This window comes from Silurus meridionalis, chromosome 18 (assembly GCF_014805685.1).
Source record: "Silurus meridionalis isolate SWU-2019-XX chromosome 18, ASM1480568v1, whole genome shotgun sequence".
Lineage (NCBI taxonomy): Eukaryota > Metazoa > Chordata > Actinopteri > Siluriformes > Siluridae > Silurus > Silurus meridionalis.
This window is the reverse complement of record NC_060901.1, coordinates 8,355,820-8,427,908: the sequence shown is the minus strand read 5'-3', so window position 1 is coordinate 8,427,908 and position 72,089 is coordinate 8,355,820. Positions and strand designations below refer to the sequence as shown.

The following is a 72,089-nucleotide window of genomic DNA, read 5'->3' as shown; positions in this document are numbered from 1 at the left end:
TAGAACTGACAGAGATGGCAGGCATAGCAGCCTGGTTCCTTTAAAATGGTGAATGTATTAGGTTTATTGCACCTTTAAATGAATCAAAGTGTGATTATGAATTCTAAGATTTTGTGCTCTATATATCTATTGCTTGTTGCTCCTGCTAGCTACTCTTAAGTAAAACTTGGAGAACAAACATGTCTTGGCTGATAATTTGAGATAAGTGGACAATTTGTCATTTTTTCCCACCCTTAGAATCCCAATTACATGTCAAGTCCAATTCTCCAATTTTATTAAAAAAGTATGGACAAAGCCAATGGGCTGCTTCTTGTTGTAGCTCATTTGGACAAGAATAATTAAAGAAAACACTATTTCATCAGAACCTCTGACCAGATAACTCCTCCCAAATGTAATAACCCTCAGTGTTACTCAACTTCTTTTAAATCGAAGACTTAAAATTAGCTGATGGACATAATTTGGCATTTAGATAACATTGACTGAATATAGTGAGGTGGGAAACGGGACAAAACACGGCACTAATGACATTCCTTTTATAAAAGGTCCATCAAAATATGCATTGCTTTATCTGCGAGATTCCACGGACAGTGCCATTATGCTGAGTTATATTTGGGGGCTCTGATCAATTAATGAATGAAGAAATGTCCACATGGGAGAACAAGCTGATGCATTCTTCATTTTCCTCCAATGCTCTTCGGAAGAGTGTGCAAATTTCATGTTTTAATATTTTAGCGCTCTGACTTAGCTTTAGACTTCTCTCCAGGTAACACACTTGATCATCCTGACATTCCAAAGTACTAAAACCTTTGGAATAAAGTGTTTTTTATTCGCTTCTATTAACATAATTTATGCTTGTCAGGGAGCCCACCTAGGTAGAAGTCGAATGGGGGGTGGGGGTGGGGGGTTGGCAGGGTGTACCACCATATTTCATCCCTTCCTCTCAGTGTATGTGTGTGTGTGTGTGTGTGTGTGTGTGTGTGTGAGAGAGAGAGAGAGAGGTAGAGACAGAGAGAGAGAGGTAGAGACAGAGACAGACAGAACACACGAGAGAGCGTGCAAGAGAGAGAAACAGACAAGATAACAGCTGTCATGAGATGTGAAGTAGACATTCGACTTCATTACTCAACCCTGAAACATTGATGAGGGAGAGAATGGACTCAAATGAGAGCTGGCTATCACTATTTGGGTGCCTGGTAACAGTGAACAGCACTTGCTCTTCTGCTAGATACACATTCCCATCATTCTTCAGCACTGCTGAGATTCTATCATGTCCTTAATCAGAGGCTTTGTAATTGGTGGTTTTTCAGTAAAAGCTTGTGTTTGCTCGTGAAGACATTACTAACGCAAAGCTATTGAGAGTTCCACTACTGAAATAGCTGGCCATTTATAGGACAATGGACATAGAATATAGGACATGTCTAATTTAAGGTTATTTGATCCCATCCATAAACTGACTAATATATTGGATATAATAATATGCAGTGTATATTATATTAATATGTCTGAATAATATATATATATATATAAAACCCTTGCAGTCACTCCAGGATCACTGAGGCCAATTTACGACAGATGCTGGAAAAACTTCCTTCTTATTCATTCATGCAGAAAGCAGCTGGGTGTGACATGGGAATACACCAGTCCATTGCAGAGCACTACACATACCCACATACACACACAGGAAAATTTAGAGTACATAGTATTTAAGGGAAGTCTAAGAAAGCTGGAAGAAATTATTACATACACTGGGTAAATATGAGATTATAAAAACTACTAAACTCTTTAGTGAAAGCTAAAAGACTGACTTGCGAGACCTACGCATTGCTGACATATCATTCCAGGCTTATTACTGTTAGCAAGTATCATTCATTTAAAGATATACATTAACATTTCAAATTCCAATTCTGTATTGTGTATTCTATATCAGTACAGAAGTCTATAATTGCACTTGAACTTACCGCACCCAACCCGTAGCATGATTAGCACTTGCAGAACGTCCAGCGAGTGGAACATGTGGCACATGTATGATTTAGGTGGCAATATTGCCACATCGATTCGAGCAAATTAGTTTTTACACCATTTTATTTGTGTCAACACATCGTGCCGAAGAAGCCTATATGCCGCTGCTCCTGCAACACCAACATCAACATGCTTCATGAGCCCACTGGGCCTGTCTACATCACACACGAGTCCTTGTTGTGTAGTAAAGGTCTAAAGATCCATGTGATTTAGCCTTGTTCCCAATACAAACTGATTGTGTGTACGTGTGTGCGAACATTTGGAACACTAGGTGTATTAAAGTGAATCACTGTACACTCTTTTCGCTCAGATTTCAACGTTCCAGCAATTAAGTTACATTATTTTGACGTACTGTTTTTCTGAAGGTCAAGAGAAAAAAAAAAAATCACATGCATTTAAATCAATATAGATACAAAGTAAGATATACTCATCACATTTAAAAATAATTCATGAAACAATGGACCGGTTGAGCGGGCGAGAGTTTTCTCCACACACACTGTAAACTGAAGCTATTCAAAGAGGCTGTTTGGAGCTCCAGCGTGTCCTGAAGGAAAATCAATAACCAGGAGGCAAGCTAATTAACTGCAAATCATTTAACCCTGTCTCAGCAGTACATGAAATGTGGCCATTATGAGTAGCAGAGTTAATAATAGATAAATCTGCCTCCTTTTATGAATGAAATAAAAATCCACCTCTGATAATATAGAGAGAAAAGTAGACTGGGATTTCAATCATGTTGGAAATATGGGCTCTCGCCATCCTTGACGTTCCTGTTAGGACAGTAAGCAGGTGGTTTAGCAGATAGAAAGCATGCCATATTCATGAGGATAGTGTTGCTGCTCAGGGCAGTTCCACGAGTGGTACCATTACATTCACATGCACAAATGTGTGTTTTATAAGAAACGACTTTTACACATAGGTAAAGTGTTCATCATAAAATAGGGTGCATGTTTTAAATAAATTATTTATAACTTATAATATATACAAAATCTACGGTTGTCCCAGAACCACTATTATTATTTCTTTACCATGAAATCTATCTATCTATCTATCTATCTATCTATCTATCTATCTATCTATCTATCTATCTATCTATCTATCTATCTATCTATCTATCTATCTATCTATCTATCTATCTATCTAATAATACAATCAACACATTTTTAGTAGGAAATCAGATTCTGACATTCATGAGAAGAATTAATGTATAGTCTATCATTTGTATTTATTGCCTCTATAAATCATTTTTTTAAATTTAATTTACAATGATAATGAAATGTTGTCTGAATGTACTCTTTGCAAAAATATAAAATATTTATTTTAATAGAAAAATGTGTAAAACCTTGTCTACATTGTTCCTAAATGTGATCATCTGTTTTGTACAAAACTTAATTCTGTAAATCATTGAGAAACGAAATGTAGCCATTTTTACCAAATAATATTTGTATATAATTGTACATTTTATTTGTATTTCTATTATTTTTATTTCAAAGATTTGCATCATGGAACCACATCAATAGATTCTAAATGCATTTGATTAAGTACAATACAATTCTGGCACTCACTCAGTATTGGTACTGCTCCAAAGCAAACTCTCCTCCCACTGTCCATGTTATGGTGCATTCTTGACATGGCTGAAAAGACCAACCTGTAAAAACTCCAAACTTCAGTTTGAGATTGGGGAGCCAGGGAAAAGGGGAGATGGAGACACAGTGCAGAACGTCCAAACAGAGATTTATTTGGTGTGCGTACACTGGGCTCTCCCTCACCCTGTGGCACTTGACAATCAATAATTGAACAGACCGAGGATAATAGCACACACACACACACACACACACACACACACACACACACACACACACACACACACACACACTGACTGTGTTTTTTTCACAAACATCCAGAAACATAGAAGAAACTCATTTGCTTGTATACCAAGCAGAACATCTCAGTGGCCTGCACATTAACTTGTGTCCAAACTGATTTGCATAGTCATGGCTTTAAACAAGTCATTTATGCTCTTGAATTCATTGCTTTTATATATCTAGCACATCGTAGCCATCTGCACATCATGTTTTCAAAAATGGCCTCGGCAGCTTCTCCTTTAAACCCTTGCCACCACCTTGGCTAATGGTCGCTTTAATGGGGACTTGGGTTTAGTCGAGTGCAATAGTACGCTCAGGCTCCAGCTGTGCAAATCGTGACACAAACAATGGCAGAATTTCTTCCCGGAGATCAATTGGGAGGTACTCAGAGAGGAGAGAGGCAGGTGATGATGGCACGCCGTTAAGTGCACAGCTTGCGAAAGCCTCCCGGAGCTGCGAAAAATACTCCATTATTTTAGGGTAAAGAGGGGTGAAACGCAGAGAGGCACTTTTCCACTGTGAGTTGGACTTAATGCAGTGCAAATGGGCTTGAGTGCGTTGTCACCTTTGGGCTTGATGCACAGACACGCACACACTTTCCTCCCACCATGCACCCCTGTTTTCTTAGTGCTTATAATCAAAAATGGCTGCAAGATTGTGTAACTACATGTTCATTGTTTGTAGAATCACCAAGTGTTGTGTAATTTTTAAGGAAGAAACCGAATGTCCAGAAATGTAGGTGTGCCAAACTGAAATCTTATGGAGTTCTGCCAATCAGAGAGACTTGTGTACCATTTGTGAGACCATTGTGTACCATTTGTGCCCCACATATATTCATTTACAAATATTTTTTAAAGAGTAAAAGACATTATAAAAATAGATCAAAAAATTAAAAAAAATGCACTTATATGCAGATAAATATTTTTAAACTTACAAGCTCAGTAGCAATACAAAACATAGAGAAACATTTTTACCCATACCTATCCACTATAACTTTATTACTATTCAAAAATGTTTTCCCAAAAAATCTCACAATTTTTCCAATTTATTTCGTTCGGAAAAACACAAATCATCAATTTACCACAACATTCATTTATCCCCCTTACACAATAAAGCATTAAATATTTGTAAGTGAGATGTAAATTTGATTTTTTTTTTTTTACTTTATTTGCTGTCATATTGAGTGATAATGGTACAGCCCTGTTCGCCAAAAAATGCATGTTTTGACTGTCTTTGATGTCCTCATGTCAATCACCTGAATACTGGTAAGCACATTTTTGCTAATTTAATGCCTTGACCCAGTTCTTCATTTACGAGGTAAACTTCAGACGCTCTTAACCACAAACATTTTTTCCAAAAAAACAGGAAAAAAGTAAAAAGAGATTGTTGACTAGGATGTTTTTTTTTTTAACTGTTTTTCAGATTTAATGATTAAACATTACAAGTATTAAAAGTTAGGGGTTAAATGGTACTGCAGTTGTGGAATTACCCACATAATGCATCTTCAAGGCTGTGTGTTGAGCAAAACCATGTAAAAATGTTTGAAATGATTGCTGTGAACTAGAATAGGAATTTAAAATGAAGGAGAAGAGACGAGAGTGAGAGAGCATAGTTATATTCCGTGTGCTTATTTCTTTACTTCTCACCAACCTTGGCAGCAAGTCCAGGGTACAGGGCAGGAGATTAATTTTTGACGATGCGATCGATCGAGGGAGAAATCTTTTTTTTACCTCCCTCCCATCTTCCTGACACAGACACATCTAATTTGCTGCTTATCTTATACTTATTGAGTTTTGAGCATTGTTAAATCATACCTTTCAGCTGTTTAATTTCACCTAGCGCCTCTGCCTGCAGCCCCCCAAGTGTACACAAACACTTTATATCTCCCCCGCCCTCAAAAACAGGCGAAGAGGGAGCGAGAAAACGAGGCACCCAAGGGGTGATGAGAACCGTTCTCCTTCTAATACAACCTCCACCTCCCTTTCTAGCTCACTTTCATGGCTGAGAAGCCTCTTATGAAATGCTGATGTGGATTCCCCCTCCTCTCCTCTCCCTTCGTTCCTTCTCTCTTTCTCTCCCTCAGGTCTTTCTTCTCCATCTCTTCCCCGTGGCAATAGATCAGATTTTCTCTGGGGAAATCATTACTTGGCATCATTACCATCTCCAACACTTTTATCTACTGGGCCTTGTTTCCACCTCATCACTTGATTAAGTTTGGGGAGGAGAGTCGTGGAGAAAAGAAGGAAAGAGAGATAAACTTAAATGCCAACTGTAATAAATAGACCTTGAAGGACCCTTTTGATTGGCTGCTGTTTGGGTGCCAGGCTACTTGTTATTTATCGTCCGGAATAACCTTTAGCCCTGAACACACACACACACACACACACACACACACACACACACACACACACACGTACAACATATTATAGGTGAGGATTAGGCCGAGCAGATGTTCATCCTCTCTTTTAATTAGCAGTGATAATAAATGTCGTGGCCTGCTGATTTGGTACATACCATTTGTTCCAAACACTCCTAATTAGCTCTTACTGAACTCAAATTTTCTTTCAAATTTTTTCAGTAAGCAGGAATTCATATTAAAGGACTAATTACAAACCACAATGTTTCACAAAATGTGATGATTATACTTGTTTAGGCATTGCTATATTTAAAACTAACTAATTATATGTCATGAGAAATTCAGTTCGATACAAATACTGGTGATCTGGGTGATTGAATTATGTTTTAATTAATAAATTAAAGCTGTAAGAATTGGTTCAAATGCTGATTTGTAAACTTATATCTTAAGATATATATTCTTACATATATTGATCAGAAGATCAATCGATATCAGAGATATTGATCACAAATAAAAAGGAAATATAAAAGATAACGGTGCTGACTCACTTACTGATGTTCCATTAGGTTGAACAGTAAACAGTAAAAAATGTAATTAAATTAATTTATTAAATATAAAACAGTAAATCATACCTCCCCAAAATTATTTATTTTGGTCCATTGTGTGTTATATCTTATGCACAGTTATACATTGATTACATAATTTATTATTATAAGCATTCTACTGCTCTATTCTAACCTTAACATTGTTAAGATGTATTGTCTTGTTTCTCTCATTATATCTTCTTTGCCTTGTATCTCTTCAATAACATGAAATTATACCCCAGTATGACTTGATGTGTTATGTATGCCAATATGAGCAATAATACAGGTGTATAACAGGCATTAGATGGTATTATGTGCTTTATGTAACACCCTTTTAAATGAGTATATAATGCATTATGAATGGGTTCATAGAACGTTTGCATGATCAATAAGTCAAAATGCTGATTTATTCACACTGTCAGAGAACGTCTACATAATTTATTCATGCAACAAATCTTTTATTGTTTAATATTAGACTCCTCTTATACAAGCACCTAAGAAACGCTCGCTTGCTTTTTTTTTCCAGCACTTGCTTGGAGGTTAAGCAAAACATACACAAAGACAAAGAATTACACACACATATACACACACACAAACATGCACATACACACATAATCCATCCCACATATCTGACCTGCAGCTGTTTGAATCCACAATGCACAGCATGCGTGTGGGCGAGCTTTCCCAAGGAGTCGCAGGTCACAAGTCGAGGCGGAAAATGAATATCTTTCCCTCACCTTTACTAATGTAAACATAGCTAACTGACAAAGAAACAAGAAAACAAACAGGAACTGAGAACGGACAGCAACTTCCTTCATAGTTGTTGAGTAGGATTACTGGCTTTGAGAAGTTTTTGCCAGGATACGACGAGGCCTGCTCAGATTCGTGTGAAGTGTGATGGCAGGTGGTAATTGCACAGATCTTTATTTCAGCAAAGGATACAGCTGACTGGCAAGATCTATTGGCTGTGGGTCTCCTGAGTGGCCATTAGAAGCTCTTTTGATTATGTTCAGCACTCAGTTTGAAAGAATTTCAGCTACCACACCAACGGCAGGCACATCCAAGCCCACAAGCTAAAGGTGAGGGTCAAGGCTTTTTGATGTTTGCATCATGTTTGCAAAGTCGACTCAACTTGCAATGAAGAAACTGTTGGTTTGTTACTACAGATGCTCAGGCACACATATAACCTTCAGCTGTTGTTGTATACATAACCCCCCACACACACACACACACACACACCTTCCCACCTTCCCACCCCATCTCAGCAAATAAGACCATAAAAGCCAGGAGTCCAATTATCCACCTGACATAAAGCTCTTATCCACTGGAGGATACAGCCTGACATACTGCTCCGGCTTCAAGCTCACTCTCAAGGCCATAAGTAGACAATAGGCTGTGCTATGTGCTAATACCTAGCAGATACACACTCTGCCCATCTCGTTCATCTCCACTTTTCAGTGTTTGTGACTGAGATAACGAGCCCATCATCTTCCAATAGCCCTCCGAGGACAGCGCATGTTTCTGCGCCGAGCGAGAGCGAGAAGTAAGTTTGCGTTCATCCTCACCAACCGAAAAACTGGAAATTGCCTTGTATCTCGGTCTTTGAAGGATTCTGTGAAGGTTACAGTTGGCAGTAATGCCGTTTCCGCAACCCTGCTGAATACAATCATCTCTCCAATTCAAGATTAGGCTAAATGGAAATGGTGTGCAATAAACAAACAAGACTGCTATAAGGACTGATGGGTTTCTAGCTGTGAAAGTGGCAATAAGTGTGTTCACCAAGGCACCTAAAAACAGACACGTACTACTGGGGAGATGACTTGCAAGAGTAGACTAATTAAAACAGCTGTGCGGTTCCACAAAGTGAATCCTGAAAATATATAAGATGAAGATGTAACAAGATGTCGAGTGCTATTTTGCAGGTGTATTTCTACGTGTGTGTGTGTGTGTGTGTGTGTGTGTGTGTGTGTGTGTGTGTGTGTGTGTGTTCTACTGTATTTATGTATGAGAGAATATATTGGGTATGTAGCCGCTTTGGTACTTCTTAGTGGCCTAAGCCTGGTGCATCTGGTATAGGTTAGTTTGCCACATCAAAGGGAAAACTTCAGAGAGGCGTATGGTTTTTGAATCTCCCACATCCCATCTCCCTGAGTCATTTGCCCCGTGCTATGCTATCCAGAACACATTCCTGATAATGGCTGGCAGCCTTTGTAGATCGTTCAGAGCAGATAACACATTGTACATTCTTTAAATGACACATCAGTAGACGTAGACTCATGGAAGAAATTGCTAGTGGCATTTGAGTGTGTTCTGGGTGAAATAACTATCCTTCTTCCTATCAGTTTATTGTGTGATCCCCTCATGTCAATCCACAGAGTTAATACTGATTTAAAAAATAAATAAATAAATAGGACCCAGACGTTGTGCGCGTGCACGTGTGAGGTCAGGTGCACGAGTGTCACGACAATCTTCTTGATCGATTTGAAAGCTGGCAAATTACTGAAATGCTTTGGTCTCATGCCATGTGCTGGGTTTATCTGAGTTTAAGATGATAATTCCTTGAGCTAAAAAAAAAAAAAAGCCAGATTTGATCTCATCTGTCAACCATAAAAAAGGCAGACTCTGAACGTAGGCAGCACTCCTTGATTCAGAAAGATTTACATTTCTGCTCTACTTCTAAGGATTGGCACGGTCTCAAAGAAACCACATTCTGAGTATCATTCGCTCACAATCATTAGCTGTTTTAAGCATGTTTATTGCCAATCAGTGATCTCTGAATCCAACGATAGCACTTACCACTGCACATTGTTACTCGAGGCTCACAAATGTATCTTCTTTAGCCACACAAATCTGACCAAAATACCCAAGTCTATTATCGCTGCAATAAAGAGATAATGACCCAACAGTGGGAATACATTTGCCAGGGCACCATCTCTACAAAAGGGGCTGAAGGATAAGGAGTCATTAAAGCAGCGTTGTCTGGTCCAGATAGCATTGGCATGTCTATGTAGATCATTATTTTCACCCCTGGAGCCGTTTGCCAAACGAGGAGAGTTGGGCTATCGGATGCGCGGGCTGATGCACACACTCTGGGGTCAGAGACAGCATGGGGATGAGGCCGCTAACGATACATGGCCTGGAAGTTAATGCACTTTCTAAATGTTCCTAATGATTTTCTGGAAGAAACTTGCATGATTTTTTCCCCTCCTCGCCTTCCTCTGTGCTTCATCGACTTTTTGTTGCTGACGGGGGATGAGACATTTTTTTTTTCCCTATCTTTAATCTTTCTTTTCTATTTTTATCTTGCTGATCTTTAACAAATGCCCAGGCGAGTAGCAAAGGTCTGATACAATAACAACAGCATGTTAAATAAGATGCCGTACACGCTGCTTCTTTGCCTGCACTTGGCGAATTGGTTGTTCATCAGTACAAGTCTCTCAGAGAATAAAAAAAAGAAGTGATGAAACACGCCTTTGTTCACAGAGACGAAAAAGTTATAAGGTGAGACGTTTGGAAGACGGGGAATGCACTAGGGAACACTGGAACTTTCTTCCCAAATGCATTAATAGCAGCTTTACGTCTCATAACCTTGGATGATTCAAAGAAACCACGCAACTGTGAAGTTACAAAGGCTCACCTTGACATGATGTAGAGAAATTTACCAAGTGACAACACAGCACACCAAAGTTTGCCATTATTATATTGTGTGCAGTCACTTCTATAGGCTACACTTATTGCATATATACTAATTGTAACATCACTAATGTAATAAGGCTGTATGACATTCCAGCAAGCATACACTAACATGCAGATTGCTTCTTTTCTTATATATATATTTTTTTCATTTATTTTGATGTCATGTTGACAGTCAAGTGACAGATTCTTGACCTAAGGCTGTGTTATGACATTTTCTGAGCTGACTTATGTTAGGAACATCACTTGACATCTGACTTTGTAGTTCAGGGGTTCTGCTATGTCAGAGCCAAATAATGGTGATGCTGTGACACCTCTGCCAAATGAGGTTAAATTGGAAGGTGAGAACTTCCAAAAGATTCTCTACAGTGTCTCGTGTATTTAGTAATCTGTGGTAATAATATCAGTGAAAAACATGTCTACACTGTAATAACTAGTGACTACTTTATAAACAATACACTATCAGTTATTTCAACCCATATGTCAACTGTTTCTTTTTGTTCTGCTTTTATGATATACTGTATATGAATTACTATGGCCTCATGACACTAATGACTGATTTTGCATGTATTCTCTGATGTTCATGAAGGTTGGAATATAGTGTTCTGTTTTCTAATGAATTGATTTGGTTATATTTGGTACATAATCACCATTAATTTTTACTCCAAGTTAATTAAGGGGTTCTGAAATGTCAATTGGGTGAGTGCCTTATATGAAAAAAAGAATTGACTCCAAATCAATACCTGCTTTAAGATTCTGATTTTGGGTTGCAGTAGATCTGTAAGCTATATGATGAACACTAAGTACAAGGCCAAAAACACCCCTGTTGGCACTTTAGCACATGACAAAGCTCCATATAGACACATTAATACCTTGGGGTCATTTACAGTAGGCAATACATATCCATAGGTTTTTGGAAGGTGGTGGGAACACCTGAAGGACATGTAGCTGAGGGGAAAATTGCACCACTGTGTCACTTTCTCAGGTTTTGGTAAAATTGATACCTCATTTTTTTAAACATTATATTTTCACATATATACATTATATCAATTGAAATTACTTTGTTTTTTGTTTGTTTTTTAATGAAAGTGTTGTTGTTTAATGAAGGAAGGTTATGTAGAGTTGAGTCTAGGAAATTACATGGAGCTGTGAGGTGGTGACAATACCATGGCACAGCTGTGCCACCCTGCCAACCAACAATATTTATAATGCTGAATGTATTGATAGGCCATTAAAGATGACCTACAAAGAAAGTTACAGTTGTTACTTGTATTATTGTTGTCATTATAATCATTATTACTGAACACCACTATGACTTCCTACTCACAAATAGAAATATTTAGTTTATTAGTGTTTGATTTGAGAACATATCTGCTCACCATGTTGTACATTTTTAAAAGTGTTTTTCTCTCCCACCAATTCTTCAAGGCTTAGTGCAGCTTCAGACCAATCTCTCTCTCCATTGAGGGACTTAACAGCTTGAGTCTAATCAAAGACACTTTCCCCCCTCTGCGTTTCAAGCTAAAGCAATTCAATTAGTTTAATTGGTCTCCCTATTATGGGCTATAATGAGATGAGTGTGTGCCTATTGTCAAACTTTACAGGCTACTTTAAACTGCCTCCCTAATTAGAGAAAGGACTTTAATCTCACTGTTTTACTTGTACAGTAAGCCGGATTGTCAAGCATGCCTCTGGCTTCGGGTATAAGCCAAACTACAACAGGCATTAAATGGTTCCAGTGTTTGTTCTCGGTCATGACCTGCAGAGCTCGAGTAACTATACCATGAACTCAGCTCATAGCTGTTACAATACATTAAAAGCCCCAACATTTCAACAGAAGGTGATTATCTGTACTCCTCTACTCTGTTGATCTTCCTAAATGCACTCTAGTGCTGACAGATTCTCTTATTCTCCTTGCTTGTCAGTAGAGGGAGAAAAGAGGGTGGCAATTTTTGAGTTGTGATGACAACAAAATGGCTGACAAAAATGATTGCACTTACTATCAATCACAGAGCAGAGAGCATAGCATGGTCTGGTGGCTAGGCTAATAGAGTGGTGAGGGGAAAGGCCTTCGATGGCTTCTTTGCATCTACACTTGTGCCCTTCAGTGAGGCACGTAACCTAAATTGCTTCAGTAAACACTCAGGAGGTGGAAATGAATGGAGTAATGGGAGAAATCCATACACATTTCATAAGAGTAGGATGAGGGTGTTGAGGATGTGAGAAGAAAGACATCTGACACACAATGTTAACACAATAAAACTGTATTACATTTGTGCTTAAAATGATTACAATACAGTATGTACATGTGTCCTAAAAATAAACATCTCATGCTGAGTGACACTTAAAAGAAAATTATTTAATAGCAAGCCAAAAGCAATACTTTTATTTTTAATTTTTTTTTTTAAATATGTACAACCACCATTTACAAATCAGTTTGTCTTTTCTTGAGGCTTTGCCCTAATTTTCAGAAGGAAACTTAAGTGTCAGTTGGATGCTGCTTGAATGCGGTACAGTAGCGTTAACATGCACTTCGACAAACTCGTCAGAGCCAGTAAATCAAAGGTTGCACACCTCCGGTTTATGTGAGCTGACTTGTTCAACACAACAATGTTTGTCAGTGTGCAGTAATGAGGCCAGACTTGTGAAATCTGGACAAGAGGCTCAGCAACTGGACAGTGATCCAATTCAAGTATAAATATGTCAAGGACAAAGCCTCAGTAAGATCCGCACAAACAAAACAAAACAAAACAAAACAAAACAAAAAAAAAAAAAAGGTTTAAATAAATACATTGTAGAAAGAAGTAAATCGGACACCATCCTCCCACCCCACATAACAAACTGACTTGTGTGCCAAATCCCTACAGTGTCCTGACAATGATCTCTGAATGCTGTTTTACATACAAAGCAAGCAGAACATGAATAATCTTAGTAATAAAGTTGTATCAGTGTAGCAATTCCAGCATGTCTGCTGAACCAATAGGAAAGAAGCGAAACAAAGCACTGAGTTGTGTTCAGCTGGACAGAGCATTTTCATAAAAGCAAAAGAAATAAGGAAAACCCCTCAACCTGAGATCTTATATTGACATGGCTCCCTTGCTTCTAGCTGACAGGACAACATTTATATCTTTTCATCACTTACTGATTGTTTTCCCTTTTTTGCCCCTCCTAATGGTCCTTAGCCTGAAAGTGAAACCGGGGGCAATGGAGAGGGGTCTAAGTAAATGCTTGCATTTTTTTGCACGGTTAGATGTGTGTGTATGCCAGTTGTCAGGCCTTGGGGTGGATTGTCTCCATGAGGCCTTGGGTTTTAGGGGCAGGAAAGAAGGGTCGTTTCAAAAGAGCCACAGCAATATCCAACACCAGTGTCACTTTGCTCAGGGGAATTGTGAAACCCCCTTACCAACTCACAACAAGTCTCTATGGCTATTCTGTACAGCAGTGCCCCATAGTGGGCATTTCTTATGTACATTATCAAAGGATAAGGGCTGAAGAGGATGGTAGTGCTTTTGGTGTCTGACTGCATATCCCCGTTTAGGTCCTCTCTCAGCTCTCTCCCCACAAGTGTAAGTGTCATGTAGGGGTCAGCGGACCTGTGGGGCATAGCCTTCCTTCATCAGCCCCTCTTCGTAATCCGTCTGACACAGGATCATGTTGTTCTTCAGGAAGAATTTGTCCCCCACACAAAACCTGAAAAATAAGAAGAGACATAGAGAGGTGAAGACCGAGCGAGAGAGAGAGAGAGAGAGAGAGAGAGAGAGAGAGAGGGGGAGATTCCACCTGCCATTCTAAACCATCATTGGGTTTGTCTGACCAGGGAAACTTCTAAGTAGAACACTTACACTAGTGGGTTTCCCCAGTCTCAAAGGATTCCAAGAAAACCCCTTACGAAAGCCAAGACCCCGTTACCATGAAAGAGCATTTGAAGGGTCAGCTGTTTGTGCCCCTTAACAAAGTGGACCAGGATTCTCACAAATGGATAGCACTTTTCTGTTTGAACTAGTGCCCTATCTCAAGCTATATGCCACAAAAAACATGAACATTAGGTTCTTAATGTTTGCTTAAAAGTGGGTTCCAATGAACTATCCAAGGAGCCCATGAGGAATATATTTAATTCATTGCATTGGCACTAATGGATTTGATATTGGTTGGTAAAATATGTTCTCAAAGCTTAAAAGTACAGGAAGTAAAAGCTTTCACAGTTGCTATTACTTTGTCAAAAAAAAAACAAGGGTTCTTGACAGGTTCTTTGGATAGCTAAGAGTCCCAGCTGATGTGAAATGGCATAATGATGATTATGGCTGCTTATGTGAAGCACAGTAGCAGTGTAAAAGCATGTTTTTCTGCATTATGTCTGGGAGTTCATGAAGGTTGAATGTGACACTGAGGGTGAATGGAGTGGTGGTCATTAAGGAAAGGGTTAAGCCTGCCAAGTGGAACAAGTGCTAAGTGTAGAACTGTGTATTTGTGCTGTGCGTCACTGCTAAAGAGTTTCGCTGTTGAAATACGTTTCACAGGCTTGCAGTACACGTAGCTTGTTAAACCCTCAATGCATTAAGAACCTCCCAAATCCAAAAAGCAAACAGATCATCTCAAACGTGAGTCTTGAAAATGTTTAAGTTCTCCGTACCAATACTGACTCTTTCACTAAAAAACAGATACTAGGAACTGAGATGAGGGAATTTGAGACGATGAACACTAACCTGACCTCTAACTCTGAAAAGCACAAGAGAACCTGACCTGAGGGAAGGTGCTGTGTTTACAGTGTGTATCTCTGGAGTCTATTGGTAGCATGAAACTGCTTCTCCACCTGCAACATGAATAAGTCACAACCAGGCCTCCACTCATTCTGCCCTATGGGCCACTGTCTCACTTGACCTTTTAGAGAGGAGATTATGTTGGCAAGGAGAGAGAGAGAGAGAGAGAGAGAGAGAGAGAGAGAGAGAGGGTAATGATATGTGATACATGGGGAGGAAAAGAGACAGAAATTGAGAGAGTACGGAGAAAGAGAAATGGGGTAGGAAAGATAAAAAAAGGAATGAGAGAAAGAGAGAGGGAGAAAAAGAGAGAGAGAGAGAGCGTTCCTCTGTGTGCTGAGTTGTCCTAAGGGCTGCTTATCTTGCTCACAGCGAGTTCGACAAGGTCAGACTACAAGTGCGCAATTCTGTTTACCAGTGTGCTTCCCCTCCTTCTTTCTCACAGTATGTGTGTGTACCTGAAACTCCCCCATCACCATTTTAGCTAGAAGATTAAAAGACTAGTTCACTTCTCAGCTTGAGGCTGGAACAGGAGCGCAAACAAACTCAGCAGGCTTCAATCCCCCTGCGAGCCCATTTGCCTCCAATCAAGCGCGCTTAAACATGCTCTGTTGACCACACCGCATTGTTTTAGGGAATAAAAAGATCAATTGAACAGAGCTACGTTAACCTTTCCATCTATCTAGCAACCTAACAAGCAGTGGAGACAGCCCTGCATAAACCGCTCCTAATCACAAACTCTTTCCCTGTGAAAGTTTGTAAAAGATTGTATTAGTCACAGGTGACAGTGTCAGCCGGCAACCGCAGCCATTAGGCAGGATCAAGTATCAACAAGTAATATCCATTAATCGCGCTTGTTGACATGGTGATTAACACAAAGCAGAGGTGTGCTTAATGTAATGGTGTCGTTGGCGCCAATAAAAACGTCCTGTTTAAATGACACATTCTTCCGGGGAATCCATTAGTGTCCATCTTGTTTGACACTCAAGACCCTCTCCTCCTCCTCGTACCTCCATCTCTCTCTCTCTGCTAACAGGAACCTTCTGCGTTTATTTAAAGCCTGTGTTTTCCGCTGCCTTTTTGTCCCGTCACCGCCCTGTTTCGCAGCGCCAAATTGTTTCTGCTCTGTGAAATGTCAACAGTGCTGGTGACATCTGAGCGCCAATTATGACGAGGATATTGCAGGCAGCCCATCAGAGGTAGCTGTAATAAATGCCCTTGTGCTGCCCTCCATCTTGCAGTTCCTGCAGTCATTACAGATCACCACATGTTCCAACCGCCAGCATTAAAACCTCAGTTTTGTGTGTGTAGCCCCCAATAACACACACTCAGAGTTCAACTGCTGTTACAGTGCCTTTACTTTCCGGAAATGTAAATGTCTGAATTCGAACGGACACAATTGCTTTTTTGTGCTTAGTTTTTTACTTATTCCTTGTTTTTCTTTATTTCTTCATTGTCTTGCTTGTTTATTTCGTACCTCATTTCCTTTGGTTCTCTTTTCTCATCCTCATACTACCATTTTTTTGCCTCCTTCTTTCATTATTTCTTTCTTCCTGCTTATTTATTTTTCTTTTTTCCCTTTTTTATATTTTAATCTTTATTTTACTTCTTTGATTATTTCTCTTCATGCCTTCATTTCTTTTGTTTGTGTATCAATTTCCTTTCTTTCTTTCCTTCCTTCCTTCTTTATTTATTTATCAAATCACACTTTCCTTCCTGCCTTCCTTCCTCCCTTTCCTTCCTTCTCTTAACACCCCCCCCAAGGTCTGACAGTTGTGATGAATATGTCTATTGAGACCCATCTAGCTGAAGAAAAGATTCCAAGGCAGCACCTAATGATGTATGACTACTTCTGCGATTTGCCTCGGAGGTCCATGTTAACTATAGTAGTAACATCTCCAGGACAAAATAACAGGCAGCTGCTAAATGAGGGATAGAAAGAAAAAGGGAGAACATGAAGCAGCTGGAGAGAACAGAATCAGAAAAAACAGATTAGAATAGAAGCGACTATTTCATACGAGTTCTTTGTTTCCAAGAAGTAACTTTTTACATGTTAGACAAGGTGGCCAATTGCAGCCCACAGACTTGCAGCCCAAGTTCAGTCCCCATAGAAGTGTACAGCCCAATTTGGCTCTGGCAAGCTCCCGCCCGACTATGACCCATACTTTTGACCTCCTCCAGCCTGGCACCCGCGTCCTGAGCCCTTGTACCAGTCCCCAGAGAGCCTCTGGGCAGCAGTGGCCAGCCTCATCAGCACAAGGCAGGCCGTCTATAGTAGCCTGATGAGGCCAGAGTGGACGACAGACTCATCGATTAACTGTTCCCCTAGCTCTAATCTGTGTCTAATGGGTCGCTAGAGTCACTCAAAATCTAACACACACACACAATGACAGGTCAGTGCCCATTAAATAAGCTGAAGAAATGGCTCCAGAGTTTGCTGGTTGGTTTGCCCTAAAAAATAAGGCCAGGCTTCTGCTAGAGCTTGGTACTGTGCTATAGCCTGACATTTAGGAAATACAAAGAATTATGTTCTTGCTTGAATGGTGACACGTGAATCATATCTGAAACATGTTATTCTGTGCCAACGATTCACAGTTAGTACATCTCGCAGCCGAAAAAATGAATTCAGATCCAAACTGAGGCAGACCTTTAGATTTTTATTCTAAATGTATCTCTAAATGGCTTCCTGAGTATGGAATTCAGTGCGATGAAATCGGGCTAATCGCTGGCAGTATGTAACATTTTCTCCTCTCAGCTGTGCTTTTGTGTGGGCTGCGGTGACTAATAAAGCTGCTAAAAGGAGATGATGGTTGTGTAAATGTGTGTGCATAGTGGGGAAAGGGTGTGTGTGTGTGTGTAGGGGTGTCTAAAGTGTGTCAGATTATATCCATTTAACCACAGAATGGCAATATTGGGCCATGGTTGACCCTTTAGAAGAAAAATAATTACGTGCTGTGAACCCTGCTAACCTCAAATAGCTATGTGAATCTCAAACTCGCTGTTCGACCAAGGTAGCCATTTTATAAGACAGATTAGGTCCTTATAAAAGGCCAGGGGCATTTATGCTTGTTAAGTAGTGTGATAAAGATAAATAAATTTTTGATTTTTTTTTTTTAATTAATCAACATAAATGTACATAAATGAGGGATTCACAGATCCTTTACAATATACACCCCAATTTCCAAAAAGGGAAGATGGACGATTATGTTTTTAGATGCCAAACATGGTTTATCTCCTACTAAACTGGGATTTTAGGGGGTGTACCAGTTGGCAGCGGTTTTTTATTTTCCAAAAAAAAAAAAAAAAAAAAGTCAGTTCACGCATTTTCACGCTTGTGATTTCCCATTTTGGTTCCTTTGTACTTTGAGCTAAATGTGGAAAGCAGGCCCAGAGTGCACAGCACTGGAAGCTCCTGATAAGCAAATCAACATTCAAACCCAATTCAGCGCAAGTGCCAAAATGAAAGCGATGGGAGTGGGTCCATCATCAAATCCTGTTTTTTTTTTTTTTATTTTTTTTTTTTATATCTATTGCCATCGCAGGCAGCTGACAGTGATTGTCTGGCCTTTCTGATGTTTATCCAGGAACACCAGAGTGCTGGTGAGCTGATACAAGGTTATAGAGCTGACAAAACTGTAATGGAGAGGCTTACCATTTATCCATCTGTTTTTCATTTAGAGAAGTGCATGGTTTTGTAGTGTGTTTTTTGTTAAAATCTGTGAACAAAAACGCTGCGTAGGCGTGTCAGGTGGCATGTCCATGTATGTCTGGAGAGATAAGTTCTTGTCAAGTTTCTGACAAATGATCACACTGTTGATGCGAAATTGATGTTGTCAACTCACAAATTGTTTCTAATATGCAATGTGCTGACCGCTAAATAGGAATTGTAAACTTTCAATCGGGAAAAGGCGAGTACTTGTGTATCTTTGCAGGCGCATTTTTACCTAGTGTTTAATTGTCAGTCATGATTTTTTTATATCAGTAGTTTTAGACTTGTGGAGTCAACCATACTTTAGTCCCTTCTCAAATACTAACATATTCGAAGTACCACTGTGACACCCAGACCCTCCTATTAAAAATAAATAAATAAAAAAAAATCTTATAAAACACCCATGTCTCAAAGTGTCAAGACACTGCTGGAAAAGTCTAGGCTCCGGGTGAGAAACAGCAGCAATTAGTGCAGACACCACGCCATAAATCTTCTTGTGAGGGCGGGTGAGATTGTGATGGGCAGGCGTGGCAGCATAGAGAGGCTGCAGCAGTGAGTGTGCATTCCTGACGTCGATTTTATTAAACACTTGATTGGCTGGCCTAATGTAAAAAGAAAGATTTGCCTGGTTCTAAATGGGGTTTAATGCCGGGAAGACCAGCAGACCAGGCCAGGCCCTCACTGATGAAGATTAGCTGACTCCTTGCATTAGGGGAGTGTGTCTCGTGCAGACAAGTGAAGTGGCAAGACAATAACCTGGTGCTAATTGTGCGTAACCAGAACCTGCAATCTGCCCTTCTGATGTGCACTGTTCTAAGTGTGTGTGTGTGTGTGTGTGTGTGTGTGTGTGTGTGTGAAAGAGAAAAACGGAGAAACAGACAGCGGTATCTGCTCCACTGAGTCTTCCAAGTATAAAGGAGATTGATGCTTGCAGTTTTCCCATAGTGAACAGTAAGATTGGCCTCACACCGACATTTATTTTATCAAGAAATGATCATAAAAAAATAATTAGGAAAAGCCAAAATGAGTGTATGGGGTAATTTAAACTCAAATACCAGCAAGGGATGCAAGAGTTTGATGACACCATTAAGTAAATAACTAAGAAAAACTTGATTTCATGACAATTACAAAACGCACATTTGTTGGCAAATTGGAGATCATTCATTTGGATGACACCCTGATCATTTTTAGATATCCACAATGCTCCCACATGGCCGATTTAAAGTGTTGTTTTTAGTGAGAACAAAGTTGTGGTGTTATATCCCTCTGTCATTGTTTACACCACGTCTGTCCCCTGTAGGTGTCTGTGAAATGTGCTGCTTGCTCAGTACGGCTAGTCATTCACATGACTCACTTGTGAGGGGAATTTTCGGTGCAAATTAGATAACAGGATTTAAACCATACGACTAATGTTTCTGTAGTGCATAGATGTTTTATTACTTAATGACTGTGTACAAGTCGGTTCTACGGTACCAGAGAACATTAACAGGGTGTTTTATCTCCTTATTTTGGTATTTGATCCTTCATTCATATTCAGTAACTATTTAATCTTGATCGGGGTCATTACAGAGATCTGTCAGAACTACAAAGTCTATCATGGGAACACTAAAGACAAGGTGGGAATGCCCTTTGGAGTGGATGCTAGTCAATCAAAGAGTACATTCATACACATACACATACACACACCACAAGCAACATACAATCACTTTACCAATACAATTTTGTCATTGATTTATTTATGAAAACTGCTGAAGACTTAATAACTGTCCATTAGATCCTATTATCCTTCCATTAGATCCTTGTGAATATGGTCTGTTTGTGAGATTTGCGTATCGTATATGTTCTGTCTGTGAGATCGGTGTTTATGACGGCAAAAGATGCTGATGACTAGTATGTAAAAAAGAAACTGATGGCTATATCCAAGTGAGTCTTTACTTGTCACAGCTTATCATAAACACAGATGCCTTCGAGTTTCAGGGTTTGATGGAAAATGTCAGCAAACACAGTGGATCTGGTCAAAACTTGCATGTTGGGGAGAGACAGACAGGCAACACTCACCGCTGGTTACAAAGTTGACAGGCAAAGCAGTCCAGGTGATAGACATTCTCCTTGGCTCTCATGACCATCTCGAAGGCTGGGATGAGCTTGCTGCAGGCTGCACAGTTCCCTGTCACGCCAAACAACCTGCCAAAACAAGGGAAGAATTGAATATTTTGAAAGCTAATCACTACATAGTCAAGGTTCAATAGCGCAATGCAATAGTTTGCACAGGGTTGCTTCTTTGGTTTGGCTCTTTTCCCCATAGCTCCTCATTACGTTTCAGTGTGATGGGTTAAACAATCATAATAATAATGGCTTCGAAGGTGCCCTAAAGGCACAAGAGACAGTTCAAGTGCACTGAAAATATCATGGCGATGACTAGTGCTGCTGACACGTACTCGACAAGGTTAGCACCACAGAGGCAGAGCAGGGACTTGCCCAGGGAAGATATTGAGAGGGTGTTCTTAGAACAGAGAGAGAGATAGAAAGAAAGAAAAAAAGAAAGAAAGAAATAGGGAGAGAGAAGTAGAGAGAAATGATTCATTAGGGATTCATAGCTGTGACTGTGCTGCAACCTAGTCAGAGTAAAAAGGGGGAAGAAAAAGAGAGGGAGCGATCTGATAACAAAATCATATAACAAAATAACCTATTAGGCAGGCTTCTCCAGGCACTTTTAGCCGTCGTTGTTAAAATGATAAAACTGCATGCCACTCTCAGAGCCTGTAAGAGATCGCAATCTGATAAATGATCTCCAGGCCTGCGATATGCGGGGTTGTTTATTAACCTTCGGGAAAAAAAAGCATGTTCCCCACAGGCAAAGCACACAGTAAAGACTGCGCGCTTACGAATACCTACAGAATTAAGGGATACCCTCGACACACAGGGGGATCGTCTGTAGCGGTCAAGCTCACTGCAGGAGAGCAAAAGGTGACTTTAGCTGTTAGCTCAGTGGCAAAATGATTGAAACAAGGACATATCTCATTATCAGCGGTCTAATTATATCCATGTTTGTTTTATCTTTTGCATCCTACTTATTTCTACCTAAATGCCAGAAGGGCTTAATATGAAATAGATGAAATGATGCATCTGTCCTTGTGAGAAGCCTTGGATTTGAAAACGCTAAATATGAATGTAAATTTGCACTGTGGATTTATGGTGTGATAAAAACGCATCCTCAAAGAACCATGTAAGCAACGGGATGTACCTTTATGGAAATGCAGTTAGACATATGCATGGATGAGTTCATGAAAATATTAAAATTAAACCCCGTTTTGTTTAAGGCGGAGAAAACCTCAAGTTTCACCTGATGAATGACAGACGATGCCCATATGAAAAAGTGACGCCTCCATCTTTTTTTGTTGTCAGGTCGAATCAAAATGGCACTGCATTTTTTTCTCCCCCACTTACACAATCTGTCTTCTTCGACTTCCCATCTCTTGCAAATTTAAAGTGGCCCGTGCTTTTAAATGGACTTGTCACGCTATTTTCATTTGAGTGAGTGGGTGCAGAGCTGTGGGCTTTCCAAATACAAAAAGCTTTGCTTGTCCCACTAAGTGAGGAATAAACCTGCCTTTATCTGCCTGCTGTCTCTCAGCTTCACCCCAAAAGAGAACAGCGGTATGAATATAGGAAATCAACAGCTGGGCTGCTGTTTGACAAGCTAGAATAACAGTGTGCGGCGGTGATGGCAAAATAGCAGATGCACGGTTAAAGATGGAATGAAAGGTCACTTTGTGCTTGAGCATGTGGAACCACTAAATTTCAATCTTAGCACATAATATATGTTAGTGCAATACCACCATATACTGTGTTTATGAATGAAAATTACACAGAATAATTGTAGTTTGCGATAAGACAGGTTTTATTTCCCGCTCACACCTCGGGTTCCCAGGTAAGAATTGAGAGCAGAAAAAAAAACCCCACTTAAAAGGGTCTTAAACATTTTTTGTTTTTTTGTTTAATCTTATACAATTAATTTTAATTTAATAAATCCCCACTCTTTTGAAAGATGCCAATAACTCTGAATTTGACTGCAGCTGTGCACATCTCACAATAAAAGTGCTTCATGTGAACCTGGCAAATTCATGCTTTGGCACTGTCCAAACCTATAGTGCATTTCAACAAATAATCAGAGCATGATGTGCTTTTCCACAGGTGCACAGGTGATATCCCTCAGAAGAATTGCTACAGCACAATCCCTGGACCAACCGGCTAACAGGCCATTAGATAACACACACTCTGGGACTCCTGCACCCAAGGACACTATGACAGAAAAAAAAGCATATGACAGAATGCCATGTCCATTATAGTTCTGTATTTACTGCCATATTTTGCAGAAAACTTGTCAAAGCTTAGATGCTCATAGAACAACCAATAGAAAGGTCTGGATCCTGAATGCCCTGCATGAGCTGGAACACAACTGCTTACTCTGTACACTGTTGCCCTTAAGGACTGCTAGTGGATTTCAGGATAACTTTTACACATAGCTAGACAGACTCACTCAGCAAAAATAACCCTAGTTATAATGTTATAATAAAGCTTAGAACACAACTGAACTGACCTGATAAATGGCCAATTATACAGCCAAATCCCCACTTTAATAAAGATGTGTGTGTGTAAAAACAAAAATATGCAAGTTTATTTTAGGGTCTACAGAGGATTATTCTTTAAAATAAGTTAATTAGGGTGTCTTAAATGTAATTTAAAAAATAGTGTTTCGTCAAACCAAAGAGAATAAATTGCGCATCTTCAGTTTGACTTTTTAGCCACAGATTATGACCAAATGGCAGGGTGTATTATTTCAGATTTTTTTTTAAGGCATTTGTTTCTCATTAAAGAATTCTCTAAATGTTATCCAACACTGAACACAGGCATGAGAGTCCAAACACCTTTAAGTAACCAGGAAAATTTTCACGTCTTGCTTTTTTTGGTGCGTGATAAACCAATTTGTTTTTAAATAGTGTTTTGATTTTGTTCGTTCTATATAGTCTCGGGTCCTTTACTTCACCTCTTAGATCTTTTACTAAACCTGTACTTGTATCCCAACTCTCCTGACAGTCTTAGTGAAGCAAAAGAAAAATCATAGCATAACAGCAGTAATGTTTCTAAATGATGTGTTAGCCATTTGTTGAAGCTTAGCTACCAACAGCATTTTAGGATCCTGTTCAAGTTTCTTCATGTTTGCACTCTTAGGCTGTTCTGTAAAAAAAATCAGCTTAAGAAAAAAATCTGAAGACAAATTGACACATAATTGTGAATAGTTGTGGCCCATTTCATCTTCTGAAAGCTTACTTAGGGCTAAACCGTATTCAATATACTACCTACAAACAGTGAAAACATCCATGTCCCATAACACACACTAAAACAGTACAAAGAAAATGCAGCGGTTTGATCTTATAAGCAATTAAAGTCCATAAAAGTTCCTTTACATTGATGCTTAAGGAACAATGAGTGGAAATTGAGCACAGGTTTGTTGGGAATATATTTCTCAAGTTGTATTCAAGTGAAAAGCACTTTTGTAATTTTGTTTGCACTCAAGTTGTCAAACTAAGGAACAAGAGACAGAGTTTCAAATGGCTTATGAATAAAGGAGGAGGCACATGTCCTAAATAAAACTCTTCTTTCCTTGTTCTGTAAGACATTAAAATGTAAGACATTGGTTAATACTGACTGGCTGCAGCTGGTTGGGAGAAATCATTCATATTAATCACAGAATATTATAGGGATAAATAGTTGCATGAAATGTGGCTTGTGAGTTATTTTATCATGTGCCATGGCCATTGGTTCGACCAAACCACAGGTTTAATTGTAAAAATGAACCATACATTGCTAAAACATGGTGAATGCCGAACATTATCTAACATGCATCATCAAAAGTTTAGGGCTGGTGGTTAGAGTTACAGATGGTGATGGCGTACCAAATGTTGAAATCTCCTGAGGAGGACCTGAGCCCATGCCAAGCAGGAGAGGAAGGAGGAGGGAAGAGGCGATAGATGAAGCCCTACCTGCCACTTGTCTTTCCTTGCTCAGTCAGGTTGATGCCACAGACGCTAATGGTTCTCTGGGGAGGCAGCAAATTAAGTGTGCTTGGCTAGTAATGAATTCAAAGGGCACATGTTCTCCAAATGTGGTCTCTAAGAGGAGTAGAGTATACACCTAGATATGCACACATCAACACTGGATGATAAGGTACACAGCCTCTTTTTTTTTTTTTTTTATGGTGGGTGGATTAGCTTGAGGCACAGTTAACTCTTGTGTCTGGTCAGGAGCCTTGTGGCAAGCCAGCTACAGAGGAATTCACTTTCGCTCAAACTCAAAGCTTGACAAATACAGCATATATCTTTAAAAAGGCTGAAAGAGGAAACAAGAAATTAGAATTCAGAGTGCCATAAATTTCAGCAGCACCTTATTGGAGAGAAAAGGTGCGCAGCAGTACTTCATGGCTGAATGGTATCTATTTGATGAGAGGAAAACAGATACCAATTAAATTATTCCACAAGGCTTTAGCCCAGTGGGTGCAGGAGCGAAACCCAGCTACTCAGCTCGCCTGTAATGATTAGACAACGGCCTGTTGGAAAAAGCACAAGAAACGTCACCTCAACATGCTCACCAAGTTGTACAATTCATATAATTTACTTGCTGTCACACTCAAATGAGAACATTTTACTATCATCATATGCAGAAACTGACTAAAGGAAAAGCAAAAAAAGGCTCAAAGCCCCTTTATGAGTTTATTCCATGTATTTTTCTTCGCTTCAACCATTTACGTATTCTATAAACATCAAGGGCAGCAAATTAAGCATACTTTCTTTCAGGGTCAATCATTAGTTTTTCCCTTTAAAGTGAAAAAAAAGAGAGAGAGAGAGAGCACGATAACACCGCCACCTCCAGAGCCATTTGAAATTCTGACAGCGGCTCCCTCTTTCTCCTTCCTCCCCTTCCCCTCTGCCACCCCCGCCATTTCAATTGCTCTGGCCTCGGCGTGCATTCATCAGCTGCCGAATTAGAATTTGTTTCCTCACAAACCATTGATCATCGGCCTATTACCAGGCAAATGACAGTTAATTACCCACTACATTAACCACCGGGACCCAGGGACCAGCTCCGCGTGCCATCAGTCAACATGATGAATGTGGCAAGTTCAGTAATGCACGGCCGTTCTCTCGTCCGCCTGCCACGCTGAGAGCAACCCCTGGATCTCACTTCCCGGCACCCAGGGAAAATCTATGGCAATCTGCATAATTACAGGCTCAGGGTTAATAACAGACAAATGATTTGTTGCGTCTCGAGCAGCAGGCGCCCCATGCCAGCATGCGGCACAGACTGCGTGGCTCGCGCTGGTGTAAGCTTTAAGACGTCACGTTTTAGGAAGAGAAGAGAGTCGGCGTGTGAGAGCAGGGAAAGGGAAAGCAGATGGGCGGGTTGGCTGATGGAGAGTGGACAAGGCCGGCAATGCGATCAGACGTCTGCTTTCTTCAATTTATACCCTCCTGTGTGTGCGATTTCCAAAGATTAAACAACTCTTGGGGCAAAATTATTTCAATTAAGGGCAGCCATGCTCTGGGAATTGGCTGTGGGATAAGATTTTCCTCCTTGAGTGCCCTGCTTTGCCTGGCTGCTGGCTGGATCACTTCTAATCTGCACCTGGACTCTGATATCCTAATGATGAATTATGCGCCTCTCTTCTCTTCCCTTCCTGTTGCTGCTGCACTCTAGCCAGCTTTCCGCCCAAATGCCAGTCCGCTCAGGCTGATGCAGGGATCTGAACTAATCACCAAGAAATACTGTTTCAGACTTCTGAGTATCTCATGAGATTCTCCCACAGATGAGGCTTCACATCCTTTATTTCTTTATTTTTCTTTAATAGACAGTATTGAGACAGTAGTCCTGTTAGCCAAGACATTTATTATGGAGAAGCATGCTTCTTAAAGAGGGTAATTGTTTCCTGACAGCAAAGGTTATTGGTTCTGTTTGCTGCTACAAGATAATTCTTTGTAAACAGTTTTGTAAGAATACAACAAATTCAGCAAATGACTACCTTATGAGTAAGATTACGTAGATGAGCAAATAACAGATAAGACAGTGGCTTAAATTGCCTGCAAAGGAACAAAAAAAAAAAAACATTTGCATTTGAGTGTGCAGGCGCTGCCGGAATCAAAACACCACTGTACATGGCTTCCATTTTGTGATTCTTTTCAACAGAAAATCACAGTGAAACAAAGAAAAAATAATTACACCCTTGCTAAATACAACCAAAGGCCTTTCAGCACTGAAATTTGGCAGCTCTGTGTGGGGACTGGGAAGGCATTTTGAAGAGGGTGTAATGAAAGTTTTGAACCCCCGCAGGGCCCAGATGTGCACTTCGATAGTGCCAACCCACCTGCAGTCACAAGCTGAGTGCCAGGGTGCACCACACTAGGCCTGCAATTATCTGCACCAAACACACGTGGTCCCACGAGTCAGTGCTCTTCACAGCTAATTAAGCTAATCTCAACTAAAGGGGGACCATCCAAAAACATAATGCATCCAGTCGACTGATTCTCGAAAACCATTTAGAAGCATTTTTTAATGGAAACACTGGTGGTGTGATCTTTAGCTGTTCGAAGCGAAATGATTGAGAGGGACAATGCGGTTGTGAAGAGCTTCCAAATGGATACAGTGGCTATTGTTCAGGAGGTGTCCAGGTCAAAAAACAGACGTGTTTTGCTGCACGTGTGGAGAATCGAGGCAATACCAGATATATCTGCATCGCATATTGTTAAACATGACATTTTAATTTCCAGCATTGGGATCTCAGTAATATGCGAGCAAGCCTTTAAACAAAAATACAATTTATTATTGTGCTCTGTGAGTATTTTGTCCATAGAGGAATCAGATACATTTCAGCTGGCTGAACTGAGTAATGTAATAAATACATATTGGGCAAACGGACCTCTCAGTTTGAATTCTTATATTACAAGTCGTAATAGCAATAAGAATGTGTACCAAATTAAATACAGTCGGAGCCTGTGAATTCTTTTAACTTTTATTTATCTTGTGTTAAATACGTACGCAGACTATGATGGGAAATTAGTGAACGTTCTGGAAACACTGTTTTCAGATTCTGCTGAATGCTCCAAAATGCTTTGTAACCTTCAAAATGTTCCCAGTGTTCTTATTGAAGCGTTGCTTGGGAATTTAATTTCCTCTGAGTATTTGTTATGCACATGCTAAGCTACACTTAAGAAGTTGAAAAAGGAGCTTCTCTTTTGAGCATACACGCTAAAACATCAAATGGCTCATCGCAAAAGCGCCATTTTATTATGTGCTGTCAAGGCCAAAAAAGAAAACAATGCAGTCCTACCCTTGAACCATCGGCTGAAACGCTGACCCTTCAATCATGACAGTTTAGCGCTGAAGAAAAACATGATTCAGTAATTGTCCCTTTATTTCAGATTCAACTAATGGTGAATACAAGTGCTCATTTTGACCTCTCTGCATTTACAGATTACATGTGAAAAGCTCTATTTAATTACAGGAAGTGAAGAACACACATTTGCAAGAATGAGCCTTAATGCCTAGACTTGAAAAGTAAATTGTAGCAGAGAGGTTAATGGTGGTCAAGACTAACCCCCCCACCCCCAAGCCAGCACAAACACAGCAATTAGAAGGTACCTTAGAAACAGAACATGAATAGAACATCTCTTTTGTGTTAGATGTTTTTTATTATTATTATTTACTTACTTTTCTCAATTCGATTTAAAAGACAGGAAAGGTTATGGTTTTCGACTTTGTATGGTAGGTAAACATTTTATCAGAAATATAGATAGAATAATTGAACCATATTAAATGCAGTGCAGTTTTTTCAGTCATGACTGAAATGCTAAATATTTCAGAGCACACTGATGTGCTAATACATTCTACCTTCTTCAACAGATCGGTGTACAAACTTCCTTTAGAGCAGAAAAGCTTTAAAATAGCATTAAAAAAAACCTTGCAAACCTGTCCATCTCTATTAACATGTTTTGAATAAACTGCAATGAGCAGTGCAATTGTGTTATACAAAAAAAGGGAAATGTGGAATTAATGTAATTAGAACTGCTTGAACAAACCTCATCACCCGAACGCTATCACGGAGACTATAGTTGGGAAAAATGTCAGCAAAAAATTACTTCAAACCCTACCTGATTAACTTCCTTCTTTTTAATCTTACAAACAAAAGAAGTAAAAAAAAAAAAATACTTAATATAGGTTTTTAATTAGATGAAAGTTTCAAATGGCTCCGCACAATCAGCGTGACAGGACTTTTTGTAGAAATAATGATTGAAATGTTTTAATCACTTCTAAAATACAGATGGGGATTTTTTTCCCTCTCTGTGAAAAATTCCCACTGTTGGTTAAAATGAAAATCCACCTTAATGTTCTCCAGACTAAAAGTAATTAGTTGAATAAAGATAAAGCCAAATGAACTCATGATCAATACGATTTTCCCTCCCTCAGTCATTTGAAAAAATCTAATTAATTATCCGCACCCCCTTTCGGTATCAAAAGCCTGCTCTGCTTTGTGCCAGGGACATATGGGTATCAGAGTAATGCGTTACAGAGTGCAGCGGCTCCACTTCCCCGAGTGTGATGTCTCTTTATTATTCCAATGTGTGGCAGGGAGGAAAGAATCAGGGCAAATGATCTCGCTACCCATGCCTAACAATAGAGGAGTCTCTAATGAATGGACCAAGAGCAGCCAATTATTTTAATGAGAGCACACAAAAGCCTTAGGCCTGATCAAATCCAAATATCTGGAGCTGTTAGAATGTGAGCACGAGCAGCACTGGGGTAATTCTGACAGAAGAAGAAAAAAGCTTAGCTGTTTCATTATGGCATACCTTTTCCCTTTCAGCAAAGAAACTTCTTTCAACTTAAAATAATTACAGACAAAGGCTTTTATGAATTATGCGCTTACACACTAATACAAACTATTACTTGGAGGTGACTGAAGATTAAATGTGTCATATTTAGATAGGGATGTTGAACAGAACTAGACTGGATTAAAGTATGAATCTTTAGTTGAAACATCACTGAATAGCAGTAGCTTTATCCTTATAGCTCGTATTCCCACAAATGGTGGCCATTGTGTAGCTCAGCTGCAGTACGACAACTCCTGTGTTACCAGGACGTCTGCTGGCTGGTGTGTGTGGGGTGTGCAGGCCCACTGCAGATGAGCCGAGCTGAGAAATCACCGGCCTGATGCACACGTGCCCCGTGAACGCACATGCTGGTGATTCTTTTTGATTGCCTCTTTAGCATTTCAGAGAGATTAAAACTGTATGGAAAAGCGGCAGAGATTCAGCACAATCAATACACAACCACCAGCATCTGCCTCAGCTAGCTCTCTCTCCTTCTCTCTCACACGCACACACCTGGATTAATCCGCTGCCCTTATTTCCCCACACTCAGATAGGTATTTAATGAAGAGGCAGGATGTGATTTGAGGACTGCATTGATTACTTACAGCTACACAGCACTGCCCTCCCCCACAACAGCCCACAGTCTAGCAGCTCTAAATGTGAGGGTGGAATAGAGGAGAGAATAAATACTGTAAATTACTTAAAGTGGAAAGAAATTAGAGATGAAAATCCAGTGAGAAGAGTATATATAAAGAAAAAACAACTGTAAAATAAAGAAAAAAAGAAAAAGGAGAAATTATTTTCAAAGAGATTGTAAATATATAAATTGCCATTTATATATGTTAAGTAATGGATCCAGAGCTTATCCCAGAAACACTGGGCATGAGATGGAAGTATATCCTGGATCTAAATCAATCACAATCTGCCATACACACAGACATTCACACAATTCACAAAAGCACAATTTAATAAGCCAAGCTAGCATGGTTTTGTGTGCTCATGCTAAGACCGAAGGCACGTTCCATGTTGGAAGTTTTAAACTTGGATTGAGTAGTTGCTGGAAAGGTCTGTAAAGTGTGCCAAAGAATGTCTGTTAAACAAGCGGAATTAATTTATGGAAAGAGTTTGGATAGCGAGAAGAAAAAAAAAAAAAAAGTTGCCCGCGGAATGACAATACAGTGCTCACCTCGCGAAAATTGTAATAAGCAACACTAACTAAAAGGGAATTCTGACATTCACCCTGCGCTGCACATGCTAACCAAGCAACACATAGCTCAGTATGATGACATCAGCATTCGCACAGGAAGCCGTGCTGGCTGTCATGTGCAGCCCATACTGTCAGGTAATGTAATAAAGCTGTTAATTCCTTCAGTGAGACGGGCTTGTTTGTGGCTGCACCCGGGCCAAGGGCAAAGCCAGAGCGACTCATTTGCATTCCTCTCTCTCTTTTGGCTCGCTCATGAATAAATCAAGCTGTTAAAATGGCTGCATTTACATCTCATTTTACAAAAAGTACAGCTGAGTGACTGGACTAGATGGGGCTCACTTAGGCAGGTTGTCTTCAGATTCCTCCATGTATATTGTGCACTTAATAGAACAAGGCAGAATTGTACTGGTTCAAAACATCAAAATCATTCATAAAGATTTGATAATCCAGATGAGTCTTACTAGGTTTCTTTTTGCCTTGTGAATTTCTAACAACTATAACCCACAGACACATACACACACGTATATATATATTATATATAAAAAAAGAGAGCAGCTTTTATCTCTACAGCCAGGTTCGACTCAATATAAGCATGTGTACTGATGCTAGATCCACAGTAAAATAACCTTGACCACGTGGTTGAAGGAGATCTCAGGGGTGGACGCTGCTTGGAGCATCTAGCAATGTCTCGCAGTTCCGCTAGGCCGCACACTAATTGAGAAGTCACTCAGGGGTTCAGTTTAGGGAGGGGGAAGGCTGCCCTTCAGTCCCTATCCAAATCAAGCTCTCATAAAATGGGCCTGACATGGACCGATCACCATCTGAAGGTTTCTCTCCCAGCAAACAAAAAAAGTGAAGGCCTTTTCAATCCACCTCAGTTTATTTCCATAAAAGGTTGGTTAAGAAGGGGCGAGGCCACAGGAGGCAGGACAGCCCTCTCTTGTAGCATAGGCTAATTGGTAGCGGAGCATTGATGGATTGCATCAAACTGCCATTCATACCAGATAAATGCAGTGAAGCTTATCGATTCGGAATTCCAGATTCATTAGTAAGGGAAGTGTACTTGATTAAGTCATGCATAAAACTGGACCTGCTTATACCAGGCATACCAGATGGGGTAGCCTAGCAAGAGTGTGTGACATGACAGTAATATCACATCAAGGCTGAAAGGCATTTCTTCTGAAAAAAGGGTAGGAGTTGATTTGGTAATTAATTTTCATGCGCAATATGGTCAGCAATGGTGAAGTTCTCCAGGTAAGTTTGATTCTTGTGGAAGCATGGGAACACACTTTGAAGGGGATTCCAGTCAATCACAGGAATGAAGAACACATACATTAAGGGAAAATGATGAAAGCCCATATAGACATGGAGAGAATATGCGAGATTCCACACAAAAAGTAAGTGACTATATGGATTAAACCAAAAGATCTGAGTTGTTGTCTTGTTGCAAAGCTAAATGCTACACCACTGTGCCGCTCATATTATAATACTGGCCAAGCAAACCATTTTATTCTAATTCTGAGCACTGAGCTACAACAATGCTTAACTTGCAGTAGAATAATAAAAAATGCTCCATTAGCTATCTATAATAACTGTCTTTTGAAGAAAGCAGGTGTTCTTTGTGCTGATATGACCTAAATCCCAAAGCCTGACTTATGCTCTCACATACTGCTTGCCCAAAGGGCAAACCAGGAAGCCAGAAGGCAGTTAGACTGAGCTTTTGTTCCTTGCACAAACCTCTAAGGAAGGTCTTTCCTTTATGAGTACGGCACCACACCCCCTGAGCATTTCCTTGGGTGCTTGTGTTGCTTTATCTCAGGTGAGAGGCACCAGGTTTTGGATGATAGTGCCAGTTGGAGGCTAAGCTGAAGCTTTCTGGATGGCACTGCAGTCTTGAAGCCAGGCTAGTGGTAGGATTCCAAACCTCAGAGTCCAGAAACAAAAGCCGATCAGTGTCTGCCAAAGTTCTGGAGGCAGCGGGGGGGCTGCATGTCTGCACGTGTCAAACGGCAAGGCTGGTTATCACACTCTCACATGCCGGCAGAGGAGAGATGCCAGCCAAATATGCAACAGCGCCTCATCACCGCTACCCCCCTCCAAAGCTAGTTGAGGCTCCAACAGCCTTTGAATTAACCGCCACTGATCTTCAATTTGCATGTGCAAGGTAGAAGACCCCTGAAGCTGCATCTATGACAGTGTACACATCATAAAACTGAAATGTGGATGATCTCTAAGAAAGGCAAAATGGGACTTTATAGCAAAAATGTACAAATATTTGTGGTACCATTCACTCACAATTTGTGCTGATTTATTATTCAAAACACTTTAGAGGAGATCTAGGGATTCTTCTGAGTCTGTGCTTGGAATCCGGAAAACGTAGTATTTAAACAACGAGGCACGAACTGCTGATAATATATGCAAAGAAATGACCTGCAGCAGTCCACACAAAGAAAAGGTCAAACAACCCCCAAACTGGGCTCAAGTTTAATTAAAAAGACAAAGAAGATTGCAAATTATAGACAGTTCTCACAGATTAGCACTCCTCGTAAAGGGAATCTGAGAATTCTGCAAGCTCAGACACCCCTTTCCCAGAAGGCTGTCCACCATCTTTGAAGTCAGTGTGGGGCATAAAGGTTAATCTCGGTGGAGTAAGTATATCAAATGGTTTGGAGGGCAAAAAAAGGATGTCTGTTTAAAAAAAAAAGGTAGACTGTTTGAGAGCCATCATGATCACCCCTCTGAGTGCAGTCAGCAGGTGCTTGATTTAATTTCCTCATTAAGATTTCGGCAGTTTCCGAAAAATTAATGTCTGTACACCGGGTGGGAAAAAAATTTAAGGGAAAAATGAAGTGTATTCTTCATAAAATGTGAAATTGTCACATCTTGATATCAGTATTCCTATTGCTATGACAACTACCAAAAATATTACTTAGATTTACTGTCGGAAGTTTGCTAGACTGCCTTGGAAATATCCTAAAATATAAACAAGGAAGCTCCAGAATCCTAACAATGTAATTACTATCACCTGCGAGATTTCAGGCACACTGTGAACACATACAGTACATAAAACCAGGCAGTGCCAACAACTGGGTGCATTATAAGCTGCGGCAAGTGGCAAATGCCATACACGAGGAGGTAATGAATATATTTAATAACTCTGCTCTTGTTCACAGGCTTCTGCTCTGTCAATACAAATCAAACCTTAGAGAATTGCATCACTACATAGAAAGTAATGGCAACATAATGGCAGGAATCGATACGACAAAAACAACAAGGAGCCGTAAGCTGCGGACAAACAGTCTCTCCCACTGCTGGGATGATAAAAGATAATATTGCACTCAGCAGGTGTCTGACTGTGCTCTTCTGCTACAATGCTGCTGGTACGCATTTACCATGCCGTAGTTGGGACCGTTCTAGCTCACTGCGAAGAAGCCAAACTGATATCTTTCCTCCACACCTTGCCATTTCTAAGCATATAGTCATTTTTATGAACTCTTGGTCTGTGTAATACGAGGACAACATATGCTCTGAATGACAAAAAAAAAATCCTTACAAGTCCTTACATTTAAAATGGAGCTAAATGACACAGAACAACTATAAAAATAATTCTGAAATGAAGGAAAAAATGGAAAAGCCAAAAAAGTTTTTAAATCAAATTTATTTTTAAGTTGTTTTAATTTCGAAATCAGAAAGGTTCATTGGTGGATATTTGCCTGCCATCATAATGCGATGAAAAATGTGCTAGTGAGGGAATTCAGTGCAACAGCAGCAGTCCTCAGCAATAAATCTAAAGCCACTCTGTTTTCCTTCTCCAGACCAAATCAACCCCATCTCCAGCCCCTGGGTGGCCCTTTCTGATCAACAGCAGGGTCAAAGTTGACATTTAATCTAGCCACAGACTCATGGAGTCTGTCCACGCATGGCACAGTCAGAGCCGTCCGACATTTCGCTTCCCATAAATCCACAAAACAAATTGGAAGAGAAAAAAAAAGTATGCCCCCCCCTCCTTCCACTCCCCACCATCACAACATCACCACTTTTCGATGGCTCCACTAGCCTGCCATGAGAATGTAACCATGGCTGGAAAAGGTAAGGAAGATTATCCTTTTATATTCCTCTCCCAGATTAGATGGAAATCATAACACAGACTGACTTGCTGAACTCTGACCCCTCTGAAACCAATTTCATTTGAAGAGATTGCAGTGATGTAGCTGGATGTCTATGTGCTTTTGCTGAGAAAATTAAACCAGGATTTGTAATGCATTCAAAGAGAAAGTACACAAGAGGGGATGCAAGAATGAATAAATTGCTGTAGCTACCTAGTCTCTTCCTCTTTCAAAATGTACATGCAAGTACAACCATCAGTAATGAAATATATTTTTTTTAAATGTGTGTGTAATATGTATATATACACACATACACTTTGATTTAGGATTGCTAAATATCTTAAAATGTGGATTTGGAATTTTTACTGTAAAAACGGACAGCAAAAAAAGGGTGAGTAACTTAATAAAAAATTATTATTGAATTTTTTTTTTTAAATCACCACCTTACACTGAATGCCATTTGCCTATTTAATAGCCCTAGGTGCTATTCTAAATGCCCCTTTTTTATATTTAATTTTAACAGAGTAAACTTTAAAACAAAAGATTGAAAATAGGACAAAAACAATAAGAAAAGACATTGCCATTGCCCTGCTCTTTTCTAATGATAGTACCAGTGCACTGGCAAAAGGTATGCTTAACAGGGCCAGGTGGTGACATCTTAATTTTTCACGGCTGCAAACATGGCCGTGTGCTGGTCCCCAATCGCCCCCATGCATTATTCCTGCCTTAAGCACTGAACGTCTGGGGATATGGGGTAGGAAAAGGAGGAGTAGGGGGGTATTGTTTTACAAGGCACCCAGCTGCGGCCTACTTGCCTCACCCTGGGTTCTTTTCAATGAGTTGTCGTGGGTGACCCCCTCTGGCTGACAGTTATTAATAATAACACACAGTAGGGAATAGTTCACCTTGTGGCAATGGAGAGGCCGTTGCAGCTCGCAGGCCGGCCTGAGAATCTCCAGGGGCAGGAATCATACGACAAACCGCAGGGAACAAATACAGTCGGCGATGAGCGCAGAAACCAGAATCAAAAGGCTCTTGACTAATCACTTTTGAAATTTATGATTTCTCTTTGCATGCATCTTAAAATGTCATCTTTTAATTACATATGCACTCATTGATGTCATCTAACATTGCCTTTTTAGCAAGATTGTTCTCTGTGCAGCTGAACATCTGAGTACTGAACAATCCTGACAATTCAGGTATGTCCTATACCCTATTCAAATCCATACTAATTCTCTCCCCATCCTCCAATTCCCATACACTGAACTGCTCTACCTGCAAAGACTTTGGCAGATTTGTCAATCCACTAAGTAATAATGGTGAGATTACACAATAATCAGTACTGCAATGCAGGTTATCCAGATTAGATTCCACACCACTCATGAATTACAACATATAAATTAACATCGTTTTGCATAATGAAGTCCGTGCCTCTCCTTTTAAAACATTTTTTATTATTTTTTTGCCTAGCCTTTATAACTACTGCCCACATCATTTCTATATTCAGACCCCAGTATTTATTTCTATTGGTAGGTGCCCAGAAATGGCATTCCTTTTTTTAACGCTATTCCTCAAGCCCATAGAAAGATGGCTCCCCTTTATATAAATCTCACCTCATCATTGGCCTGAGTGAATTAGTTTACTAAAATCAGCCTCTTTGCTGTGAAAAACACAAGTGTCCCATTTTCTCTCAAGGAATGTGTTCATCATTTTTGTAAATGCCAGCTACCCTTAAAGGACAACACAAATTGGCTGTTGTTAACACCATGATGACATAAACAAGGCTGCTAAAAAAAAACCTGCATCCACATGGGCCCTTAGGGGTACTAGTGAGAACATGGGCTCAGTAGTAAGGGACAGAAGGTACTATCTAATGAGACGAGAACGAGAAGAGGCGGTTGCTGCAGGCCCATTTAAATCTTGACCAGAAGAGGTTCTTTTGTACGCACAGAACGCTCCATTGTAACAAGTACCGCAGAGAGACAAGGTTATCTGAGGCTGTATCCACATCTCAAGTGCTTGATATCGCTGGACTAAAGGCAGCTCCTAATGGAGAATGCTCTCCAAAGGGATTTGCCTCTTAAGAGTCATTGAAACAACTTCTTTGGAAATCAAGACCTTATAAGTTTGTGCTGTGCAAATGGTAATTTAATGAACATTTTAAAATACAAACTGAATGATGTCTAATATGACTTGGAGCTTAAATATTAGACCACACTTCAGTGGTGCACATGTCAGAACAGGGGGTCAGACACACTCTGGAACACGTTCCTTGTCGCATATATGCACTTCATCGCATATACATGTTGCATATATAACACTGCTATATAGTCTTTTTAAGTTGGTAATGAGTCCTTGTATTTTTATCAATTCTGATACTCTTATAACGCTCTAATAATGTGCTATAAATCATCCCTTGAATCACGTATTCCTTGTAATGGCATGTGCGGTACTCTGCAACCTTTATTACTAATCCTGTCCTGTGAATATTTACAAAACAATTAACATTGATTACCTCAGGTCAAATGAATAATTTGATAGCAATAATAATAGGCTGTTATAACCATTTATAAATGTAGGTTTCATGGTTTGGGTTAACAAATGTATTTTGGTGGCGGGGAGATTGTGAAAGTATGTATACAGAGGTACAATCAGCTATTGTGTGTTGCAAACATTACTTGTTCAAAATCCGATCTTGAAGCAGCTCTGAGATTCATTAATGAGGAGGTGACATCTATTCATCCAAACTTGCATTAATGAGGTCTGTATGAGAAGGAAATAGCCATGCATTTAGTATAAATACACAACATCGGCCTCTGTCAAAAGAGCAAAAGCACTGTTTTATTCCGCCTGTTCGCTACTGCAGCCTTCACCCCGGGTTATATTTATATGATCGTAACATTACAGATGCACAAGTATAACAACCCACATTATTTGCTAGAACTGGAGCATGCACATTTTATAATAATTATATATTTATTAAAAGTTATACAACACAAAATGACATCCCGAAAGTCTCAGAGTCACTGAAATGTTTAACAAACTTGTAAAAACTGTTAAATGCTATTTAGAGCTCTTTATGCATTATATATAGAGGGGCTAAAAAGTGTTTTAACACAAAGAACTTAATTATTATTCTTAGAGAGTTTAATAAAGGAAAACTCATTAGCTTGATGTCTTTTGCTAGTCTACTTCAGAATTCAGTATGGAAGTAAAAACAGTGTATATATATATATATATATATATATATATATATATATATATATATATATATATATATATATATATATATATATAACACACACACACACACACACACACACACACACACACACACACACACACACACAGGGACTAATCTAACTGCATCAACAACTTGTGTATTTTATCAACTGGTATTTCGATCACCTAAGAGCAAGAATTAATGAATAAATTGCTGCAACATGCCTCTTGTTATTGCAGATGATTATCTTTAATAATAAATGTAATACCTATACCTAAACAGCATTTAAAAGCCAAACCAAAAAAATTAATAAAAAAATGCTACTTGAAAAAGGGTCTAAAGACAACAGAGTATAAAATAAAAATTCACCTTCAAATACAAAACAATGAACCTAAATATAAATATATAGATAAATCATAATTTGTGAATACGGATGACCACATCTAGTCATATACCAATTAAAAATCAGATATAGACTCAAATTTGGGCCTGCCGATTAATTGATTTAATCACAATAGAGCATTTTCGCTGAGATGTTTTAGCAGAGCACTTTGGTATCCAGCATTATCAAATTCCCAAGTAAGGAAATTAGTATATTTTTCAAAAAATGTCAGTATACTTCTGGAGACTTGTAGAATCTTTGCAATGGTGCATGGGTGATTTTCTGAGAGCCCAATACTTTGCTAACACACTTTATTTACTTTATTTAAGTTTTCCTTTCATGTATCACCTGTCTGTACATGTTCATCCATGAACTAGTGTATATAATATACTTACACACACACACACACACACACACACACACACACACACACACACACACACACGGCTTGTTTTTTGTTTTGTATTTTTTCTTTTGTATTTGTATTTTTTTTTTTTTTTTTTTTTTTATAAAAGGTGGCCAGATTGTTTAGAAAAAGAAGCTGACCAAGGAGTCATGCTTGATGCTTTACACCGGTGGAGTACAGAGAGAAAAGTCCATATGCACTGGTCATTAGCAGGAGAGCTGGCCTCAATCTTTCAGCTAGTCTCAGAGGAAGAGCACTGCTCCAATCCCCAATGGAGAGACCAGCTAACCTTTCTCAGATGACAAAGTTGCACCGTGTCATCAGCAAACTACTAATGAGCTGACATGCATTATTATAGCGATTCATTCATCACAGGCGAAAATGTGCTATTTGAAACTTTATGGGTCCTAAATACCTCCCAGTTGCACTAGAAAAAAGAAAAAAAAAAAAGCTAAACAGATTCTGATTATAAAAACTCAAATGAACACCTACGCCATAAAAGAAGTGTGTGTGTGTGTGTGTGTGTGTGTGTGTGTGTGTGGCAGTCCAGGAAGTTTGACATTTTCTACTATATATAATTCTGAAAGTACAGTTTTTCCTGAACTGACATATCCTTCTCTTTTGCAGAATGAAGCCCATCCTACCTTATACACGTACAGCCTAAACTTCTAAAGAAAAAAAATCTGACATTTTACAGTGGGAAAGTTAATATTTAGATCTTAGCCTCATCCATCCATCAGTCCATGTTTTATCACTTGAGGTGAAAGTGTCATACTTAAACATTTTCTTTCCATGTTGTTATTAAATAAAGATGTCAGAGTACAGAAAAACCATAATTTTGGTCCAAATGCACCAGTCATTCTTTTGCGTTGATGACTAAAGATTTACAGCTTAGACAAAATATATCAAATTGAGGTATTGATTATATTTAGTCATTTTTCCCCCCACACTGAACATATGATGTGGTTTTAAAGAGATGCATCATACCATTAATGCTGAAATAGCCCAAAATAAAACAAGATAAACATTACCCAAACATATGTAAAAGGTATTCAAGACGACTTCCTCCCATTCCCAACTTTATCCAGATAAGGCAAGCCTGCCACACTTTGTTGATCTTTTGTACAAGGCTTGTAGCACGGTCTTCAATGCACATGAATTCTGCACTGCCTACGATATGGCAGATGTAAATATGGGGAAAAAAGTCTGAGATACATTTTCAGGGTTCATTTCCATGAGTTTATAGAAGACACGGTGGATGTGGTCCAGCAAGGAAGACTAGAAGTTATTACAACTAAACCGAGCAACACATGTTGGTTATCTTTCACTGATAGCCTGCTTTCCAAAATGGTAATAAATCCAGTCATGTTGATGACTTCTGTGAGTTTGCTTGCATTTACAATCTTAGTAAAACCACTGTAGAGGAAAATTGAAGTTGGATTTAAAAAAAAAAAAAAAATGAATGAATAGATAGATAAATAAATAAGTGGTCCCCCTGTGCTGTCTTTAAAATGGATGCCTGAAATTTACAGTTTTCCATTAACTGATGCCTAACAGCTTCCCCCCCCTCCTGCTTGCATCCTGGCCTTGGCGGATTGCTTCCATGTCTGTGGCTGCTACTCTGTGGGCTGCAGCAGTTTATTTCCGCCACTTTCCCAACTTAAATGTGTCTCTCCCTTTTTTGTCTGGGCTTTTTAACCTTATCGCACTTTGCTCTGAAATGCAAAAGCGGTGCTATAAACGCGCTTATTGCCGTTATGCAATCGTTAATGGAGACACCGGCGCAGTATCAAAAGAATCGTTTTGGTGATAGAATGGGCCGACACCATATATCCATACTTTGAGCACAGTACAAAAATCAAGGCAGGTATCAGTAAATCACCCTTTAAATGTCTGTGTTCCAAATATAGATCGGGTTGATAATGTGTCTGCGGTATGTGTCGACTTAATGTTTTCTGCTTCTCATTTTTTCTAAAAGAATGCCCCTTCTTCCATCTGATATATAAGTAATAAACTACAACAGGGCATGATTGCTGGAGTGTTTAATTTCTCTTATACCCCTGCAGCTTGGCACTTTACCAAGAAACAAGACCGTTTCAAAGTTACAAAGCACGGACACTGGGGACTCGTTTCATAAATTTTAAATAAACGTCTCCGCACAGAACTCTTCCCTTTACCAATAATAATGCATTAAATAGCAAAAACAGATGTCAATTATTATTACCATTTAATTGTTGCAGGATCGAGCCTGTGAACGAGTTTTTACTATAGAACAGATTTAACATTAGCATGTTAACATATAATCGTGTCATTCTGCTGTTATAAAAAAATAAATTAAAAAAGTAATGACATCATCTGACCAAATGAAAAGTAAACAGCCAGTGAAATCAGTCACTGGAAAACAAACCTTTCCTTTGTTCTTATTTAATTTATTTTTTCTGTGCGTGTTGTGATAGGGATTATTTCTCAGCTGGTGGGACCACATTGCTCTTGGTCGCTCATGGTTGTAGACCCCTGAAGAATTCTATTAACCCTGGTTATGTCAGCCTTAATAACATGCCACACTGCTAAACAGGACTGGATTGATTCTGTGTGATGGGGGTTGGGTGGCCATGTATAATAAATCCAAGCATAATTCACTTTAAATAGAAAAGTGAAATGGAACAAATAGAGAGATGGGTGAGGGGAATCGAGTCTCTCTTTATCTGTGTGACAAACTGCAGTGCTTGCCTAAGAAAATAAATAAGGGAATGAACAGGTGCCGAGAGGTAGTGCATTTGTAAGAGTGGCCACTGATTATCTCGGAAATGGAGAGCGGTTCGTGTTAGCGGGGCTGCAAACGCGATGTGAGGAACAAGGCCTCGGCTATTCAGTAAGAGCCAGCGAGCAGATGCCAAGCAGCAGGGACAGACAGGAAAGTCGTGTGATAGCTACAGAAAAAATCAATTCAGTCACCTTGAACTTTTGATGATTGAGAAGAAAAAGAAGAAGCAAGCAAGCAGTGCCTATATCCTCCCAAATGCTGACAAGAATAAAAAGATCTCAGGCAATTACTTTATAAAAAATAAAAAACACTGCACAACCACACAGAGAATGAACTTCACTTTATAATGCATCGCTTTTAACATAAACTGCTTGTTGCCCTTGTGTGTTATATCTGCTCAAATGTATTGCCAGAGCATTCGATTTTATACTCCATCAAAGATAAAAATAAAAAATAAAACGGCAAGCAATGCCTTTATGCATGGCTCTAAAAAAATGTCTTCCTAAACTGTTGTTTTACAGCACATCCGCATGTTGTCATGAACGGAGATGCGCTTTAAGAGGATGCACCAAATGAGGCTTACTGTAGGAAAGTAATCTGAGCATAGCCTCAGCCCTCTGGCCGCATATCCATCTCATCTCCACAAAAGTCTGTCCATCTGTGTCACGCCTAATGGAGACTCTCATCCCTTCTGCAAAAATTAAATGAACTGTGCCTTTGCAAAGTACCGAACAGCTGTAGTGGCTCAGACCTGCATTCCTGAAGCGGCATGGGGAGCTTAAAAATGGCACATGCCTCTTAAAAAGACACATTATGAGCAACTAGAGACGAGTCATGCAAGTCTGTCTTTTTGCCTGCACTCGTGTTAAAAAGGACAATGGTGAGAGGAAGTCTTAAAAAGGAGCAAACACTATCTGTAACCAGAAAGAACACAAAGGGGTGGCATTTCCTGCTCGTAATCATCATAAATATTACTGTCAATAAAATGTAATGTCCTAAATCTCAAAAACAAATCTACAAGTGGGAATTTGCACAATTGTTTTTCACAACGTGTAGTTCCAGCTTTTGTTTAGAATACTTTTCACATTTTCCTGGTGTTTTAAACGTAGTCAGTTCGTTTTCGGGGGGATTTTATGGACACTTGCCGTATTTAGATCAATGTAAACTGCTTAAACATTCTAAAAGGTTAATTACATTCCCGGATAGTTGCATTGGAACCAAAAATCGAGCCAGCGTCAGTGCGGTTGCTAGACCACCTCCATGTGCATACAGCTAAGCCAAACTATAATGAAAAGTGTGCAAACAAATGAAAGCATGTCAGTCTTGAGTGGTACAATGGTGTGAAAAGCACAGTAGTGCTCGCTAGACTGGACACTCAGCCTTCTTTTCGTGAGAGGAAAATGAGCAGGATCTGGGGTGGTCTTAAATTCAATGCTCCGGTCTCTGTGGTCCAGCACACTAATTGGATCCAACAAGTGAATTCCTTCCGAACCCGAAGGAGAAACGCTAGCGGTTTATTGGCTCATAAAGATCAGTCTTTTCCGATTAAGAAAACGGCATATGTAAAGGCACGGGAGAATACTCAGAATCTCAATGTGGATAGTAAACAAGGCTTTTAGACATTTGCTTTAATGCTGTGTTTAGAAGAAGGACCAAGAAGGCTGCTTTTGTAACATGGTCAATGCAGCCATGAGGACCAGTGTGGCTTTAAGATGGATTTCAGACATTAATCAAGTAAAAACTTCAAGTCCCACTATAAACGATAAAGAAATTTGTCCAAGGTAGACCTTCATTTCTGTATTGTTTAGGTTGTGTATATTATGTCTTTGATGAGACTATATCTAAATCTAAACTCTGGGAGAAATAAATGATTTGCCCATAAAATTCAGTAGGCCAGTGGATGCTACTTTTATCAGTTTGCTAGTTGTTTTGAGCTTGATGGAAGGTCTTACCGGAGGTAGTCCCGCCGGCACAGGATAAGGTTGGCCTTGGTATACAGTGTGGAGCCCACCTCTCCGAGGCGGCAGTCACAGCATGCACACTTTAGGCAGTCCTCGTGCCAGTATTTGTCCAAGGCCTTCAGCAGGTAGCGGTCCTTGATCTTCCGGTTGCAGCCGGCACAGCCCTTTGGCTTGGTGTCCGGCTGGACGGAAAGCATTTGTATACCTGCCGAGAAAAATAAGAACAGACCAAAGAATTCAAGAACGAGATAATGGCTGATACAGCAGTAGTTCACAGGAACAATAAAACATGAGACAGCAAAACTTTTTTAAACCAGGACTACGTTCAGAAAGGGCTAGCCACGCTACTACTTATGACATGATGAAATTTGGTATACGAACACTCGTCTAATTCAACAACAAAAAAACATCCAACAACAGCTGCACAATTCTTTCCATCTCTTGCTCGCTTTTCTCCTTTCTTTCTCTTTCTTTCTTCTCTCTCTCCATAGGAGGGGCCAGGAAAAGCTTTGCCCCCAGTGCAGCCATTGTGTAACCCCCATTTAGGCTGTGAAAGGCCTTTGTTGGGTAGAGAGGCTACAATGCAAGCTCATGCAGACGGCCTGTAATTAGTATTCTCCTTCCATACAGCCAAGAGTGAGCTCTACCCGGCGCCTGCACTCCTGGTTCCCCTTTTGTCCTGTCCTAATAGTTTTTGTCCTCCATTAGAAGCGTGCCTGTTGTGTTGACACAGGGGCGATCTGACTCACCCCTCTCTGCACTCACCTCGTATATCTCGCTAACCTTACAGTAAACATGCATGGAGGAGAGGAGCGTTGTTGGGTGTTAGTAAACTTTATAAGAACAAGCCTTTTTTTGGTCTGGAAGAAAGTGTGTTTAGACAGAAAAAGTTGCTTGCGGTGCGATTAGGATTTCTGTAGTGTAGATTCTTAAAAGATTACAAATTAAAAACGGTCTTCAAATACTAGGACAATCCTGGCTGATCTTTTGAGATCTTTGTAAAGTATGGAAAGTTTGAGCGTTGGAGAAAATCTATTGAGTACAGAGGAAGAGCGTGAAGAGCAAGTGTTTTGAGGAGCAGCATCTAATTCCTTGTAGTTAATTTGTTATTTAAATGCAAAAAAACAAAACAGTGGGATTTAAAGAGTAGATAAGAGTGAAGGAAAAGGTGGATGGACAGAGATGCCGTTTCTGCTAATAGACCCTTATTTTGCTGCTCTACATTTAAACTGTTGACCTTCTGCAATCTGGCCGAATGGGACGGTGTGAGGCGCACGCGCGCCGATTATCACCTCCGTCTCCCGATCCGCTGCGCTCCACCCGCATCCCTTCACACCCCAATCATTAGCAAAGAAAAGCAAAGTTCACACATTCGCCTTCACGCCAGAGGGGTCCGCAACCCAGATTGCATCAAATGCACGTCAACCTTTTTCCACACGTCTTCAAGATCGACACTGAACTAAAGGAACGGGTTGCTCCTGGTCTGTTTGCGGTCGCAAAAAAACGAAAGCTCGGTTTTGCACGCAGAAAATTCAAACCATCATCCTACAGAGACATTTTATCGTCTTTTTTTTTTTTTTTGCACGGAATCGTAAATGAATCGCGTCGCCACTGCTCTTGCAATCAAACGCCAGCGTGGTACCGGGTGCTTTGGCCAGAGAGCGCGAGCGCGGAGCAGCTGCGCGAGCCGCCGCTGCTGTGACATTTCACCCGCTTATCGGTTTAATTACTGTTGCCATGGCAGCCAAGCGCTCGGGAAAAAGGCCAATAAAATCGGCGGGTGATTATTATAGGGAGCCCAATTTTCGAGCCACGAATAAAAAAAACGGAAGCAACTCGGAGACCGTGTAACACACACGCGCGCGCGCGCCCGCGCAAAATCACAACACGCGGCGCGGCCGCAAGAACAGTAACATAATATATACATTGAAGACAAAAAATATCCCCCCAAAAAACCCGATATGTGCATCCATGTAAACTCGATCGCGATGCAAATAATGATCGAAATTCGAGCCTAATCAGATTCTCTCTCACACTCACTCACACACACACACACACACACACACACACACACACACTAACAATCTTACCGAAACTTTTATCCCTTTTCTGCATTTGTCGACCCGCTCCGGCGCCTGAAAAAAAAAACACCACCATGCGACAAGAGGGCTTCCCCTTCTCTCCCCTTCTCCGTGAAGTGAGCAGCTGGATGGGGGGCGGCTCGCTTTTGTTACAGCGAACAATCCTGTTTCGCCTCGCGAGAAAAAAAAAGGGGGGGAAAGGAAACGTGAAAACGGCCAACAAAAGCACGCAGGGGTTTGAAGGGAGAGAAAAAAACGGGGGCTCGAGCTCCAGCGCCGTCCGTCAAAGCGCGAGTATGAAATTAAAGCGAACTAACAGCAGCAGCAGGATCAGGAGGAGGAGGAGAAGCAGCAGCAGCAGTGGTGGAGGCGAGAGAACAGAATGACAGTGGACGACAAAGGCGCGCGCTCATCACTTCACCCCTCCGCGTGCCGTCATCCCTACATCGTATAGCGCGGCGCAGGGGGTGCGCGCGCAGGAACTACTACTACTACTACAACTACTACTACTACAACAACACAGCCATGAACGCCTCGCGCTCCTGGAATGCACGGCTTTCTGCAAAAACGACATGCTCGACTCTCTATTTTCTTTCAAGAGCATTTCGACTGATGCCCAAATCATCACACAAAACACAAGTCACCAAAAAGAAAACTCACCCGAGCTCAGTTTCCAATCTGCAGTCAAGTGTTTATGCAGTGTGGATGCTCGTGCATCTTAATGTATCCGAGTTCTGATTATATACACACATATTTAGTGCACTATGTTTCCAATTTGATGGTTCAGAGTTTCAAAAGCCATGCATGCATGTGTGTGCATGTGTGTGCATGTGTGTGTTTTTTAAATATCAACACTTTATAGACTGCGCGAGCGCAAAAGGAGAGTTATAAAACTCAACAACCAGGCACTCACCTTCTTGTCCAACTTATACAGAAAAGTGAACCTCAGTAGCTACACGGGATACACACTCCCACTCTATAATCCTCCAAAAATACTAAAAAAATTAAAGAAAAATAAATAAAAGTTCACGAAAGAGAACTCGAGTCGCAGATCACCGGTTTATCTTCCGTTCGGAAAGAACGAGGTCCGCGTGGATGTTGGGCGCGCACGCGCACGCGACAATATATAAAGCTACAGGTGTTTTCGCCTGAGCGATCACAGATTAATAAACACACCAAGAAGAAAAAAAAAAAAAGAGAAGAAGCAGCAGCAAAAGCACGGGAGCACGCGCGCAATAGCGAATGAGAGCATAAGAATAGTGAATCCCGGTTTTTATGAGCTCGCGAAGCCAATCCCTCACCGGTTAGACGACGAGACGAGGAAAAAACAGGTCGTTAGCTTAATAAGAGACAGCCAGAGTGACGGCGCGCGCTCCCCTGAGAAACTTTGCGGTCTCTTCACGGAGTGGCGCGCGTGCACGCGGGCTCCGCTCTTTTTTTTTTTTTTTGCAGACTCTTTCCTATTTTGCGTGCGTGTAGTGTGCATGCGTTTGCGCTTGCAAACACACACACACACACACACACACACACACACACACACACAAGACTCTTTTGAGTCAATATAATTTCGCACACGTACGTTCATTAGTTGCTGCAGGAACGCCCAGGTACCAGGACATTTTTGTTTTGCTCTTGTTTTCTGTGCTAATCTAATTATAGGGGTTTCTCAAAGTGCTTATCAGCCCTAATCATACAAACATCCACGTTGTGACTTTCAGCATTTTGTGCATGTAGAACCTGGGAACTGAAACTGTCAAACACTGGCCTTGGCTGTACATTACACCATGTACTCTTAGAAATAAGGGTATCAAATTTACTTTTCCTTGTTGTTTGGGGTGGGAGTACTACTTATATACTGTCTTATGTGTCTTTTACTTGGAAATGTTGCTCTAATGTGGCTTTAATTATCATTTCAAGCTTTTATGGTGGTCCTTAAGCTTCAATTATTTCTAAATGTACACTACGTTTGCATTTTTAGGCGAACGATTTATACGAAAGGTATTAACGGTGTACTGTTGATGGGATAGAGAAAGGTACCATTCTTTCTGAGGGTCTGGGGGTACTGTTGAGAAAAGCAATATTTTGTTGTAACTATGCAAAACATTCTTGCATCTCAGTGCATCAGTGAGAAAGAGTGTATCAGGAAACCACACATACCTAACCACTTAAACTAGACTAAAGCATTTCAGCTCCACCTACACTGGCCTTAGAGGTCAGATTGTGAACATGTGTAGTGTATCTGTTTGCATAATAGCATTGCAGCAAATGTTAGGGTCAGTGTCTTTATACTCATTTCTCACTTCTAGAATATACACTACTGCAGTAATTACAGTTTTTTCCCATCATGTTGAGAGCCTGTGTTGTTGTGTAAAGGCCCTATAGCACTCCTCCAGTCCCCTGTGCAAAGTAACTCTACTTATTCCTCAGCCATTGGTTACACCTGCACACCCTAATTAACGCCTATTGATGCCCAGGTTGCCAAGGAGAATGATGCATAAGGTCTCCTGCCCCCTCCCTTTATAGTGTACACACACACACACACACACACACACACACACACACATACAATTAGCCCTTTTTTTTTGCTGTTGACAATGGGCTAAAACTTTTCTCAGTCTCAGTGTGAAATCCCTCAATAAGAGAGCAGGGAGAAATGCGAAAAGAAAAGAAGTGGGAGAGCTGGTGTCAGACTCGGTGTATTCGATTGTTAGCATTGCGGCCTCTTGCCAATCACTGTGCCTAAAATGCAGCGGTAATGAGATGGGTCATAAAAATGCTCCTCACCACCATTATGACTGATGAGATGCATTAAAGCTGACAGGGTATATGACCTGCCAGTAATTAGGTTTTTGTCATGGATTGAATTATTTCAGAGCAGAGCTATCTGCGTAATCATGCCATTTGTGTGTAAAGGAGAAAAAGAGAGTGGGGGTAGCTGTGGGGGGCTCTAAACTCTTCTTCCCTTTTTTTTTACCCCGCCCTTACTTTATATAGCGTGTTATCACGGCAATTACTCAACAAAGATATGTGAATTATTGGGAGTGATGAGTTAGAGAGAGTGTTTGTTAGACCGGGCAGAGAATCAGTGCATTAAATGAAGAAAACACTCTAGCCAGATTTCCCAGCCTGAAGTGACAGAGTTCTACAACATAACCAACCATTAATCAATCATTATTGCAATAACACAGACGGCGTCAATGTACAACCGATTTCCAATAGTCTATTTCATGCGCTGTGATCATTCTGATCAAATCTCAATGCTCCAGATTTCTGTATGGGTTTTGATGAAGTGCAGCATCCACGCATACATGCAGCAGTCCAGTTCTTTCTCGTTTGTCGATATGGAAAAGATCACATTTTGGGTACTTGAAACTGCTCCAGCACTGAGATTGGCACAACAAGCAAGCCGACTCGCTACAAGTTTCTGTTGCCAAGTTCAGGATGTCAGAGGTGTGCTTCAAAATGCTTCACGTTCCTACATAGGGTTTTTTGCTGATGGTCTGTATTGTGCTTATACTGTACATCACACATGTTCAGAGCATAACATGCATTAAATGAATTGCAAAATCAATCAATACTGATATCACCACTGTTTATTGTATGGTTTCTTACATTATCCAACCAAAAAAGCTATTTATAAGGGAGTAATTAATACTAATCGACCACCAAGAATAAATGCTTGATAATAAATCTAAATATTCAGCATATAACGGTATAATAACGATTGCTCATGTGCGTACTTGCAGTGAACGCTCTCTCTCTCTCTCTCTCTCTCTCTCTCTCTCTCTCTCTCTTCCCGAACACACTGAATACACAGCCGGTAGGAGGATGTTATCACTCCATCCAAACCCTCGACAACACTCCATGCAAAAGGACGCAAAGTGTGAGGATCCCTGCTGAAAGCAAAAGCCCCCCAAAAAAACTCGCGCTGTAAATTTTTTTCTTTTTTGTTTTTCTCGGAAGAGTGAGCAGAGGCATTTCCGGAGTAAGCAGAAGATGTTTCGGAGCACAAGCCTCCTTTCAGTCGCATGCATTTCCACGGAATCCCCCGATCCTGAAAGCTTCGCGCTGCATCGAACACGAGACGCAGTTGCGCACTTGCATCGTTTTGCACGTCTAGGAAATATATATATTAAAAATCACACGCGTAGCATTTCAACATCTTTCAACACTATTCCCCTATCTTGCATCCAGAGAGATACATATACAGTATATATATAAGCACATTATACACATATATACACAGTGCGTCCGCGCGCCCTTTAGGAAAGCGTACCGTACCGAGGGAAAGTTGCCGCGTGCGTGTGACGATCAAACTCCTTCACCCCCCGGCTCGCTCTATGGATCGCCCTGGATCTCAAAGCCCCCCTTCGTCCTCCTCCATGCGAGAAAAGGTTCGTATCTTCCGCTGGCAGCAACGCAAGGCAAGGCAAGGCAATACCGACCTGAGCGCTTCCTTTCTCTCCCTTCTTTCTTCCCTCGCTCCCTCCCCTCCTCTTCTATTTAAGCACCTCCAGCAGGTCCCCAGTTAGCAGCGCTCTCCGGCTCATCCAAGGAGCTGACAAGCCCGGTTAGGGAGAGGCAGCGCATGTTGCTCTAATGGACCTCATTAAGCTCTACTTACAGATGTTCTCTTAACATAATTGATCTGCAGCGAGTTGAGAGGACGGCGGCCTATTCCCCAGCCCCCAATTATGGCCCGGTAATTAGATCCCCAACCTCCAGCTCTCCGTATTCACCCTTCTAACATTCCGAAATATCAAAGTATCTCTTTCTCTCAAAGCAAACCCTCCTGCCTTCCTCCCCCACTCATCATCACCACCACCACCACCACCACTACCTCCTCCTCACCTCCATGTATCCTCCCTCCCTCATCCTCCTCCTCCTCCTCCTCCCTTCGCCTCCCCTCCCAAAGACTCCATTCCTCTGACAGTATTGACAGTCAGATCTGCTAACCTTTGTAGTGAAGCCAAACTTAGTAGTGCTCTCACTCCAATTGACAGAGCTTAGTCTTCTTTTTCTCCCTGTCTCCCGCCATCTCTCGTTTATATTTTTTTTCCTTCTCTCCCACTCTCTTTTTCTCTTTCGCTCCCTCGCTTTCTCCCCGTCTGAAAAACCCTGGGAAAGCGCAAAGCATGATGCGTGAGATGTAGGCCTTCAGAAAAAGGCAGAAGGGGATAAAAGGAGGCCAAGAGGAAGGAGAGCAAAAAGATAAAAAAAGAAAGAGTTTTACTTTTGATTAAAGGTGGTAATGATAACTTCTGTCAGGGGAGGGTCTTTTTTTGTAATGTCATTTCATCTTTTAATGATTCCTCTGATGGCAACTTTGAGGGTGGATGCAAAAAGAGAGGCGGGTGGTGTGAACTGTGTGAAGTGATGGCGGAGCGTTTAAAATGCCAATCAGAGCCTCTCGCATTACCCGTCTAATTAGCAGCATGCTAAAACCTGAAGCACTTAAGGGAATTGCAATGTTACACTTTTTTCACTTAAAAGGCGAGACGGCTTCGTCACATAGAAGCACTGCAGATGCACTTGATGCCAATCATAACTAGGCAGGTTTTTTTTTTTTCTGGAGCACAGGTTTGTGCACAATTTTTGCATTTCAAATCTGACACACACACAACATATCTGACTGCAAGCAGTCAACATTCAAAAAACAGCAAACCCTACATCTTAACATCTGTTTGGAGAATGTAAAAACGGTGAGATTGAAGAACAGCAACACAAATTGATTTTAATTACATCCAAGTTTAAAGCATTCAACATTTACACAGTAAAATGGAGCTATTAAAGGAATACTGGAATTCACAGCACATCACATACGTGTACGTATTATGGACAAGAATTTGATTCAGGTTTCCGGAAAGACATTTAGGATGGAAGCCTAAGGGTGATTGCTGAATTTCATTAATAAACATAAATAAAATATTAACTGTAGGATGAAAAAACTTAAAAACTACAGATATTACACATTCACAAAAGCGCATACGATGTGAGAGTCACGAGAGAAAATCTTACCAATGCTGCTGGAACATTAGGCAATACAGAAAAACTATTCCCATGACTTTCCCAAGACACCAGGCATTGCTTTTCTTTAAGATAACAGTGTTGAGATAGTGTTTGTCCTGTTGTTTTTTTGTTGTTGTTGTTTTTTTGCTATAGCTAATCATGCTAACATGGTTTCTTTTGAATATTTAGTATTGATGTAAAAGCATTTTTTTCCTTCTTTGAAAAATAGACCTATCTCAGTTTCATTCACAAGTAAGAAATAAAATGTGAAAGGGCACGCTATTATAAGAAATTACGGTGGTCAAATAGGCAACCTAGAGTGGTGTAATGCTGCCTAACATGAAGCACAATTCCAATTGTACTTTAACAAGTAAAGCTGTCGCATCACTAATCAGACTAATCTGATTATGTAAATAAATAAATAAATCAGAGCTAATGCCTTTAGCTAGCATGTGATTGGACAAACTTAAAAAAAGGCACTTATACAGAAGGCACACTTCATGTTTAGAAAACTGGAGTCATTATTTGACTGGCTCTGCTACATATTTCTTGAAGTGCTCAGTTAGGTCCACTAAATTTGCTAATCACCAAATGACCACTGCTGTAGATATTTTTTATGTAGTATTTGTCAAATTGAAGCTTAAAAGTGCCAATGCAGAAAGAGAGCAGTGAAAAGTGTGAGGTGCATGCATGCTATTCCACTTGCCAAGAGACTCAGGGTGTTAGTATCCAGGTGTGATGCCATGTGTTGTTTTATTGTGTTGATTTATATCCCTCTCTTGCTGACTGAGGCCCTCTGCTGAGGCTCACTGGCATTAAAAAAAACCCCACAGGAGCCTGGCCCATATTCCAATCATAACATATGTTGTACTTATTAATATCTGCAAACGAAGGCTTCCGCAAATGAACTTTACCCCTAACACATACGCTACACACACACTATTTGCTCTTCCTGGCTTTTCTCTCCTCACAGGAAACACATTGGTACAAGAGTGACTTTGCTCTAATGACCAGCCTCTCCTCTCCTCAGAGGGCCATTTGATAATTGCTTCAGGTAGGTGACCCTCAAGTAGGGGCAAGGGATGCGTATCTTTTAATGCCATCCTTCTCTCACGATTAGGTTCTCTCTCTCTCTCTCTCTCTCTCTCTCTCTCTCTCTCTCTATATATATCTCTCTCTCTCCACCCCACTGACCAAATTTAGCTTTTGGCAGAAAGGCGACTACTGTGAGTTACTAAGACTGTCTTTGACAAAGTCTGAAGGATCACCTTTAGTAATGGGCCTAAAGGGAGCCCTTTGGATTTAAAGAATATCCAGAGACAGAGGAAATTGGGTCCCGCTGTTACACTAGGAGGAATCGATGGAGGTTACTTAATTCAATTGGCAATTAATTTGTTCAGAACATGTAAAGGTTAGTTCACTTGTGAAGAAATCTTACTAGAATAAGGAAGTAAAGAAATGGGTGTTTGAATATTCCCTTGGCAAGTAGGCAAATAAACCAGGAAAGGGAAAAGTTTCAAGAAAACTTGCATAGTAGCAAAAAAGATAGTCACAATGTTCCATAGACCATACAAAACTAAATCTATTGTCAATATGGCATTAAGCATCACTTTCATTGTAATATAACCTTGCAATATTTCACATGTTCACATAAGACTATCTAAACTTATTAACCTGCACTGTTACTAAAAAATACCAACCAGGAACATATGTGTCCCATATGCTGTTTAAATTGACACAAGCATGAAATATGTGTCTTTAAAAAGTACGATTACCCACTCTGAGACTGATTAGGTTCAACGCATCACTTCTGCTTCTATCAGTGACCTACATAAGGGGTTTGACTCAGCATTGAACAAACCCTTGTTAAATTATGCTAGCATTGAGACTATGTCTCTGAACAGTATAGGCTAATCATAGCTTCTGTAATTTTGCTCTTGTTCATGATCAGTAAGGATTTTTGGTAGCCTTGTCAACTGAAAATCTTTAATTCTTAGTAAATCATTATCTCGACCTTAGCGAAGGTCAGCCTAAAAGAACAGCAAGATTGCAAAGGTATAAAAACAAGCAGTCAGCACTCTCCTTCAAACATTCTCAGCTCATGTATGATGCTTGTTTAGAAACCTGCTGTAATTTGAAATGGTCACTTGATATGAAACCCACAACTAACCCTGCTATAAGATTTATCGTCTAGCTTTGAAGCTCTTGAAAAGCGAACATGTGCACCGTTTATGTGCTCACTGCCTCAGCATTAAAATGATCAAGGACACTGTATGTAACTCTCACGTCCCTGCTTTTTGCCCAGATGATGCACTAAGCCCAGATGTTGCATTGTGTGGTGCATGCACTGGCAATCCATTACCTGTTCTCCTGTGAGCATTGGAGCAGTTCTTCTAATGTTATGATTTTGACCTCTCTGTAAGGGAGCTGATTAACACCTCTCTCCAAGCAGTGGGACACTACGGCATGGATATGGAGTGGCTTTTTGCTAATTTAGCTTATAACTGCTCTACACACCAAGAAACCATAGGTTGGAGGTTGTGAAATCACAATGGCTAACTGGACGATCCAAATACAATTCATCTTCCATATTTACCCCACCATAAAAAATATTATCTTGGAACACCTCTAAATGGGCATGTGATTGTGAATGTTACAGCTAGGTGGGACTAATGGAAATAGCACATCTTTCTTGTTCATGTTTCCTTTGCTCCAGAATACAGATGATTCTTGAGATTCTTACCTTACAAAAGGAAACATTTAGATTAATAATCTTTCTTCTGGTCACTCTCTAGCACCACAAGTATTTTCAGATTGTATTTAGGCAGCCCTTTATCCCCTGATGGCTACTGGCATCAGGATACTGCTGTATTTGGATGACTAAGTCCTCTGTGGCTCCACCAAGAAGCAGGCCATCTGGAACACATCCACACTCCTCACTTTCATTATTGTGCTTGGATTTAGAGTGAATTCAGAGAACAGCTCCCTTACACCAAAACAGGTCACACAGTTCATCGGAATGAGAATCCTAGCCACTCCATTACCTCAGGCTACTATTTGCAATATCGTTGTCTGTAGAGAATGCTAGGGCTTGATGGTAGCCGCATCAACGATCTCCATGAATTTCTGCTAGGACTGTGGGCAGAGGTGGGTGATCATCCTGTGAGTGGACCCCAAAAAACACAGACACAAATGTGTCCTTGTCTCTGTGATAGAAGCACAAAGATTAGAGCTATAATCACCTCAGAGTCCTGCTTTACAGGCTGAAGGGCAGGGTGGTGTTACAGGCATACAGAAGGCATATGGTCTGTTTCTTGCCAGGTTCTCAGTGGTTGCCACATGCTATTCCATTCATACCAAATTATAGCTCTATATGAATTATTTGAATGGTTTGAGGTTGATTTTGTGTGCATTTGTTGGGAGTGTCTACCCCAGAGAGGGTAGCCCAGATTAGAAAGAAGTTCATTAACGTTAATTCTACACATAGCTGAGTGTATCTCTTCCTGAATGAGCTGGACAGCCTGCTGGTGTATGTCCTGCCCTTTACCTATAGATGAGCTCCTACTGAGACCTTGATCATGCTCCAGATTCTACAAGGTTAACAAGGGCTCCCAAAGGTTCAAGTGTAGTGATCATCTCTGAGAACCTTTCAGTACAGTGCTATGCCGGCTCCCGTTCCTCATGACATGGTTGGTATTTGTTATTCAGGTGTTTCATACCACCAATAGGAAGGGTGGAAAAATATTCTTTCATTAACCTTGAATAATCACCAGGGTTTCTTGTCATTCAGAACATGCACTGGCTCAGCGATTTCTGTGTGATGATGGTACTTATTGCATGACCTTGTCAGAAAATGTCAGAATGTGCACAGGTGAAATGTAGGTGTTTCACATGATTCAAAAAACCACAGTAAAAGTATTATTTTATAATTTTAGTCTTACAAATGTTTAAAACTCAGAGATTTGTAGTATTAGCGAGTCAAAGACTGATCCAGTGAAATTTTTAACAACTGAAACATCTAACAAATTGACATGAAGCTCTCCGTTGAAAGGTTTTAGAGCTTACTGTTACTCATATGTCTCCAATAAATCATCCATCACAATAGACCTATCGTGCAATCATAATAGACCTATCATGAAGTTATCCTTTGGAAATGATGCAACACACACACGCGCACACACACACACACACACACACACACACACACACACACACACAGAAAGAGAGAGAGAGAGAGAGAGAGAGAGAGGGATGTTTAAAACCGTCAAGAAGATGAACCTTGAATATGATCACTTCCAGTCTTTAATGATAACCTTAAGCAATGCAATGTGATACTGGCAACTGCTACAAAATATCAATCGATTCTATCCAGCATGCTTTCCTTGAGTAGTTCGGCTGAAATTACTTGTGCACTCAGAACTGAGCATTTCGAACACACTGCTGTATACCTAACTCCATGGCAATCAATCAGCCTTAATCCAAAACCAATTTACTTCGCCTGAAGAGGAAAATATCTTTTAATCTCTCACAGACAATCCCTGATTGCAGTGCGGAGCATCAGTTGACAGTAAAATTGAACTGTGCTTGCAATAGAACCCACTGCTTATGTGCCACATAAAAGGTCCTTGATCTAAGACTAAATAGCCATACGCTGTAAATACAATGACATTTCCGAAAGGCCAATTTTACAATTCAACCATAAATCTTGCTCATTTTGGCAGTAATGTTTTGCTTTTATATTTGTAACTCAATCATTTGTTTTAAATCCTGTTATGTTTATGAATACAGGGTAGCGAACATGCCAAAAATATTTGCTGTAAAATGAGAGGTTTTGGAAATGTCATATCTGCAGTGTATTTTCTCTTTTGATGACTATCTATTTCATGTACGAAGCCATATCTTGCAAGGTGCATTTCTTTCCACCTCAGTGCTCATCTGAATACCAATCAATAATCATTTGCGAATTCAGACAGAACTGTCAGTGCAAAATGAGCAGCCATCCAGTAAATTCCCTGTCAAAATCCACATCCAATTAGCGAAACATTTTGTGTACAACATATGATAGGAAAGAGAAGCCTTCTATTTTACCCTGCTTGCGTCGTAACAGCCCAAAATACCCAAATAAAATTTTCTGGGTATTGCTTTCAACTAGTATCAAGTTCACCATAAAAAACTGGAATCTAAAGTCAGTGTCTATAATATGCCTGGCAGTACAAAAAGGCCCAGAGGAGATTTATTGGCATTTATTTGGCTCAATAAAATGCTAGCTCCAAACTTGTTGAAAAAACCTTTTGTAACACCAGCACAAGTTATTATGAATGTCACAATAAAGTAACCATGCACAAGGATCCTCGCTCTCAATCCAAGTTTTAACAAAAGTCTTTGCCTGCTACCATTCATGCACTTGATGGAAACCCACTGGGAAAAGAAAGTGTAATGCAATCACCATCCTGCTAATCATGTGCACACGCCTTCCACATAGTGAATACATTCACTGCCTCATTACTATGTCCCCTCACAATCACATAGTACTGGGCATCACCTGGCTTTCTGTTCACATTCACTTTATCTCCTAGAATTGATGGCATGGCAAACAAAATGTAAGTACCTGCATGTCCTTGCCTTGTAGAGCAACCTAAGTAAAAAAAACTCTGAAATAGATAAGAAGCTTCAGATCCCTGCCCCTTACTCAGAAGACTTAACCAGTTTTTTTTGCAAAGTTTAAACCTCTGCGTTATCCTAACATTATCTTTGGCTTGTCCCATAAAATGCCTCAAAGGAACATCACTTCTATATAGTCTGATTTAGCCATTTTCACTATCTGAATCTTGTGCAGTTTGTGCAAATACATCTGCAATTCCACTTAACCACCAGTTGCAGGTTTCCTCTTTTTGGACAAAAAGGATGACCTTGAAATGATTATGGGGACCTAAAAGCCTTTACTCCATTACCATTAGTGACACCCGCACTACAATAAGTATTATATGTGATACCTATATCTTGACAAAACTCAGTGTGTGTAATCTCAGCCAGATAGGGCAATGGCTCTGAGCACAATGAGCTTGTAGTTATGTCCTTCGGATTGGCCATTGCCCTCTCTGTAAGTGCATTGCTTTGAAAGCTTTTATTAAAGTTTACATTGACAACATCCTCATATGATTCTCCTGAGAACACTACAACACCCAACATCAATAACTGGTCCTTATACACCTCCTAGAGAGTGACCTCTATGTTAAACTAGATGTGAGTTTAACAAACCTACGAGTTGTAAAATGGCCACTTAAATGACTGCTGGTGTTTCTGGGGTGTTCAAAGCAGGTTTAAATTTTATTGGCGATTAATCCGAGGTTTCAGTTACGTGAACACCCATCTCACTTAACTGATCAAGTGCAATTCTTCTAAAATGTCTAAAACAGGACGACTCAGCAATTGGAGACTTTCCAAACGTTGTTATTGTCTGGCATGCAGACCCTTCGCTGCCATTCATAGTAGAGGAATAAGCATTGTACTGTAGAATTGTGCCAATTGGACTATGTCTATTGTCTTTAAATCGGTATAAATAACATGCTCTAACTGACATTTGTTCATAGTTAAATACTCAGTTCATTGGAATACCAAATGCACCCCAGTTAAGTAATCAGGTCAAAAGGGGATGCAAACAAATGGGCAGTTTTCTGCAAATTTTCTGTGAAACACTGGACAATGAAACTGATGAAGTCAGAGAGCAGAACTGCTGTGTTTTTGCATTCACAGAGAATTGACTGGATGCATTTTTTGCGTGGCATACCATTGGCAAAAATCAGGATTTACAATATATTGTCAGAACAGATCTTTAAACTTCTCCAAACAAAAAGAAAAGGGTAAGTCTGGGAGTCTCAGATATCACACTGCAATCTGAATCTTATTACAAACAAATTTAACCTTTTATCTACAATTTGGTGGCCTACAATAAATCCAAATATAACTTATAGAAAGCAATCAGACTAGCCAAGAGAGACAACAGGGACAAGGTGGAGCCTAGTTAACAAGGTCAGACCTCAAATGCATACAGACTAGTCTGCCCTGAATATCAGATCTCAACGAGTGGAAAAATAGTGATGCATGTATGTAACATAACACGTATTGTGCTTATTTTGAGGTGCATAATACCCACCCAGCTTCATGACTAAATGTGAACAGCTGCACAATTCTGTCTGGCGCCAGTTGTGACTAAATCCCGTGCAAGGCACCAGGACACAATGGCATCCAAGGGCATGTCCTCCACGAACGTATCAGCCAGTTAAGCCGAGTTCACACTACATGACTTTCAAACTCTGAGAACTACGGCCTCGCTCACACCGCACAACTTTAATCACTTGCATTGGTGGACATTATTTGAGTGCTCACTTGAAAGGCTCACATATTACACAATTTTATCCTGAAGAGATCTTTGCCAAAGCACCTAATCCCCCAATTTCTCTCACAAAATGAAATGGTATATCATGTGACTTTGTTATTTTGTATGGAAACAAGAAAAAGGACAAATAAGAAAAAAATGTTGAGGGCATATTGTTTTGGGAATGAGGGTTTTCTGTTCTACTGTGCACCATTAGAAATTATGGTATGTTTGTTTTTATTGTTGGTGTTCCTTACATCCTTATAGGCATGGCAAGTAATTTAATATAGAAGCATTATTATTGTGCTTACATTTTGCCCTTAACCTCCTACACATAAATGGATGATAAAGTAGGTTTAGGGATCTGCTGTGCATGATAGCAGATGAATTTGATTTCCTCTTGGACTCCTTTTCACCGTTTGTCAGCACTGTTTTAATTCAAGTTGCTACACTATACTGATCATCTCTGAGAATATCAAACAGGGTTGACAATATTGGAGACTCAGTGAACGCTTAGAAACTGAGAAAATCGAGTTGCTGAGCTCTTCACACTATATGGCTGCAGAGTAGTTGCCATAAGACTGTGGCCTGAATAGAGGTGAATACCACCCCATGACTGTCAGCCATCCCTTTCAAGAGAAAACACCATCATTCCTGTTCACAAGACACCTGTCATCTCCTATATGAATTACTACCACCCTGTCAAGCAGACATCCACCATCATAAAGTGCTTTGTGCTGAAACTCAAAACCCATATCTGCACATCTGACCATGTGTATATTTTGCACAGGGAGAGAAGCAGTCTAAGGAATCTTCCAAATTCTTGTTTCAGACTGGTTTCTTGTGTTTTTTTTTATTATTATTATGATTACTATTATGATTAACTTTTAAACTCTCTAATGCAGCAGTCCTCAACCTTTTTTGAATCACGGACCAGTTTCATAGACAGTATATTTGGGATGGGGGGTGTCCCGTGAAACATCGTGCATTATATATTACTATTATACAGATAATAATATTAAAATAATAATAAAATTATTACATATAGATGGTCTTCAAGTTACGATAGTTCGACTAACGATTTTTCGATCTTATGACGATATCGATACGACAAAATTGTAAAAATATAAAGAATTTCACATAACAAGCACAAGCATCATCGATTTTGTATGATACATTGGACGTGTATCTGGGATAATTGTATCTCTTGCCCTGTGAGATACCCCACTCTCACTAGCGGTCGACGGAGTAAAGTTGTCTCAGTGTGTATTTTTTCTGTTTCAAACGGTTTCAAACAGCAATCTTAGTGATAAAAGCATCTATTCCAAGCACCCAAGTATGTCTCCTGCTTGTAGTGAAAAAAAAAAGGAAAGCCATCAGTTTAGAGCAGAAAATTAAAATTATAAATCAGCATGAAGCAGGAAAGACTGTCACAGTCATAGTACCATCTTCGACTTACGGCATTTTTGACTTACGACCGGGTTGTCGTAACGTATCTCCATCGTAAGTAGAGGACTACCTGTATAATAAAAATGTAACTCAACTCACCATAATGCAGAATCAGTGGGAGCTTAATTTATGGATGCATAGAAAAAAAACTGTGACAAATGCGAGAAATTGGCATAGGCGGATAATGGCATAGGAATGATAATAAAATAAAAAATAAAAATAAAAAACGTGAAAGTCAATAAATGGGAATAAAATAAAAAATTAATTAATTAATTAATTTTATTTTACAGATTTTACAGGGGGTTAGTTTTGAAATGTTTTCATGTTTGGCCAATCATGATGTCAAGGTCGGAATTCCTTGTATGGGTATTTCTCCTGGAAGAGTGCTTTATTTGGCTATGGCTAAGTTGTTGTCAGCATTGTCGAGAAGAAAAATGTATAATTCTAATATTCCTAATAATTGTGGGTTTTTTTTTTTTGGATGTGATGGAAGGAGAACCTTGTTAAGTACTTACCATATAGAAACCTCCTGCTGTAGTCATTGTTGCTGCCTTTATTCTTGATTCAGACTTCCATTCTGGAGAAAATATGTATGGCTGGGTCTGATTGTTAGCTATAGTTCATTTAAGACTATAAAGTTTTTGTTCCGTTTTTTTATATAACAATGTCACAGCTTGCAGACGGTCACTACACAAAAGATCTGCATACTCTTAATTCTTTAGCTCCACCCATGTCACTCTTTCAGGAGCTTAGCTGTTTTCAAAAAAGAAGTGTAAACCTGTATCTTTTTTTAATAAATCTGATACAAATTTCAGACTCTTTTGAGTTATTAAGGATGCAATACTACTCTATAGGTACTCCAGATTAACCTGAGATTAGCTGAAACTGGATGTGTTATGTCCGCTTTAAATGATACAGTGCAATCATAATCATATGTTGCTTTATATATATTTTAAATTAAGGTTTTTATAGATTGCTTTATATATAATGATTTAAGGCTGTTGCTTGAAGAAAGTAAAAAGATTAATGACATTAAGTGTTCTTCTCCCATCTACGTCTTCTTGCTCTGCTGTGACTAGAGCAACCAACTCGCTGCCTCCTCTCTCATTAATACTATTAACCTTCAGCCTATTCTCATTCTCACTGTTTAATAATTGACTCATACATGCATGAATTGTGAGGTGCTTTACACAAAGGTACAGACATGACACCCTGGCTTCATTACAGTTAGGCTGGGAACGGAGTGACAAAAATGTGTGAACAGAGAGCTTGACTTTGACCATGAATAAAAGGAAAGGGCTAAGGTTGACAAAAGTTGACAAAACATGCATTTAGGAGCACTTGGATCTCAGAAGGTCATGCTACATGAAGCAAATACATGAAGCACTTAGCACTGAATGAACACTATTAGCCTTTATAATCACTGAGAATTGTAAAAACGACACAATCTCAGAAGCATAGGTTCCTTAATGTTGAGGATGTCACGAAATAAAAGTGAAGAAAAGGGTTTATTCACTACCTTATTGAAAGCCGTCAAGGTAAGACCGCATTATGAGATTTTTAAAGCTGAAGTGTTTTTAAAAATTTACTTAAGTGAAGACTTTACTTGCAGTTTCCTATGACAGCATCCTTGATAAGCTTTAAAAGCTCTTGCCAAGATGCTGGGCTGTGCTAACTGATTCAAATGGTACTGCTGCTTCCAAATAGATCCTTAGAGAGCAACATTCTATTATAAAAGAAGGGTCAGTGCTGAAGACAACTGCCAATTAAAGTCTACTGCACACAAGCTTGAGCAACTGTCATTTCTTAAACTGTTGTCCTTAGTTGTTGAAATCAATAATATTTGTGTACAAAAAAATTATATAATATTTTATTTTTTTATATTTTTTATATTTTATATTTTATTATATATATATTAATATATATAAAGGGGTCTATTGCATATATTCATACAGATCAGTGGCAGGCCATGCATTTGGTACCTGGGCCTTCAGTGGGGACTTACCCAATTTAATCCACCTCTTAATACCACCACTGTCACGTTGTGATTATAGAAACCATCAATACTATACAAAAACGCAATATAACAACGCATGGTATTACTGTAAAGAGAGAGAGGCATTTCGCGTAAGGAGAGTGAATACCATTTTTACTAAAGCAAGAAACCCAGTTAAGAAAACTCCAAACCTCTACACTACAACGGCAACTGTGCACCTAAATCATCTGGAGCAGTTCAGAATCAATATTTGTCTAATAACATGACAAAAACATAAAAATTGTAATAAAACACCATCTACTCACCAGAGATGCAGACTCATAATTTGCACCGCTCCTCAGAGGCTGTAAACCAGTGGTACTACTCATAGGCACTGGTCTGGAAGTGGTGAACAAACCATTTCCCAGGCTGAGACAAGCTAGCTAGCTTCAGGGGTGGCCGACCTCTCCTCACGGTGTCTAGCATTTCTTGAAAATGGATTTTTAGGTAGATATATTTCTCTTCCTCCATCAGCCATTGTTGCCATTAAAAAGTCTAACTCAGATGTATAAATGTGTGCAGACTGCTACAGATGTGTTTTGCTAGTCGAACTTGGTTGTAATGGTTTTGCCCTGACTAACCAATCAGAGGACAGAAAAATGCTGACGCTGTTCTGGGCTAGCTGGCTCTGTGAGGCAAATTTGAAATCTGATTGGTTAAATAAACAGACCCATTGCTGATATTCTCTAAGGCAAAAAGGCCAGCAGTACTGACTTTGAAGGCCCTGGGCAGATTAGATTGACATGGCAGCAAATAGAGGCTGATTGGAAAAAAACCTTTACATCCACATCCACGTACTGGAAGAGAAGCGCTACAAAATGAAGAGAATAAACTGTTGGGAACAAATTAATAAAATTTAATGGGATAAATATTAGAATTTATGTTAAAATTTTTAGTGTTAGAGGGCATATTTTCTTTGGTGTTTTTGGTGTTTCTAAGCCCAATTTCATGTTCTTGTCTCTCTTATTTAATTGGCATCACTGGACACTGAAACTGAGCGCACTGATTAGTCTCATCAGTTACAGGTGTGTTTCTTACCGCTGACTCATCCACGTGCCTGCTACCACATACATATATATACTGTATAGTTTAAACATGACGGTACTGTAAATTGCTTTGTTTTAGTAAATTACGTGTTATGTGTTAAATTATTAACAAATTACAGTATATTACCCCATACTGATCACCATTCTTTAAGACTCCTGGGTATTCTATGCCATGTCCCAACTTACGATATTTTCAATTACGATGGGGTCATAGGAACACATCTCAATGGTAAGTTGGGGACTACCAGTATGTATATTGTCTAAGGAAAAAGATGTATGGGAGGCAAGGGCTAGCCTGATTGGTCTCATCGCACAGAAGAGCTATAAATGTAATAATGTTAATGCTGACTATGAAAGATGTCAAAATACACAGCACATCACAGCTTCCTGCATTGGACCGTGTAGCAATAGAGTACTGAATGAAACTGCTCTGGTCTGATGAATCATGTTTTCTTTTGTATCATGTGGATGGCTGGGTGTGTATTGCTTACCTGGGGTAGAAATGGCACTGGGATGCTCTGTGGGAAGAAGGTAAGCCTACAGAGGCAGTGTGATGCTTTGGACAGTGTTCTGCTGGGAAACCTTAGATCCTGGCATTCATGTGAATGTTACTTTGACAAGAACCGTCCTGAAAAAATCACTTTGCTTTAGAAATTTAGGTAGTAGCACTGTGTTGGTTGCAGACTGGATTTATGATGTTGTATGCATAACAATGTAGTAAACTATCCATTTAATATCGTCATCCATCAAGAATACATGGTATGTAAAAAAACAAATTCAACTCTGGTTTTTGGTTCCTCATTAGCATGTTGGCATCAGCTCTGTGAAAAAAAGAGCAAGGAGGCATGTCAGCTTATAATGAGAACTAGCCATGTGAAGGTGACTTGCTTGTTATCCAATGCCCTCATGTCTTTAAGAAGCCTTGAAGAAGGGACAAGCAAGACTCACACATTGTGAACTCTTACCAACCAGTCAGGCAGAGGGCAGAAAATAGATAATTGAATGAATAAACATTATGAACAAAGTGAACTGAAGTGACTTGTTAATCATTTTTGGTGTCTCATGTCATAACCTTTTGCATTCCTGTGCAAAACTGCAAATCAAGTGTGAAGTTCATGCTCCTTAACGCTTCAGAGCCACTAGAGACGGAAATGAAATAAAAGCGAAGAAAACACAGCGAGGAAAAAGAGAACTGATACACATTCAAAATGTGAATCCTTACATCTCACCTCTGCCTTCATGCCCCCCACCATCATCCCACCCATCCCTATTTTGTGTAGAAGCGACAGAGTTTCTTCATTCATGTTTTAATTGGCTGCTCACTTTGCATGTTATGTCCCAGTGGAATAGTTAGCTAATCCTCCTGTGATGATCACATCAGATTGTGCTCTCAGAGGACCAGGGACACCAGGCACCCGCTTCTCACATCACACCCTATTGTACCCTCAGTTGCGACAAATCAGCTGCTATCTCCACGGTAACCAAACTTAAACATCAAGATAGGAAGCACATTTTCATGAAATGTGCAAAAAGGGTATTGTATACCCCCACTTATTTTGGGCAGCTTCAAAATCACTCTGATTTTCATTCTGAAGCAATGCACCTTTTGTGTCAGAAAACATCAGTATTGTAAGTTGGCTTAGGAAGGTAGGAGCAACAATGTGCCAAAGTAAGAAACAGTGTACTGAGATTTCTAGGATGTATTAGAACAAAGTCGACACACGACCCATTATTTTTCGTTGTGAGGCTTTGTGTTGTTCACATACTCCTCGGTAACAAGGGCTTAGGTGGTGGTATTGAAAAGTTGAAAAGCAATGAGGTGTCGGTTCAATATTCTGAACTGGCTATATTTACACATACCAACAATTTCATTATGAATACCTGCCATTTATACAATTATCCAACTAGCCAACCATCTAACAACAGCACAATGTACACTGACCAGGCATAACATTATTACATTATAACATTATGATAACACTGATTATCTCTTCATCATGGCACCTGTTAGTGGGTGGGATATATTAGGCAGCAAGTGAACATTTTGTCCTAAAATTTGATGTGTAAGGATTTGAACAAGTTTGACAAGGGTCAAATTGTGATGGCCAAACGTCTGGGTCAAAGCATCTCCTAAATTACAACTCTTCTGAGGTGTTCCCAGGCTGCAGTGGTTAGTATCTATTAAACATGGTCCAAAGAAGCAACAGTGGTGAACTGGTGATAGGGGCATGGGCGGCCGAGGCTCATTGATGCCGTGGGGAACAAAGGCTGGCACGTGTGGTTCGATCCAACACAAGACCGCCTGTAGTTTGAATTGCTGAAGAAGTTAATGCTGTTAATGACCAACAGGTCAAGGTTGTTTTTGCAGCAAAAGGGGGACCAGCACAATATTAGGCATGTGTTCATAAAGGTATACCTAATTGGTGGCCATAAAATTATGCCTGATCAGTGTATAAAAGCATACAGGTGCATTGGTTAATGTTCACCTCAAATATTAAACATTTTTATTTTGTTGACTGTAACTCTGGCATGGTTGTTGGTATGAGATAGCCTGATGGGAAACCTTCAGAGAGCAGCAGGTCTGATAGTGGAAACACATTACTGATAAGAGAGGTTGAAGGAAAATGGCCAGACTGGTTTGAGTTGACAGGAACGCAATGATAGTTCTAACAACCACTCTTTACAATTATAATGAGCAGGAAAGCATCTCAGAACGCACAATGCATTGAAAATGGAGGCAGATGGACTATAACAGTGTAAGACCACATCAAGTTCATTTCATGCCAGGAATCTGAGGTTACAATGGGCACAGACTTGCTGAAACTAGTAGGTTAAAGATTGGAGGATTAAGTAGCATAGATTTCCTGTCAGCTCAAGCTAGTATGGCTATCCTATTTTGACTTTCTCATCAACAAAGAAGTTGCACTCAAAGAAATGCTGCTTGTTGAATGATACATCTCAACAGCCATGCCAGAATCAAAATAATTGATATCACATTGTTCACATCATTCTAATGTGTGATTTAAACATAAACTGTGTTTTTTGTCCTGTATCTTCAACCGATCAACCGATAGGCTAATTAAAGCCTACGGATCAGCAGATGTACATCTGTTCTTATTAAACTGGCCAACAAGTACATATTCAAGTGATTACAGTGGCTGTGCAGATCTAAAAAGTGAAGCGCTCGTAAAGAAAACTGGGAGCAGATTCCCATTTTGATGCAGCTCAGATAAACGATTTTGTAATAAGAGTAGGACTTACACAATTGACTGCATTACTGGATCTGCCAAGCCATGTTATAACATCATTCTTTCATTGTCTGACCCAGATATGAGGAAAAATAGACAGAAGAATAGTGAGAAAAATGTACCCATTTTTTAACAACACAACTTTTCATAAAGCAATGCAGTAGAGAATGAAGAAACTTTTTCTTTCCATGTAAAATGCGAGATATTGTTATCATTTAAAACATACACTTGACAAAAAAAAGGTGTAACAATAAAAGACCTCGCTAATCGTTTCACTTTAGGGCTGTCATCTACGGCAGCCATTTTGATGTTCTCTCTGCCTCAACACTCTTATGGCTCAGATAAGTGATATTCTCAAAAGCACTCAAGTCATCAGTGAGGGTGAAAAAAGACGTCTGTGATCAGTGAGAGACCGACTCGGAAAACAAGTCAAAAGCTGCTGTGAGTGCCTCATAAACAACACACTCTGTGAAATATTGAACATGTGACAAGGACCCACTGAGTATATGTGCAAGGCTTGTGATGCTTGTCACAACAGTCATATTTTATCTGCCAGAACATAGGACTAATCAGCCTAGGTACACATTTGTGAAAAGTTTAAATCAGATATGTTTTAAATTAATCAGAACTGCTTGCAATACTCTGTTTGAAACTGAGCCATTGACCTGAAGGTGCATAGCAAAAGCTTATGCAGGTGCATCCAGGACCAAAATCCTTTGGTTCTTGTTCAAGTCGTGATAGTAGACGCATAACGGATGGCATGCCGAGGGAAAATTGTTCAGTTGTAACATATATACCTGAAGTAAGGCTCACATTCGGCCTTTCCTAATAATACATTTACAGAGGAACGACTTGCTTTCTTATACTTGTGCATTTTACTTATCCTTTCTATGATTTTGTGTATGAGACATACTATAAGCCCCATGAGAGAGTGACTCATAATAAAGAGAGATTTCATTAAACTAGGATTCACTACAGTCTGCCATGGAGTTAAATAAATTCTCCCAGCTCTCTTAGAAAGCCCTGAAACTGGCACTAAACTGGTAACTTAGATCAGCTTTATTTTCCTATATCATGAGTGACAGCATAGATATATAATGGGCAATTTTAACCTATGTATAATATATATATATATATATTCCATTACTGGCCATATTAAAAGGTATACCTATATACCTGCCATTCATGCGATTATCCAATTTCCAATTTGTGTGGCAGCAGGACAGTGCATAAAAGTTTGCAGACACAGCTCAAATCCTTGATTGAATGCTCTTTTCATACATCAGAATGAGTAAAAAAAAGAATCTCATTGACATTGACAGTGACACAGTCAAAGATAGGTTAGTTTGAGTATTTCAGAAATTACTGATTTCCTGGGATTTTTTAAAGATGCAGTTTTGAGCTAACAAGAGTTAGAAAGTAACGAAAATAACAACTTTTTACAACTGTGCTAAGCATAAAATCATCACAGAATGCATCTCAGAACATGCCAAACTTTGCAGTGAGCAGAAGAAGACCACAGATTTCTCTATTATCAGCCAATCTGAGGCAACAGTGGGTACAGGCTCAATGAAACTGGCCAGTGCCAAAGACTATTTAGATTTGTCACAAAAGAAATTACTGGAAATGTACCCAATCAAACATTTTTTCTTATGTAGATGGATATATAAAATCTGATATATATTTTGCAGTACTGTCAACTGCACAGTTGAAGAGCTCCAGTTCCACTGTGATAGTATATGCGCTAAACCATTAAAGCATGTTAAAATGTGTTTTTTTTAGGTGGTAGCTCAGTGGTTAAGGCTCTGGGTTACTGATCAGATGGTTGGGGGTGCAAGGCCCACTATTGCCAAGCTGCCACTCTTGGGCCCTTGAGCAAGGCCCTTAACACTCTGTGCTCCAGGGGTGCTATATCTTTGCTGACTCTGTGGTCTGAATAGATACTTAAATTTGTATGTATTTTCAACATCACAATTTTATTTAATATTTTCAAAAACCTTTTAAGTTATTTACCACCATTATTTAGCCTTTTTTTTTATGACATTTCTTTTTCTATTTTCACTTGTGATCAACATGAAATCTCACTCTGAAATGACTGTGTTTTCTCACTACAGGAGGTAGAATGCAATGATGCAGCAGAACATATGTAAAGCACTACATTCTAAAAGAATTATTACATAAACAGGCGGGGCTTCTGGTATTTTATTTGGCACTCACTTATCAGTGAGACTGCAAAGTTGGTTTTTTTTGGCTATTAACTGTTATATTATTGATATTAGAGACACATTATTGAGATATATTTTAATGCTAAATAACCTATAAGCTTGTTTGTCAAGAAGTCACCAACTTCCAAAGAAGTCCTACTTTCACACATAATACCATGTTAGATTGAGTGTTTGTTGAAACCCCTGAGCAATAATTTTCCTCCTTTTTGTTGTTATTGTGGTTAAAGACTTGTTCCCTCTGGCCTTCTCTCACAGATGCCTTTTCCCCTATACACAACCAATGCACCTCTATTTGGTGAAGGCAATTCTCAACTTCAAATAGGGGTAGCCCCCAAATAATTGCTTCAAACAAATGAGCTGTTGAAGGTCCATTAGGCCACTGTCTTGCTTGGCTAATAGTGTTCAGTGATATGAAAGATTGCTGGAAGGGATGCTGCCATGGAACAGATGGGGCCATCGTTTCACAGCTGTAAATGAGAATTCAGAATGGATCCTGAGACTTTACCTTTACCTAAGCTTTTGTGACAAAAGAGGGAATTGTAACCTCTTTGGTTTTGCCATGCTTCACAAAATGTAAATGCGCTATGTTCACTATATTTGGATGTAATTGCTCATGGGTTCATGTTGTCATACCCATAATTTCACAGGTACACAGAAAAATGTTTTAATGGTGCAAAAATCCTACTATTACAATTAAGAAAATGATTTAAGAGCCATTTGTTCATTTTATTACCAAATAGATAATTATTGGAAACTCGTTCCATGTAGGTTTTTTGCTTCTTTTTTTTAGGTACTTGTATAAATGGAAAACACATTACTTTTACTGCTAGAGCCAGGGAAAAAATGCGAGTGTCTCATTTATCATTTTGCTCCAGCTGTATTTATAAATGTAGCTGAATCGTTAGCATGTTCACAAAGGTGTCAAACTGGTAAAACATCACTCACACACTTGTCATCTGACTGCCGAATTCCATTGGGGTCTCTGCTCCTCAATCAGAATTTCATCTTTCTCTAAACCTCCTTGAGTGTGTGAGTTATGGTTGAAAGGATTGCTCCTCTGGGGTCATCCCAGCACACCCCTCCTCTAGTAATGAACCAAAGGCCAGTAATGGCCTAAATATCAGCAGGTTTGCTTGACAGTAGCATTCCATGAAAAGTCAAAACCAGTTCAAAAGCTAACCTCCTTGTGAATTAAAGCAGTCCAAATGTCAAACTCTGACCACCAAAACCTTGTATATTTGGGAAAACTATGGCCATTATACTGTCATTTACAGAATTACAGTCTGTCTTACACCTTTAAACAAATTATTTTTTAAAACATCTACTGAAAATTCATCTAAAAATAGAAGAAAATTATTTTTTTACTACTTTAGGTGTAGTTTACTCTGGTACCTTACAAGTAGTTTTTACTAGAAGCATTTACTTTAAACTCAACTTTAATCTGATAGCCATAATTTATTATTTATACAGAATAGAATATATATATATATATATATATATATATATATATATATATATATATATATATATATATATATATATATATACACCAATGCCAATGTACGCTAGAATATATTGGTATTGCATATTGCTTATTAAAATGCCATACTATATATAGTATACAATTATTGAGTTTCAGTCTCTACTGAATATTTTGACATACATTTTGTGAAGATACACCAAAGATTCTAGGAATTGAGTTTTGTAATATTATGCAAATTATCTTTTATTTGACCAAACAGGACTAAAGAGACCAAAAGGCACATAACTTCTGAATCAGGAGAATAAAGAGCTTTCAGCTAACTTTCAGTGCTTTGACCAATAATTAAAGTCATGTATGCAAAACACCCAACCACTTACCCAATAACCAAAAGTCACAATTTACAAACTCTGCTATCAAGCTGCAAACCTGGCAACCTTGAATTGTAAGCTAAATAACATTCTGGTGACAGTCTCTCTCTATCCATTCATGCAACTCACATTTTAGGTAAAAATAACTAATTATCTGCTGCTTTGTGAATGCTGCAAGACAATCTTTTGACCAATGACCTTAGTGTAAATGTGAAAAACAAGTAGCATTTCATTAGGAGTAAAACTGGTTTGTGGGTGCATGTGTGTGTGTGTGTGTGTGTGTGCTCGTGTGCATAGCAGTAGCAGGAGGGTGGAAGGGGGTAATGATTTTTTAGAGTTTCCCAGGGTGTAGTTAGAGAGGCAACAGAAGGCAGCCCTGGCAGAGTTCTCGGTTTCGATTATGTATACTCTTTTATTCAATCATCGCATCGCTCTGTGCCTGACATTTGGTCAATAGTGCAATCTTCTAGTGATCAGAATACGCCAGACAGCCTGCCACACAGAATTCCATTAGTTTTGCTTTCAAGGGATGCTCCTAAACAAGATTTCTAACTGGTTGTACTATAAGAAGAATCAGTTCTCTTTTCACATTCACTTATTTCACAAGAACATCATCTGAATTAGACATTTAAAGCACTCAAATTTAGACGGTGGAACATCTTTACGTTTTCTGATACAAAAAAATTCAGTGATTTGTTACAGTACATACATAAGGAGTATGTATTAAAAGCAAAACATAAACGAATCACTTAACACATCTGTTTGCAGGTTTTATTTTAATTAAACATCATGTGCATAGAAAATGGTAAAATGCTC

The 72,089-nt window shown here is 39.6% G+C and overlaps 1 protein-coding gene across 4 annotated transcripts; it reads right to left on the bottom strand.

The window, feature by feature from the left end:
- Positions 1-12,765: 12,765 nt before the first annotated feature.
- Positions 12,766-50,635, bottom strand: lmo3 (LIM domain only 3). 4 transcript variants are annotated; one of them, XM_046874018.1, is made up of 4 exons: positions 50,317-50,635; positions 43,946-44,159; positions 21,042-21,167; positions 12,766-14,207 (listed from the first exon to the last, which is right to left on the bottom strand). In XM_046874018.1, the coding sequence occupies exons 2-4, from the start codon at positions 44,149-44,151 to the stop codon at positions 14,102-14,104; spliced, it is 438 nt and encodes a 145-aa protein (XP_046729974.1). In that variant the 5' UTR covers positions 44,152-44,159; positions 50,317-50,635; the 3' UTR covers positions 12,766-14,101. The 4 variants fall into 4 exon arrangements, with proteins under 4 accessions (XP_046729974.1, XP_046729976.1, XP_046729975.1 ...); XM_046874020.1 differs by lacking the exon at positions 50,317-50,635 and adding an exon at positions 47,337-47,414; XM_046874019.1 differs by lacking the exon at positions 50,317-50,635 and adding an exon at positions 46,949-47,330.
- Positions 50,636-72,089: the final 21,454 nt, after the last annotated feature.

Excerpts from the sequence above, each read along its gene's own strand:
- lmo3 (XM_046874016.1), bottom strand. The coding sequence starts at position 46,111 with ATGGTGGTGTTTTTTTTTTCAGGCGCCGGAGCGGGTCGACAAATGCAG. Across the intron at positions 21,168-43,945 it reads TGCCGGCGGGACTACCTCCG|GTTGTTTGGCGTGACAGGGA; the intron begins GTAAGACCTTCC and ends TTGTTTTGGCAG. Across the intron at positions 14,208-21,041 it reads TGTCAACTTTGTAACCAGCG|GTTTTGTGTGGGGGACAAAT; the intron begins GTGAGTGTTGCC and ends CTTATTTTTCAG.